At 42.5% G+C, this 72,089-nt stretch overlaps 2 protein-coding genes across 4 annotated transcripts; both read left to right on the top strand.

Annotated features, from left to right (window-relative positions):
- The first annotated feature begins 44,648 nt into the window (after nucleotides 1–44,648).
- LOC106570220 (CMP-N-acetylneuraminate-beta-galactosamide-alpha-2,3-sialyltransferase 1) lies at nucleotides 44,649–62,759 on the top strand. 3 transcript variants are annotated; one of them, XM_045694747.1, is made up of 8 exons: nucleotides 44,653–45,058; nucleotides 46,282–46,410; nucleotides 48,228–49,050; nucleotides 50,764–50,960; nucleotides 53,938–54,117; nucleotides 60,665–60,710; nucleotides 60,920–61,039; nucleotides 62,043–62,759. In XM_045694747.1, exons 3-8 carry the CDS (start codon nucleotides 48,760–48,762, stop codon nucleotides 62,214–62,216), a joined length of 1,008 nt encoding a protein of 335 aa, XP_045550703.1. In that variant the 5' UTR covers nucleotides 44,653–45,058; nucleotides 46,282–46,410; nucleotides 48,228–48,759; the 3' UTR covers nucleotides 62,217–62,759. The 3 variants fall into 3 exon arrangements, with proteins under 3 accessions (XP_013997785.1, XP_045550703.1, XP_013997784.1); XM_014142309.2 differs by lacking the exon at nucleotides 46,282–46,410; XM_014142310.2 differs by lacking the exons at nucleotides 46,282–46,410; nucleotides 53,938–54,117 and having other exon boundaries at nucleotides 44,649–45,058.
- A 6,332-nt stretch (nucleotides 62,760–69,091) lies between these two features.
- On the top strand, nucleotides 69,092–70,610 carry par10 (Poly polymerase 10). The gene is given in 3 exon segments (NM_001140613.1): nucleotides 69,092–69,139; nucleotides 69,614–69,789; nucleotides 70,029–70,610. Coding segments are annotated over 2 exon segments (423 nt in total). The 5' UTR covers nucleotides 69,092–69,139; nucleotide 69,614; the 3' UTR covers nucleotides 70,277–70,610.
- The last annotated feature ends 1,479 nt before the right edge of the window (nucleotides 70,611–72,089 follow it).

The raw sequence follows: 72,089 nt of genomic DNA, 5'->3' as shown, positions 1-72,089 counted from the left end.
AGGCAGGAAAATTATGTGGATATTTTGAAGCAACATCTGAAGACATCAGTCAGGAACTTAAAGCTTAGTCGCAAATGGGTCTTCCAAATGGACAATGACCCCAAGCATACTTCCAAGGTTGTGGCAAAATGGCTTAAGGACATCAAAGTCAAGGTATTGGAATGGCCATCACAAAGCCCTGACCTCAATCCTATAGAAAATTTGTGGGCAGAACTGAAAAAGCGTGTGCGAACAAGGAGTCCTACAAACCTGACGCAGGTACACCAGCTCTGTCAGGAGGAATGGGCCAAAATTCACCCAACTTATTATGGGAAGCTTGTGGAAGGCTACCTGAAACGTTTGACCCAAGTTAAACAATTTAAAGGCAATGCTACCAAATACTAATTGAGTGTATATAAACTTCTGACCCACTGGGAATGTGGTGAAAGAAATAAAAGCTGAAAGAAATCATTCTCTCTGCTATTATTCAGATTTTTACTAAGATTAAATGTCAGGAATTGTGAAACTGAGTTTAAATGTATTTGGCTAAGGTGTATGTAAACTTCTGACTTCAACTGTATATGGATCCAGACCTTTATTATAGGTCAGAATAGAGAACTAGATAGGGGACAAACGGTAGAAGGTTATTACTGGGAGAACATGTTATTAACACCAGACAAACTCTGGCCTGAAGCACATATCTCTCTGTTGCTGGGTTTTTTGTAACTCCCTGGACCTCATCATGAAATAGGGTTTCTTTTGAGACTATTCCTCAAAATCCCAGACCCTAGGGCAACAGTACTAGGTCTGAGGAACCTGTGGGACTCTCTTGGCCACTTCAAAAAGGGAGGGAAAAACATATGTGGAGGGTGCTCATCAGACAGACAACTCTCCCAACAAATCACAAATATGGATAAGGGGGGGGCTTAAAAATGCATGTTGGAATTGTGCTCTTGAAAAATAATCCCCTTGAAAAAATGACAGAAGGACACAAAGAAAGCTAGGCTAATTATAGCACAGTCTGCGTGTAACGCTAACGTTAGCTGTCATGGCACATGCAAAAAATTACTTGTGTGCAAAACACACTAATTGACAATATCCTCCCGAGCTTCATTTAGCTAGGTACCAATTTTGTGTCCATTCAGGTAGTTTAGGCCAGGGCATAAATGGATGAGGCTGTTGACGGATTTCTTCCACATCCATCCATATCCCAAATGATGCTGGTTCTTGTGCAGAGAACGTATATGCTGAAACCTTGTTAATGGGGGAGGCAATCCTTCTGCCAAGGGAAACTAGCCTATACCATCTCTTCTTTCATAGGAAATCAGAATCAGAGGCAGTTTTGTTAGTATCGTGACAGAGAATAGTTAGTGGAAAGCAAGCATTTACATTTTTTTCCTTTTAGTAATTTAGCAGACTAGAAGGTCAGCATCCCGGAGTCGCCTCTTCACTGTTGACGTCGAGACTGGTGTTTTGCAGGTACTATTTAATGAAGCTGCAAGTTGAGGACTTGTGCGGCGTCTGTTTCTCAAACTAGACACTCTAATGTACTTGTCCTCTTGCTCAGTTGTGCACCGGAGCCTCCCACTCCTCTTTCTATTCCGGTTAGAGCCAGTTTGCGCTGTTCTGTAAAGGGAGTAGTACCAGATCTTCAGTTTCTTGGCAATTTATTGCTTGGAATAGCCTTCATTTCTCAGAACAAGAATAGACTGACGAGTTTCAAAAGAAAGGTCTCTGTTTGTGGCCATTTTGAGCCTGTAATCGAACCCACAAATGCTGATGCTCCAGATACTCAACTAGTCTAAAGAAGGCCAGTTTTATTGCTTCTTTAATCAGAACAACAGTTTTCAGCTGTGCTAACATAATTGCAAAAGGGTTTAATAATGATCAATTAGCCTTTTAAAATTATAAACTTGGATTAGCTAACACAACGTGCCATTGGAACACAGTTGTTGCTGATAATGGGCCTATGTAGGTATTCCAAAAAAAAATCAGCCGTGGTCAGGCGTCAGATGAGTCGAGTGTTCCTGAGGAGGGGAGCGACTCGGGCCATTTTGAAGTCAGAGGGGACACAGCCAGTGGTCAGGGATGAGGGAAGTGAGGAATGGGAGTGTTACATCTGCCCCTGCAACGCCCTCTACTTCTCATCCTGTGTATCCTTAACCTGCTGCCAGTCCCCCAGTGCTCTCTCCCTCTCTCTCTGTGTGTGGGTGTATCTGATTGTGTGAGTGGAGAAATGTGTGCTGGAGTCAGAGCAGATCCCCACCAGCTGCAACCTGTTCCATTATCAAGACCTCTACAATTACTCAGCCCTGCCACTTACACGCTGCCAGATTGTAGCCTCTGCTCAGTCAGGCTGCATTTCAAGCCGTTTGTTCCTGCATAGATCTTGTTATCCTGTGGTGCCTATTTTCCCTAGCCTGATGCTGCTTTTCTCTCCGCTACAGTTCCGTCCACTCTGACTCTGGTTGGTCCCTGTCGCCAGTCCCTCGTCTCGTCAGTCCTGCTTCCCTGCCCTGGACTCCCGCTCTACTGCTTACTTGGATTCCGCTCTGGACCTGCTTACCCTGCCCCTACTCCTCTTGCCCCAGCCGAAGCCTCAGTTCCTGGTTCCCTGCTACCCGCCCAAGCTCCCCCTGGCCTGCACCCCATCTCCACCCTGCTTTTCAATAAATACCTTGGTTACCTTATCCCTGTCTCCTTGTCTGTGTCTGCACTTGGGTTCACCTGCTCCACCCCGCGTAACAGGACAGAAGGTCTCCAGAGATGGTCTGGAGGTGGGGATGGGGTCGACTGGGCAGGTTGTTTGGCGGCCAGACCTCGCAGGATGTCATCTGGAGAAAGAGGGAAGAAAGAGGTCAAGGCGTAGGATAGTTCTGTGTGAGTGAGACCATTGGACTCAGTAGGCTGAGTGAAAGAGTAGCAGATGTCGTCAACCAAGCAAGCAAACAAACAAAATGTATTTACAAGAAATGAAGAGGAACACGTCACTGTAGAAATATTGGTCACACAAGTGTATTATGTAGTAGACGTTTTTCTCTACTGTTTGAGAATGCATAATCAAGGATATTGAGGAACTGGTAGATATTGAGGATATTGAGGAACTGGTAGAGGACAATAGTGCGCAAGTATAAACACTGTGGGACCACGCAGCCGTCATACCGCTCAGGAAGGAGACACATTCTGTCTCCTAGAGATGAACGTACTTTGGTGCAAAAAGTGCAAATCAATCCCAGAACAACAAAGGACCTTGTGAAGATACTGGGGGAAACCGGTACAAAAGTATCTATATCCACAGTAAAACGAGTCCTATATCGACATAACCTGGAAGGCCACTCAGCAAGGAAGAAGCCACTGCTCCAAAACTGCATAAAAAAGCACATGGGGACAAAGTTCACTCTTTTTGGAGAAATGTCCTCTGGTCTGATGAAACAAAAATAGAACTGTTTGGCCATAATGACCATCGTTATGTTTGAAGGAAAAAGGGGGGAGGCTTGCAAGCCGAAGAACACCATCCCAACCGTGAAGCATGGGGGTGGTAGCATCATGTTGTGGGGGTGCTTTTCTGCAGGAGGGACTGGTGCACTTCACAAAATAGATGGCATCATGAAGTAGGAAAATTACGTGGATATAGTGAAGCAACATCTCAAGACATCAGTCAGGAACTTAAAGCTTGGTCGCAAATGGGTCTTCCAAATGGCCAATGACCCCAAGCATACTTCCAAAGTTGTGGCAAAATGGCTTATGGACAACAAAGTCAAGGTATTGGATTGGCCATCACAAAGCCCTGACCTCAATCGTATAGAAAATTTGTGGGCAGAACTGAAAAAGCGTGTGCATACAAGGAGGCCAACAAACCTGACTGAGTTACACCAGCTCTGTCAGGAGGAATGGGCCAAAATTCACCCAACTTATTGTGGGGAGCTTGTGGAAGGCTACCCAAAACATTTGACCCAAGTTAAACAATTTAAAGGCAATGCTACCAAATACTAATTGAGTGTATGTAGCCTTCCCTGTGGCCTTCCCTGTGGCTCAGTTGGTAGAGCATGGTGTTTGCAACGCCAGCATGGTGTGTGCAACGCCAGGGATGTGGGTTTGATTCCCACGGGGAGGCCAGTACAAAAAAAAATGTTTTATGAAATGTATGCATTCACTACTGTAAGTCACTCTGGATAAGAGCGTCTGCTAAATGAGTAAAATGTACATGTATAAATGTAAACTTCTGACCCACTGGGAATGTGATGCAATAAATAATTCTCTCTACTATTATTCTGACATTTCACATTCTTAAAATAAAGTGGTGATCCTAACTGACCTAAGACAGGGAATTTTTACTAGGATTAAATGTCAGGAATTGTGAAAAACTGAGTTTAAATGTATTTGGCTAAGGTGTATGTAAACTTCCGACTTCAACTGTAGGTATTTGTAGGTGTCCACATTCTAGGTCACAACTGTCCAGAGTAGTGATGCTAGTCGGGCGGCGGGGGCGGGCAGAAATCGGTTGAAGAGCATGCAATTAGTTTTACTTGCATTTAAAAGCAGTTGGAGGCCACGGAAGGAGTGTTGTATGGCTTTGAAGCTCATTTGGAGGTTTGTTAGCACAGTGTCCAAAGAAGGCCAGATGTATACAGAATGGTGTCATCTGCGTATAGGTGGATCAGAGAATCACCAGCAGCAAGGGGTGGCTAGTTGCTGCAGGGGGTGCTGAGATGTTGGCCAGGCATGGCCAGCCGTGGAAAAGTGCTATTTGAAATGATCGATTATCATAGATTTATCAGTTGTGACAGTGTTTCCTATCCTCAGTGCAGTGGGCAGCTGGTAGGAGGTGCTCTTCATGGACTTTACAGTGTCCCAAAACTTTTTGGAATTAGTGCTACAGGAAGCAAATTTCTGTTTGAAAAAGTTGCCTTAGCTTTCCTAACTGACTGGGTATATTGCTTCCTGACTTCCCTGAAAGGTTGCATATTGTGGGGGCTATTCGATGCTAATGCAGAACGCCACAGGATGTTTTTGTGCTGGTCAAGGACAGTCAAGTCTGGGGTGAACCAAGGGCTATATCTGTTCTTAGTTCTACATTTTTTGAATGGGGCATGCTTATTTAAGATGGAGAGGAAATCACTTTTGAAGAGCAACCAGGCATCCTCTACTGACGGGATGAGGTCAATATCCTTCCAGGATACCCGGGCCATGTTGATTAGAAAGGCCTGCTCGCTGAAGTGTTTTGTGAGCAAATGACAGTGATGAGGGGTGGTCGTTTGACCACGGACTCAGTACGCATGCAGGCAATGAGGCAGTGATCACTGAGATCCTGGTTGAAGACAGCAGAGGTGTATTTAGAGGGCAGGTTGGTCAGGATAATATCTAAGAGGGTTCCCATGGTTACGGATTTAGGGTTGTACCTGGTAGGTTCCTTAATGATTTGTGTGAGATTGAGGGCATCTAGCTTAGATTGTAGGACGGCCGGGGTGTTAAGCATGTCCCAGTTTAGGTCACCTAACAGTATGAACTATGAAGATCGATGTGGGGCGATCAATTCACATATGGTGTCCAGGGCACAACTGGGGGCCGAGGGGGGTCTATAACAAGCGGTAACGGTGAGCGACTTGTTTCTGGAAAGGTGGATTTTTAAAAGTAGAAGCTCGAGATAGCTGCTATTGCTTGGCTAAATAAATGTCACAAGTCCAAAAGATGAGTGTGGCAGGTCTGACAACGTGAAACATGCGTGTGGCCTGGGCGCTCGTGGTGAGAGTAACTTTCTCCCGAAAACTTAATGGGAACGGGAAAATGACATACAGTTTCTTCAGAAAGTATTCAAACCCATTTACTTTTTCCACATTTTGTTGTGTTACAGCCTGGATTTAAAATGGTTTCAATTTCAATATTTTTTTTTTGTCACTGGCCTACACACAAAGTGGGATTATGCTTAGAATTTTGTTTTAACAAATGAATACAAAGTTAAAATCTGAAATGTCTGAGTCAATAAGCATTTAAGCTCTTTGTTATGGCACACCTAATTAAGTTCAGTAGTAAGAATTTGCTTAACAAGTCACATAATAAGTTGCATTGACTCACTGTGTGTGCAATAATAGTGTCTAACATTATCTCTGTACCCCCCCACATACAATTATCTGTAAGGTCCCTCAGTGGAGCAGGGCTACATTTTGGATGGTGTATCAAACACAAATTCAACCACAAAGACCAGGGAGGTTTTCCAAAGCCTCACAAAGAAGGGCACCAATCGGTAGATGGGTAAAAAAATAAAATAAAGCAGACATTAAATATCACTTTAAGACTTTAAGTTATTAATTACACTTTGGATGGTGTATCAATATACCCAGTCACTACAAAGATACAGGCATCCTTCCAAACTCAATTGCTGGAGAGGAAGGAAACCGCTCAGGGATTTCACCATGAGACCAATGGTGACTTTAAAACAGTTACAGAGTTTAATGGCTGTGATAGGAGAGAACTGAGGATGGATCAACAACATTGTAGTTACTCCACAATACTAACCTGACAGAGTGAAATGAAGCTTGTACAAATAAAAATATTCCAAAACATGCATCCTGTTTACAATTAGGCACTAAAGTAAAACTTTGAAAAATATGGCAAAGAAATTGACTTTATGTCCTAAATACAAAGCGTTATGTTTGGGGCAAATCCAACAAAACATCACTAAGTACCACGTTTCATATTTTCAAGCATGGTGGTGGATGCATCATGTTATGGGTATGCTTGTCATCGGCAAGAACTAGGGACTTTTTTTAGGACAAAAAGAAATGGAATAGTGATAAGCACAGGCAAAATTCTAGAGGAAAACCTTATTTCCAAGTAGGAGATGAATTCAGCTTTCATCTGGACAATAACCTAAAACACAAGACCAAATATAAACTGGAGTTGCTTGCCAAGACAACATTGAATGTTCCTGTGTGGCCTTGTTACAGTTTTGACTTCAATTGGCTTGAAAATCTATGGCAAGGCTGAAATGGCTTTCTAGCAATGATAAACAACCAACTTGACAGAGCTGGAAGAACATAAAGCTCTTAGAGACTTACCCAGAAAGACTCACAGCTGTAATCACTGCCAAAGATGATTCTAACATTTATTGAGGGGGTGTGAATACTTATGGAAATTATATGTTTCTGTAGTTCATTTTCAATATATTAGCAACAATTTCTAAAAACAGGTTTTTATTTTGTCATTACGGGGTATTGTATGTAGAGATAAAAAAAGTATAAATACATTTTGAAATCAGGCTGTCACACAACAAAATGTGGGATGAGTCAAGGGGCATGAATACTTTCTGAAGGTACTGTATGTTGTTAAAATCAGAACATCTACAAACATGGATTCTGTGTTCACGGTTTTATAAATTGAACTCATAACCTACTGCTAAGATCAAATTGACTTCAAGTGGGATTTGGCAATCAGGAGGATAACCTCAAAGGCAGTGATGTGGCTATTAGGCTAGAGCAGGGGTCTCCAACAGGTTGATTGTTAAATACTAGTAGGGCTAGCTCACACACATCAGTACTTTCTCTAGACATCCAAGTTACTTCCCACAATGTTCCAATGTTGTCAAGGGTCGGATTTCCAAGACTAACCTTTGAGTAGCTCGCCAAACAATTCTGAATGTCCATGCATTTTCCATTTTCCAACACAAACTGTCAAAAACAAATCTCACCATTATCAGACATGGCAAGCTCCCAGTATACTTACTATCCAATCAAAGCCACATTGACATTATCCCTTAAAAAGCCCAATGTAAGACACTATGCTGTGGTGTAGTGGTGCCTGGAGAAGTGGGTATAGTCAAATCCTGCTAGAAATGTCCCAAACAACACGCCCAGCGAAAGAAAGGTGCCCTGTTTGAAAAAGTAGTTTTCCTATAGTTTTGTCAGGTTTTTCACTCTCAAAATGACACTTTTTTAAAAATAGAAACACAACAGAAATCACTTGCTCTAAGTCCACAACAATGCTTAAACCACATCAGGAGACCATTTCTGAGGTCTGTGAAAAATCGAAACAAATATTTTTTTGTAGGATGTGTAGTTGCCCTTTAATTAAATTGTGCACCTCACCTAGATAATATTTGGCTAGTGATTCTGTACAATGTAGGCCTACACAGGCCTGGATCCAGGGAGGGAGGGGTGGCACAACTAGTATTGCTTTAGAGCCCTAATAACACAAGTGAAATTGGTCCTAGTCCTAGCACTTATCAAATGTTAAAAAATATATCTGAAATGTAGCCCTACACATGGACATGTGTATCCTAAATGCAGCCTCATTTATGCCTTCTAACACGAGATCAGCTCGACAGTAAAAGCACAACTAGCTTATCAAATATTCTTACAGGCTTCATAGCTTAAACCTCAATCATTGGAACTATAGGCTACATTTTTCTCGAATGTGTGACACTACGCAAAGAGCGTGGGCTAACCAAGCCGCCACTTCTCCAGGTGCTCTATTTTTTTCTGTTGTAGAGTTTCAGAAAAGCAAACTAAATGCATATTCCATAGTCATAGCTGATGTGAAATGTCCTACACTTATTTTTCGGTATTCATTTTTATTTAAATTGGTAAGTCAGTTAACGTCTTTGGGATAGGTGGCAGTATTTTCACGGCCGGATAAAAAACATACCCGATTTAATCTGGTTACTACTCCTGCCCAGAAACGAGAATATGTATATAATTAGTAGATCTGGATAGAAAACACTCTAAAGTTTCTAAAACTGTTTGAATGGTGTCTGTGAGTATAACAGAACTCATATGGCAGGCCAAAACCTGAGAAGATTCCATACAGGAAGTGGCCTCTCTGACAAGATCTTGTTCTTCTTGTCTCTGTTTATTGAAGACTGAGAATCTTTGCTGTAACGTGACACTTCCTACGGCTCCCATAGAGCCCGGGAAAAAGCTGAATGATATCGAGGCAGCCCCAGGCTGAAACACATTTGCGCTTTTGGCAAGTGGCCGATCAGAGGACAATGGGCTTAGGCGCGTGCACGAGTCGACCCCGTGCTATATTTTCTTTCGTCTTTTTACCTAAACGCAGATTCCCGGTCGGAATATTATCGCTTTTTTACGAGAAAAATTGCATAAAAATTTATTTTAAACATGCTTCGAAGTACGGTAATGGAATATTTAGAATTTTTGTGTCACGAAATGCGCCGTGCTCGTCACCCTTCTTTACCCTTTCGGATAGTGTCTTGAACGCACAAACAAAACGCCGCTGTTTGGATATAACTATGGATTATTTGGGACCAAACCAACATTTGTTATTGAAGTAGAAGTCCTGGGAGTGCATTCTGACGAAGAACACCAAAGGTAATCAAACTTTTCTAATAGTAAATCGGAGTTTGGTGAAGGCTAAACTTGCTGGGTGTCTAAATAGCTAGCCCTGTGATGCCGGGCTATCTACTTAGAATATTGCAAAATGTGCTTTCACCGAAAAGCTATTTTAAAATCGGACATATCGAGTGCATAGAGGAGTTCTGTATCTATAATTCTTAAAATAATTGTTATGCTTTTTGTGAACGTTTATCGTGAGTAATTTAGTAAATGTTTAGTAAATTCACCGGAAGTTTGCGGGGGGTATGCTAGTTCTGAACGTCACATGCTAATGTAAAAAGCTGTTTTTTGATATAAATATGAACTTGATTGAACAAAACATGCATGTATTGTATAACATAATGTCCTAGGGTTGTCATCTGATAAAGATCATCAAAGGTTAGTGCTGCATTTAGCTGTCTTCTGGGTTTTTGTGACATTATATGCTAGCTTGAAAAATGGGTGTCTGATTATTTCTGGCTGGGTACTCTGCTGACATAATCTAATATTTTGCTTTCGTTGTAAAGCCTTTTTGAAATCGGACAGTGTGGTTAGATTAACGAGAGTCTTGTCTTTAAAATGGTGTAAAATAGTCATATGTTTGAGAAATTGAAGTAATAGCATTTCTAAGGTATTTGAATAACGCGCCACGGGATTTCACTGGCTGTTACGTAGGTGGGACTGGCCCTAGAGAAGTTAATGTCCTAGGATTGTCATCTGATGAAGATCATCAAAGGTTAGTGCTGCATTTAGCTGTGGTTTGGGTTTATGTGACATATGCTAGCTTGAAAAATGGGTGTCTGATTATTTCTGGCTGGGTACTCTGCTGACATAATCTAATGTTTTGCTTTCGTTGTAAAGCCTTTTTGAAATCGGACAGTGTGGTTAGATTAACGAGAGTCTTTAAAATGGTGTAAAATAGTCATATGTTTGAGAAATTGAAGTAATAGCATTTCTAAGGTATTTGAATAACGCGCCACGGGATTCCACTGGCTGTTACGTAGGTGGGACGAAATCGTCCCACTGGCCCTAGAGAGGTTAACCATCTTGGTACCGCCATGGATCGCGTTGTCCGGACAATGGACCGCTGGGAGAGACAGGGAGTTCTTCCAGCGCCTCCACCAGCACAACCGGGGTCTCTCTTGAGCACCCCTTTCCCGCCTGAACCCAGTGGGATCCGTCTCTCCTTGCCCCAGGAGTACGACGGGGGGGCTGCGAACTGCCAGGGGTTCTTATTACAATTAGACCTCTATCTGGCCACTGTCCACCCGGCTCCATCGGGCCGTGAGAGGGTGTCCGCCCTCGTCTCGTGCCTCACTGGGAGAGCCCTGGAGTGGGCCAACGCCGTATGGAGAGAGGGAGATGCGGCGTTGGACCAGTTTGAGGAGTTCACCCACCGCTTCCAGGCAGTCTTCGACCGCCCGCCCGAGGGTAGAGCGGCGCGTGAGCGCCTCTACCATCTGAGGCAGGAGACAAGGAGTGCCCAGGAGTTCGCCCTGGAGTTTAGGACCCTGGCTGCCGGCGTGGGATGGAACAACAGGGCCCTGATTGACCATTACCGCTGCAGTCTGCGTGAGGACGTCCGTCGGGAGCTGGCCTGCAGAGACACCACCCTCACGTTGGACCAGCTGGTGGACCTGTCCATCCGGCTGGATAACCTGCTGGCTACTCGCAGACATTCAGATCGGGGTCTGGTAGTTCCTACCTCCCACACCCCCTCTCTGATACCTATGGAGCTGGGAGGGGCGGTGCGCAGGGAGACCGGAGGGGGTTCCCACTCGTGCACCATCTGTGGCCGCAGAGGTCACACTGCCGGTCGGTGCTGGGTTGGTTCCTCTGGGAGTCGAGGCAGCAGGCAGAGTGCTCTGGCGTCACCCCAGGGGAGCCGGCACCATTCTCACCCAGAGTCCTCTGTTGCACAGATGTTTGTGTTTGTCACGTTCCCTGAGTTTTCCTCGCATTCCAAGCATAAGGCGCTCGTCGATTCAGGCGCGGTTGGGAATTTTATTGATAATGCTTTAGCCCATAGTTTAGGGATCCCCATCGTTCCCGTGGATGTGCCCTTCCCCGTTTACGCCTTGGATAGTCGACCATTTGGGTCAGGGTTGATTAGGGAGGTCACCGCGCCTTTGGGCATGGTGACGCAGGGGGGTCATACAGAGAGAATTAGTCTCTTCCTTATTGACTCTCCTGCGTTTCCCGTGGTGCTGGGCCTACCCTGGTTAGCATGTCATAACCCCATTGTTTCTTGGCCACAGAGGGCTCTCACGGGGTGGTCGCGAGAGTGCTCAGGTAGGTGTTTAGGGGCTTCTGTTGGTGCTACTATGGTGGAGAGTCCAGACCAGGTCTCCACCGTGCGCATCCCCTTGAATATGCCAATTTGGCTCTCGCCTTCTCCAAAAAGAAGGCGACTCAATTACCACCTCATCGACGAGGCGATTGTGCGATAGATCTCCTGGTAGACGGTGCACTTCCCAGGAGTCACGTGTATCCCCTCTGACAGGCGGAGACGGAGGCTATGGAAACATATGTCTCTGAATCCCTGCGTCAGGGGTACATTCGGTCCTCCACTTCACCCGCCTCCTCGAGTTTATTTTTTGTGAAGAAGAAGGAGGGAGGTCTGCGCCCGTGTATTGACTATCAGGGTCTGAATCAGATCACTGTGAGGTATAGTTACCCGCTACCGCTCATAACCACAGGAATAGAGTCAATGCACGGGGCGCGCTTCTTCACCAAACTGGATCTCAGGAGCGCTTACAATCTGGTGCGTATCCGAGAGGGAGACGAGTGGAAGACGGCTTTCAGTACCACCTCTGGGCACTATGAGTACCTCGTCATGCCGTACGGGTTGATGAATGCGCCATCAGTCTTCCAAGCCTTTGTAGATGAGATTTTCAGGGACCTGCACGAGCAGGGTGTAGTGGTGTATATTGATGACATTTTCATATACTGCGCTACACGCGCTGAGCATGTGTCCCTGGTGCACAGAGTGCTTGGTCGCCTGTTGGAGCATGACCTGTACGTCAAGGCTGAGAAATGCCTGTTCTTCCAACAGTCCGTCTCCTTCCTAGGGTATCGCATTTCCACTTCAGGGGTGGAGATGGAGAGTGACCGGATTGCAGCCGTACGTAATTGGCCGACTCCCACCACGGTAAAGGAGGTGCAGCGGTTCTTAGGGTTTGCCAACTACTACCGGAGGTTTATCCGGGGTTTGGTCAGGTAGCGGCTCCCATTACCTCACTGCTGAAGGGGGGCCCGGTGCGCTTGCAGTGGTCAGCTGAGGTGGACAGGGCTTTTAGTCACCTGAGGGCTCTGTTTACCTCGGCTCCCGTGTTGGCCCATCTGGATCCCTCTTTGGTGTTCATAGTGGAGGTGGACGCGTCCAAGGCTGGGATAGGAGCTGTGCTCTCGCAGCGCTCGGGTACGCCACCGAAGCTACACCCCTGTACCTTCTTCTCGAAGAAGCTCAGCCCGCGGAGCGAAACTATGATGTGGGGGACCGGGAACTGTTGGCTGTCGTAAAGGCCTTGAAGGCGTGGAGACATTGGCTTGAGGGGGCTAGACACCTTTTTCTCATCTGGACTGACCACCGCAATCTGGAGTACATCCGGGCGGCCAGGAGACTGAACCCTCGCCAGGCAAGGTGGGCCATGTTTTTCACCCGTTTTGTGTTTACCCTTTCCTACAGACCAGGCTCCCAGAACGTTAAGGCAGACGCATTGTCCCGGCTGTATGACACAGAGGAACGGCCCATGGATCCCACTCCCAAACTCCCCGCCTCTTGCCTGGTGGCGCCGGTAATGTGGGAGCTGGACGCGGACATTGAGCAGGCGTTACGTGCAGAGCCCGCTCCCCTTCAGTGTCCAGCTGGGCGTCTGTACGTTCCGTCTGCTGTCTGTGACCGGCTGGGCCCACACGTCACCCTCCTCTGGTCATCCTGGGATCAGTCGGATGGTGCGCTGTTTTAGTGGGAAGTACTGGTGGCCCACTTTGGCCAAGGATGTGAGGGTTTATGTTTCCTCCTGCTTGGTGTGCGCCCAGTGTAAGGCTCCTAGGCACCTGCCCAGAGGTAAGTTACAACCCTTACCCGTTCCACAACGGCCGTGGTTGCTTACCCATGGATTTCCTGACCGATCTTCCTCCTTCACAGGGTAACACCACGATCCTGGTCGTTGTGGATAATTTTTCGAAGCCCTGTCGTCTCCTCCCTTTTCCCGGTCTCCCTACAGCCCTACAGACTGCGGAGGCCCCGTTTACACACATCTTCCAGCACTATGGGGTGCCTGAGGATATAGTGTCTGATCGGGGTCCCCAGTTCACGTCGAGGGTCTGGAGGGCGTTCATTGAACGTCTGGGGGTCTCGGTCAGCCTTACCTCAGGTTTTCACACCGAGAGTAACGGGCAGGTGGAGAGAGTTAACCAGGATGTGGGTAGGTTTCTGAGGTCTTATTGCCAGGACCGGCCGGGGGAGTGGGCAGCGTTCGTGCCCTGGGCAGAGATGGCCCAGAACTCGCTCCGCCACTCCTACACTAACCTCTCTCCCTTCCAGTGTGTATTGGGGTATCAGCCGGTTCTGGCGCCTTGGCATCAGAGTGAGACCGAGGCTCCTGCAGTGGACGACTGGTTCCGGCGCGCAGAGGAAACATGGGACGCCACCCATGTCCACCTTCAGTGTGCCGTGCTGCGCGACCGTCACCACAGTGAGGCCTGGTGCGGGTCTGGCTCTCGACCCGAAACCTGCTCCTCCGCCTGCCCTGTCGGAATCTGGGTCCGTGGTTTGTGGGGCCATTTAAAGTCCTGAGGAGAGTGAACAAGGTTTGTTATAGGTTACAGCTTCCCCCCGAGGGGTATGGGGTATGGGAGGGGTATGGTCCGGAGGAGAGATGCTGGGTTCTGGTGGAGGACGTGTTGGATCCTTCAATGCTGCGAGAGTTCCACCGTCTCCAACTGGATCGCCCTGCGCCTCGCCATCCGGCCTCCAGCCGCGCGTCAGAGGGGGGTACTGTCACGACTTCCGCCAAAGTTGGCCCCTCTCCTTGTTCAGGCGGTGTTCGGCGGTCGACGTCACCGACCTTCTAGCCATCGCTGATCCATTTATATATATTTTTTATTTAGATGTAAAGCAATGGGTAACTATATGCATACGATGTTAGAGAGAATAAATACATTTTTTCTTTTGAGAGAATTTACAAATGTTATGCAGCAAATTATTGAAAATAAAGTGAACAATGTATTGCTCTACACAACGCACAATACAGGGGTTAATGCAGAGCGTGTGCTAAAAATGGAACAAATCATGAGTCATGTAAGACATACGGGGGAGGCTCTACATTCTGAAGAACTAGAAACATCCTTTTCTAAGATTTTACATTATTTGTTTGAAATATAATTTAATTGTAACATGTATCATATTTGTTGTTTATATGCTTATAAAACGGATGTGTGTGTTTTAAAAATTCAGCGATATAAGCCTGTAAATGTAATCCAAGTACACAAGGTGTTGCATGCATGGGTCATTGAGAAAATGGGTACTAATATCCTGCTACGTATCCTGAAGTGTATGGATACGTAATACTTAAAATATTTTTGCAAAAATAAAATGCAAAATGAAAATGAAATGTTCTCATTAATGCTATTGTACATCAGGGAGGCAAGAAGGATGGCGGAGCAGATGTTGAAAAACATTTATTATACCCCCTCTAACCCAGGGTCTTATGGGGGGAAGGAGAGGTTCCAGATAGCTATAACTGAAGAAACAGGTAGCAGGTTAGGCGCTGCTCAAGTGAATGAATGGTTAGCAGAGCAGGATGCTTACACTCTGCATAAACCTGTGCGAATACAATTTCCATGAAATAGTTTTTTCTACTCATCCCTTGCCCCAGTTTCAGGCGGATCTATGTGACATGCATGCCCTTGCAGATAAAAATGATGGAAAACGCTACATGCTAACGGTTATAGATATTTTCTCTAAAATAGCATTTGTAAGGGTATTAAAAAATTAGAGTGGGGCAGAGGTGACCCGGGCCTTTGACTCTATCTTGAAGGAAGGAGGAGCACCCAAGAAAGTGCAGACTAACGGCGGTAAAGAATTTTTGAATAATACTTTTCAGAAACTCATGAAGAAGCACAATATTGTACATTTTGCTACAGGTTCGGATTTGAAAGCTTCAGTTGTTGAACGCTTTAACAGAACTTTGAAGGAGAGGATGTGGAAATACTTTACAGCTCACAACACCCATAGATATAGTTCAAGATTTAGTAAAGGGTTACAACTACAGCTACCATAAGAGTATACGGATGAAGCCCTCCGAGGTCTCTTCTGAAAACTATTTTCAAGTCTAAAAATCTGTATGGTTTGTTCCCCCTTCGCCGTGAGAATTTTTTTTATTTTAAATTCATAGTGGGGGACTTGGTATGTATATCCAAGTTGAGGGGTGTTTTCGACAAAAAATATGAGCAAGGGAACAGCGATGAGTTGTTCACAGTTACTGAATGTCTACCACGTATACCCCCTGTCTACAAGTTAAAAGATTATGATGGGGAGCTCCAGAAGGTACAGCATATACCGATATGATCATTTCTGATAATTTCTTTGTCTGTGGGAAAACGTACAAAATCAGCAGGGGATCAAATACTCTTTTCCCTCACTGTATATCTCACTGTCATCCCCAAAGCAAACACCTTTCACCGCCTATCTGAGCAGCTAACCGATAACTCCAGCTGTAAATAGTCCATCTGTAAATAGCCCAACCTACCTACCTCATCCCCATATTGTTTTTATTTACTTTTCTGCTCTTTTGCTCACCAGTATCTCTACTTGCACATAATCATCAGCTCATTTATCACTCCAGTGTTAATCTGCTAAATTGTAATTATTTCGCTACTATGGTGTATTTATTGCCTACCTCCTCACGCCATTTGCACACACTGTATATAAACTTTCTTTTTTTCAGCACAGCGGTATTTGGGTTCTATACATATTTAGAAAACGCTTTTTTGGCACATCGTATATTGATGCTTTATACTCTTCCCTTTCTATGTTTTAATATGTTATATGTTTATGTATATGTTTTATATGCCCTGTTTACGCATGTCTTCCGGCACTACGGGGTGCCCGAGGACATCGTCTCTGATCGGGGTCAGAGAACGTATTAACCAGGATGTGGGCAGGTTTCTGCGGTCCTATTGCCAGGACCGGCCAGGGGAGTGGGCAAAGTTTTTGCCATGGGCTGAGATGGCGCAGAACTCTCTGCGTCATTCCTCTACTAACCTGTCGCCCTTCCAGGTGGTATTAGGATACCAGCTGGTCCTGGTGCCTTGGCATCAGAGCCAGATAGAAGCTCCTGCGGTGGAGGAATGGGTTCAGCGCTCGAAGGAGACCTGGAGGGCCGTCCAGGAGTGCCTTAAATGAGCTGTAGGACGGCACGAGGAGTGCGCTGACCGCCGCCGCAGTGAGGCCCCCGTGTACAAACCAGGGGACAGAGTCTGGCTCTCGACCCGGAACCTGTCCCTCCGCCTGCCCTGCCAGAAGCTGGATCCGCGATTTGTGGGGCTGTTCAAAGTCCTGAGGAGAATAAACGAGGTGTGTTATAGGTTACAACTTCCTTCATATTACCGTATTAACCCCTCGTTTCATGTGTCTCTCCTCAGGCCGGTGGTAGCTGGTCTGCTACAGGACGCTGAGGTGTGGGAGGTCCCTCCGCCCACCCTGGACATCGGGGGGGGGGGGGGCCCCGGCGTACACAGTCCGGTCCATCTTGGACTCCCGACGTCGGGTAGGGGGCCTGCAGTACCTCGTGGACTTGGAGGGGTACGGTCCGGCGGAGAGGTGCTGGGTCCCGGTGGGGGACATTCTGGATCCAGCCCTGTTGCAGAGATTCCACAGCCTCCGCCCGGATCGCCCTGCTCCTCATCCTCCGGGTCGTCCCCGAGGCCGGCGTCGGCGCGCTGCGGGAGCCGCGCGTCGGGGGAGGGGGGGGGTTCTGGGGGGGGGGTACTGGCACAACGTCCACAGAAGGTGGCGCCACTCCCCGGTCGGGCGGCACTCGGCGGTCGTCGTCGCCGGCCTACTAGCTGCCACCGATCCATGTTTCATGTGTCTGTTGGTTATGTCTGTTTAGTACGCAACTGTTCCTTGTTTGTATTAGTAGGAGAGTATTTAGTTTGTCTGTTTCTTGTTTGGGATTTGTGCGGGATTGTTCTGTGTTACGTTGAGGTTAACCTCTTACATCTAGACATTCCGCTAGCGGAACACCTGCTCCAATATCCAATGATGGGCGTGGCGCGAAATACAAACTCCTCTAAAATCCGAAAACTTCAATTTTTCAAACATATGACTATTTTACAGCATTTTAAAGACAAGACTCTCGTTAATCTAACCACACTGTCCGATTTCAAAAAGGCTTTACAGCGAAAGCAAAACATTAGATTATGTCAGCAGAGTACCCAGCCAGAAATAATCAGACACCCATTTTTCAAGCTAGCATATAATGTCACAAAAAACAAAACCACAGCTAAATGCAGCACTAACCTTTGATGATCTTCAGCAGATGACAACCCTAGGACATTATGTTATACAATGCATGCATGTTTTGTTCAATCAAGTTCATATTTATATCAAACCCCAGCTTTTTTACATTAGCATGTGACGTTCAGAACTAGCATACCCCCCGCAAACATCCGGTGAATTTACTAAATTACTCACGATAAACGTTCACAAAAAACATAACAATTATTTTAAGAATTATAGATACAGAACTCCTCTATGCACTCGATATGTCCGATTTTAAAATAGCTTTTCGGTGAAAGCACATTTTGCAATATTCTCAGTAGATAGCCCAGCCATCATGGCTAGCCATTTAGACACCGACCAAGTTTAGCCCTGACCAAACTCCGATTTACTATTACAAAAGTTTGATTACCTTTGGTGTTCTTCGTCAGAATGCACTCCCAGGACTGCTACTTCAATAACAAATGTTGGTTTGGTTCAAAATAATCCATAGTTATATCCAAACAGCGGCGTTTTGTTCGTGCGTTCAAGACACTATCCGGAGTGTAAATAAGGGTCACGAGCATGGCGCAATTCGTGACAAAAGATTTCTAAATATTCCATTACCGTACTTCGAAGCATGTCAACCGCTGTTTAAAATCAATTTTTATGCCATTTTTCTCGTAAAAAAGCGATAATATTCCGACCGGGAATCTGCGTTTAGGTAAACAGACGAAAGAAAACAAAGCATTCTGTCGACGCGGGCACGAGCCTGAGTCTCACAGTACTGTAACCAGCCACTACCCAAACGCGCTACTTTTTTTCAGCCAGAGCCTGCAAAGCCACGATTCAGCTTTTTGCCGCCTTCTGAGAGCCCATGGGAGCCGTAGGAAGTGTCACGTAACAGCAGAGATCCTCTGTAATGGATAGAGATAATCAAGAAGGGCAAGAAATTGTCAGACAGGGCACTTCCTGCATGGAATCTTCTCAGGTTTTGGCCTGCCAAATTAGTTCTGTTATACTCACAGACACCATTCAAACAGTTTTAGAAACTTTGTAGTGTTTTCTATCCAAAGCTAATAATTATATGCATATTCTAGTTTCTGGGCAGGAGTAATAATCAGATTAAATCGGGTACGTTTTTTATCCGGCTGTGAAAATACTGCCCCCTAGCCATAACAGGTTAAGGGCTGGATGATTTTTCCTATGTGTTTTATTTACACTACATTTTTTATAGGCTATAGGGTTGCCGGGCTGCGCCCCATGTATTTTTTTAGTTTGTAGCTGTTCTCCCTCTTGGTTGTGGTTTGCACCCTGCCTAGTCGTTGTATTCACTCTGGACATTATTAAATATATATTCTACGGACATTTCGTCTCCTGCGCCTGACTCACCCGTTTCCTGCTCCTTGAGATACGTGACATACACAGATTTAAAGAGGAGTCCGTAATTTGCTTTCTAATGATCATGATCTTTTCCTCAAATAAGTTCATAAATGTATTACTGCTGAAGTGAAAGCCATCCTCTCTTGGGGAATGCTGCTTTTTAGTTAGCTTTGCGACAGTATCAAAAATAAATTTCGGATTGTTCTTATTTTCCTCAATTAGGTTGGAAAAATAAGATGATCGACCAGCAGTGAGGGCTCTTCGATACTGCACAGTACTGTCTTTCCAAGCTAGTCGGAAGACTTCCAGTTTGGTGTGGCGCCATTTCCATTCCAATTTTCTGAAAGCTTGCTTCAGAGCTCGGGTATTTTCTGTATACCAGGGAGCTAGTTTCTTATGACAAATGTTTTTAGTTTTTAGGGGTGCAACTGCATCTAGGGTATTGTGCAAGGTTAAATTGAGTTCCTCAGTTAGGTGGTTAACTAATTTTTGTCCTCTGACGTCCTTGGGTAGGCAGAGGGAGTCTGGAAGGGCATCAAGGAATCTTTGGGTTGTCTGAGAATTTATAGCACGACTTTTGATGCTCCTTGGTTGGGGTCTGAGCAGATAATTTTTTGCGATTGCAAACGTAATAAAATGGTGGTCCGATAGTCCAGGATTATGAGGAAAAATATTAAGATCCACAACATTTATTCCATGGGACAAAACTAGGTCCAGAGTATGACTGTGGCAGTGAGTAGGTCCGGAGACATGTTGGACAAAACCCACTGAGTCGATGATGGCTCCGAAAGCCTTTTGGAGCCATGTGAATATTAAAGTCACCAAAGATTTGAATATTATCTGCTATGACTACAAGGTCCGATAGGAATTTAGGGAACTCAGTGAGGAACGCTGTATATGACCCAGGAGGCCTGTAAACAGTAGCTATAAAAAGTGATTGAGTAGGCTGCATAGATTTCAAGACTAGAAGCTCAAAAGATGAAAACGTCGGGTTTTTTTTTTTGTAAATTGAAATTTGCTATCGTAAATGTTAGCAACACCTCCGCCTTTGCGGGATGCGCGGGGGATATCGTCACTAGTGTAACCAGGAGGTGAGGCCTCATTTAACACAGTAAATTCATCAGGCTTAAGCCAAGTTACAGTCAGGCCAATCACATCAAGATTATGATCAGTGATTAGTTCATTGACTATAACTGCCTTGGAAGTGAGGGATCTAACATTAAGTAGCCCTATTTTGAGATGTGAGGTATCACGATCTCCTTCAATAATGGCAGGAATGGAGGAGGTCTTTATTCTAGTGAGATTGCTAAGGCGAACACTGCCATGTTTAGTTTTGCCCAACCTAGGTCGAGGCACAGACACGGTCTCAATGGGGATAGCTGAGCTGACTACACTGACTGTGCTAGTGGCAGACTCCACTAAGCTGGCAGGCTGGCTAACAGCCTGCTGCCTGGCCTGCACCCTATTTCATTGTGGAGCTAAGGGAGTTAGAGCCCTGTCTATGTTCGTAGATAAGATGAGAGCACCCCTCCAGCTAGGGTGGAGTCCGTCACTCCTCAACAGGCCAGGCTTGGTCCTGTTTTTGGGTGAGTCCCAGAAAGAGGGACAATTATCTACAATTTCTATCTTTTGGGAGGGGCAGAAAACAGTTTTCAACCAGCGATTGAGTTGTGAGACTCTGCTGTAGAGCTCATCATGATGTTAGGGGAGTGATGGGGGAGGGAGTGATGATGTTCAAATGTTCAAACCCATTCCACAGTTCAACGAGGTCACTACACATCAATCATCATGACAGCTTTAATGAAAACACATGCTTTACTCTGAACAGATGTATCAAATGTTCAAACACATTCCACAGTTCAACGAGGTCACTACACATCAATCACCTTGACAGCTTTAACCTCTTAGGGCTAGGGGGCAGTATTTACACGGCCGGATAAAAAACGTACCCGATTTAATCTGGTTACTACTCCTACCCAGTAACTAGAATATGCATATACTTATTAGATATGGATAGAAAACACCCTAAAGTTTCTAAAACTGTTTGAATGGTGTCTGTGAGTATAACAGAACTCATATGGCAGGCAAAAACCTGAGAGATTCCTTTACAGGAAGTGGCCTGTCTGACCATTTATTGGCTTTCTTTGACATCTCTTTCCAAAACAAAGGATCTCTGCGGTAACGTGACACTTCCCACGGCTCCCATAGGCTCTCAGAGCCCGGGAAAAAGCTGAATGTCGTCATTCCAGCCCCAGGCTGAAACACATTATCGCCTTTGTCAAGTGGCCGATCAGGGGACAGTGGGCTTAGGCGTCTTTCTTTTTTTTCCTCTATTTACCAAAACGCAGATTCATGGTCGGAATATTATCGCTTTTTTACGAGATAAATTGCATAAAAATGGATTTTAAACAGCGGTTGACATGCTTCGAAGTACGGTAATGGAATATTTAGAATTTTTTTTGTCACGAAATGCGCCATGCTCGTCACCCTTATTTACCCGTTCGGATAGTGTCTTGAACGCACGAACAAAACGCTGCTGTTTGGATATAACGATGGATTATTTGGGACCAAACCAACATTTGTTATTGAAGTAGAAGTCCTGGGAGTGCATTCTGACGAAGAACAGCAAAGGTAATAACATTTTTGTTATAGTAAATCTGATTTTGGTGAAGGCTAAACTTGCTGGGTGTCTAAATAGCTAGCCCGTGATGGCTGGGCTATGTACTTAGAATATTGCAAAATGTGCTTTCACCAAAAAGCTATTTTAAAATCGGACATATCGAGTGCATAGAGGAGTTCTGTATCTATAATTCTTAAAATAATTGTTATGCTTTTTGTGAACGTTTATCGTGAGTAATTTAGTAAATTGTTAGTAAATTCCCCGGAAGTTTGCGGGGGGTATGCTAGTTCTGAACGTCACATGCTAATGTAAAAAGCTGGTTTTTTATATAAATATCAACTTGATTGAACAAAACATGCATGTATTGTATAACATAATGTCCTAGGGTTGTCATCTGATGAAGATCATCAAAGGTTAGTGCTGCATTTAGCTGTGGTTTGGGTTTATGTGACATTATATGCTAGCTTGAAAAATGGGTGTCTGATTATTTCTGGCTGGGTACTCTGCTGACATAATCTAATGTTTTGCTTTCGTTGTAAAGCCTTCTTGAAATCGGACAGTGTGGTTAGATAAAGGAGAGTTGTCTTTAAAATGGTGTAAAATAGTCATATGTTTGAGAAATTGAAGTAATAGCATTTCTAAGGTATATGAATATCGCGCCACGGGATTAGACTGGCTGTTGCGTAGGTGGGACGATTTGGTGCCACCTACCCTAGAGAGGTTAATGTAAACACAGGCTTTAACATAAACAGATGCACTAGCAGGTTACATAAACACTTCCGGACAGGATGTACATATACAGTGGGGGAATAAAGTAGTTAGTCAGCCACCAATTGTGCAAGTTCTCCCACTTAAAAAGATGAGAGAGGCCTGTAATTTTCATCATAGGTACACGTCAGCTATGACAGACAAAATGAGAAAAGAAATCCAGAAAATCACATTGTAGGATTTTTTATGAATTTATTTGCAAATTATGGTGGAAAATAAGTATTTGGTCACCTACAAACAAGCAAGATTTCTGGCTCTCACAGACCTGTAACTTCTTCTTTAAGAGGCTCCTCTGTCCTCCACTTGTTACCTGTATTAATGGCACCTGTTTGAACTTGTTATCAGTATAAAAGACACCTGTCCACAACCTCAAACAGTCACACTCCAAACTCCACTGTGGCCAAGACCAAAGAGCTGTCAAAGGACACCAGAAACAAAATTGTAGACCTGCACCAGGCTGGGAAGACTGAATCTGCAATAGGTAAGCAGCTTGGTTTGAAGAAATCAACTGTGGGAGCAATTATTAGGAAATGGAAGACATACAAGACCACTGATAATCTCCCTCGATCTGGGGCTCCACGAAAGATCTCACCCCGAGGGGTCAAAATGATCACAAGAACGGTGAGCAAAAATCCCAGAACTACACGGGGGGACCTAGTGAATGACCTGCAGAGAGCTGGGACCAAAGTAACAAAGCCTACCATCAGTAACACACTACACCGCCAGGGACTCAAATCCTGCAGTGCCAGACGTGTCCCCCTGCTTAAGCCAGTACATGTCCAGGCCCGTCTGAAGTTTGCTAGAGAGCATTTGGATGATCCAGAAGAGGATTGGGAGAATGTCATATGGTCAGATGAAACCAAAATATAACTTTTTGGTAAAAACTCAACTCGTCGTGTTTGGAGGACAAAGAATGCTGAGTTGCATCCAAAGAACACCATACCTACTGTGAAGCATGGGGGTGGAAACATCATGCTTTGTGGCTGTTTTTATGCAAAGGGACCAGGACGACTGATCCGTGTAAAGGAAAGAATGAGTGGGGCCATGTATCGTGAGATTTTGAGTGAAAACCTCCTTCCATCAGCAAGGGCATTGAAGATGAAACATTGCTGGGTCTTTCAGCATGACAATGATCCCAAACACACCGCCCGGGCAACAAAGGAGTGGCTTCGTAAGAAGCATTTCAAGGTCCTGGAGTGGCCTAGCCAATCTCCAGATCTCAACCCCATAGAAAATCTTTGGAGGGAGTTGAAAGTCAGTGTTGCCCAGCGACAGCCCCAAAACATCACTGCTCTAGAGGAGATCTGCATGGCGGAATGGGCCAAAATAGCAGCAACAGTGTGTGAAAACCTTGTGAAGACTTACAGAAAACGTTTGACCTGTGTCATTGCCAACAAAGGGTATATAACAAAGTATTGAGATAGACTTTTGTTATTGACCAAATACTTATTTTCCACCATAATTTGCAAATAAATTCATTAAAAATCCTACAATGTGATTTTCTGGATTTTTTTTCTCATTTTGTCTGTCATCGTTTTTGTGTACCTATGATGAAAATTACAGGCCTCTCTTATCTTTTTAAGTGGGAGAACTTGCACAATTGGTGGCTAACTAAATACTTTTTTCCCCACTGTATGGGCATAACCACGTGACCCATAAAATACCTCATCAATCACTTTTTGACCGGTGCCGAATTCTCTCTGACAGTATTGAAGTCAGTCCTGGAGCAATTAGGGTTAAATGCTTTGCTCAAGGGCACGTGGACACGGTTACTGGTCCAACGCTCTTAACTGCTGGACTACCTGCCGCCCCCTCATGACAGCCCCACTTCCCTCACACTTCTCAGATCAAGAGTTAACACCTGGCACACTTTTTTTCAGTGCCTAGAAAAGTATTGTAGTGGAGTTATCAATTATGTAGTATAATATAGAAATCATGAACAAAATAAATATTGACAGCCTAGTTTGAATGGAATATTGCAGCAAGCGCAAGCAGCTCTAAACTGTCACATGGATCAGCTCACAGAATGTCAACATCGGTAACTGGTAGTGTAGTAAAGAAGTTTAGATCTATGATATCTACCAATAAATGTTTATTAATGCAACAATGGGTATGCATTGTCTGCTCTACTGGCAGAGCGGCAGCGCTACATTAGCAAAATCAGGCAGGGTAATTCATATACTATTTGTTATGTTTATGGGAAAACAAAACTGTGGGGGGGCACACATTTTATCTGGGGGGTCCATGTCCAGCTTTGCCACCCTGTAGAGCCTGGCCCTACAGTGTACATGAGGCTCTGGGCCTACAGTCTACATGTGAGGGCAGAGTTTGCAAAACAAATGCCCCCACGATTGACACAAATCAGGGTTGGGCAACTTTGATGGGGCTGGGGCCAAAAAATAACGGAAATCATCATGAATGGCTGCAGTTGCTCTTGGGTCTGTGTACCCACATCCATACCACTAGACTAATTTACCAATCTACAAAAGGGGGAGGCCTGCGGGTCACCAGTTGCCCATCCCTGATACAAATCTACATGATATCATTCTGCCAGGTAGGCCTAATTTGCAATCAACATTTAACTGGGAAGGATTTTTGGGGAAGCATTTAGAAATGTTCATTTAAACAGCGCATTAAGAATGAATTGCGCATCACAAAGATTCAAACAAGACTTCGGACCAAACTTGTTCAATACCTGGTTTGCATACCCATTGTTGCCTTAATAAACATTTATTGGTAGATATAATAGATTGAAACTTCTTTACTACACTACCGTCTACTGGCGGCGATCAGGCGCTCTAGGATTATTGGGTTTGCGTTGCGCTGTTGTGCCTCGCCAATCCACATGGCTTTAGGTATAGAGAAGCGGTCCACTCAGCGCTCCATGCGTCGGTAACATATCACTGAATAATAACGGAGTCGCCGCTTCCAGCCCTCCACTTGCAGCAAATCGACCTTTTAGTCGCATAAGGGAGTGAACGTTTCGACGTTAACGGCTCGGTTTTGTAAAACAGCCTACTGTATTTGATTTATAACAGGATGGTTTCCCTTAGCAGCTCCCTGCTTGGATAACGTTACCGCTGTGCTGTTCTGATTCTCCGGATAATGGGTCTCCCATTCCTAACAGAGCTTTCTTGGATTTGAAAGTAAGTATCCACCCACTGAAGCGTTTTGCATGAACAAATATGCATTTTTTTGGTTCTTTGATTTGAACTAATTAGTCACATTATCCGTACAAATAATATATGTTTTTATATATAGCTTAGGCTACTCAATACACAGTAAGGGTAGAGGGCAACTCTCCCATTCATTGTAAGATATTTACAACCAATGTGTTAACTTCAATTTGGAAACTTTTTTTTTAACATCTGATCGAATAGGTCTATTGAAAAAAACGTTCAAATACCGTCACCTCATAAACTGTACCCAGGTTAGATATAGCCTAACCGTACAGCCATAAATTAAAGAGTACTGATTAGGTGAAATTGTTGCAACAATGTATTTATTTCCTAAACATAATGTAGCCTATACGTGAGGAGTATAACTATCTAGTTAGTAGTATCAACAGTGCAAAATGTATGAACCTTTCTACTGCCTCATTGCTATCTTTTCAAGAACCTTGTGTTCTTGGGCTATAGGCAAAACATGTAAATACAAATACAAATTAGAATAATCCAAAAATGGTTTTCAGACATAAATATTTACTAGTATAAAGGTCAGCTGTAACGCTGCATGGCTTAATATCTCTGTAAAATCTCTGACAATATGACCGCCATTAACTCTTAACTGCTCAATGGCACAGTAATGATAGTAAGCACAGACCAACATCTGTTGACTGTATTATCTCTAATGTAGCAGGTTATAATGCTGTTCTCTCTGCATGCTGTCCACACAATACTACATTATGTGGACATCCAAAATGGCACACTATACCATATATATATACTGCTCCAAAAAATAAAGGGAACACTAAAATAACACATCCTAGATCTGAATGAATGAAATAATATTATTAATTACTTTTTTCTTTACATAGTTGAATGAGCTGACAACAAAATCACACAAAAATAATCAATGGAAATCCAATTTATCAACCCATGGAGGTCTGGATTTGGAGTCACACTCAAAATTAAAGTGGAAAACCACACTACAGGCTGATCCAACTTTGATGTAATGTCCTTAAAACAAGTCAAAATGAGGCTCAGTCATGTGTGTGGCCTCCACGTGCCTGTATGACCTCCCTACAACACCTGGGCATGCTCCTGATGAGGTGGCGGATGGTCTCCTGGGGGATCTCCTCCCAGACCTGGACTAAAGCATCCGCCAACTCCTGGACAGTCTGTGGTGCAACGTGGCGTTGGTGGATGGAGCGAGACATGATATCCCAGATGTGCTCAATTGGATTCGGGTCTGGGGAACGGGTGGGCCAGTCCATAGCATCAATGCCTTCCTCTTGTAGGAACTGCTGACACACTCCAGCAACATGAGGTCTAGCATTGTCTTGCATTAGGAGGAACCCAGGGCCAACCGCACCAGCATATGGTCTCACAAGGGGTCTGAGGATCTCATCTCGGTACCTAATGGCAGTCAGGCTACCTCTGGCGAGCACATGGAGGGCTGTGCGGCCCCCCAAAGAAATGCCACCCCACACCATGACTGACCCACCGCCAAACCGGTCATGCTGGAGGATGTTGCAGGCAGCAGAACGTTCTCCACGGCGTCTCCAGACTCTGCCACATCTGTCACATGTGCTCAGTGTGAACCTGCTTTCATCTGTGAAGAGCACAGGGCGCCAGTGGCGAATTTGCCAATCTTGGTGTTCTCTGGCAAATGCCAAACGTCCTGCACAGTGTTGGGCTGTAAGCACAACCCCCACCTGTGGACGTCGGGCCCTCATACCACCCTCATGGAGTCTGTTTCTGACCGTTTGAGCAGACACATGCACATTTGTGGCCTGCTGGAGGTCATTTTGCAGGGCTCTGGCAGTGCTCCTCCTGCTCCTCCTTGCACAAAGGCGGAGGTAGCGGTCCTGCTGCTGGGTTGTTGCCCCACTACGGCCTCCTCCACGTCTCCTGGTGTACTGGCCTGTCTCCTGGTAGCGCCTCCATGCTCTGGACACTACGCTGACAGACACAGCAAACCTTCTTGCCACAGCTCGCATTGATGTGCCATCCTGGATGAGCTGCACTACCTGAGCCACTTGTGTGGGTTGTAGACTCCGTCTCATGCTACCACTAGAGTGAAAGCACCACCAGCATTCAAAAGTGACCAAAACATCAGCCAGGAAGCATAGGAACTGAGAAGTGGTCTGTGGTCACCACCTGCAGAACCACTCCTTTATTGGGGGTGTCTTGCTAATTGCCTATAATTTCCACCTGTTGTCTATTCCATTTGCACAACAGCATGTGAAATTTATTGTCAATCAGTGTTGCTTCCTAAGTGGACAGTTTGATTTCACAGAAGTGTGATTGACTTGGAGTTACATTGTGTTGTTTAAGTGTTCCCTTTATTTTTTGGAGCAGTGTATATATATAGTGAAGGTCAGTCAATGTGGAACATTTCAAGAAGTTTCTTCAGGTGTTCAAGCTTGCTCCTTTGCTCCCCAGTATCTCTACTTGCACATTCATCTTCTGCACATTCTACCATTCCAGTTTTTAATTGCTAAATTGTAATTACTTCACCACCATGGACTATTTATTGCCTTACCTCCCTTATCTTACCTCATTTGCACATGCTGTATATATACTTTTTCTACTGTATTATTAATTGTATGTTTGTTTATTCCATGTGTAACTCTGTGTTGTTGCATGTGTCGAACTGCTTTGCTTTATCTTGGCCAGGTCGCAGTTGCAAATGAGAACTTGTTCTCAACTAGACTACCTGGTTAAATAAAGGTGCATTTTTTTTTTTTTAATAAATGAAGCTGGCTGAGAGAATGCCAAGATTGTGCAAAGCTGTCATCAAGGCAAAGGGTGGCTACTTTGAAGAATCTCAAATATAAAATATGTTTGGATTTGTTTAGCACTTTTTTGATTACTACATGATGGATGTGTTATTTCATAGTTTTGATGTCTTCACTATTATTCTACAATGTAGAAAATAGTACAAATAAAGAAAAACCCTTCAATGAGTAGGTGTGTCCAAACTTTTGACTGGTTCTGTATATATGTATATATGGAATGTATATATGGTGCCATTTTGTATTCACCCTATATGCTGCCATTATAAACCTCTATGTCTTACTGTAATTAAAACCCAGGGTAGTTATTATATGTCCTATAAATTAGCTTTAAATTGCATGTGAGTTATTGTGTTTCCCATTCCCTACGGAGTAATAACTGAGGTCCTTTATGTATACTAATGATAATGTTTCAGTTAGAAGGGTTGTCTTTTAATTCAATCCCCTCAACCAGCATTAGAAGTAATAAGCAAGTAGAACGTCGTTGCCAACTCACCATATACTGTATATTGCTCTCCGTCTGTGATGATTGGCTGCGGAGTGACCTTGGGGGATCAGTGTGTGCTCAGAGATGGAAGTGGAGGCCAGGTGTCATTTCATGTTGAGGAATAGTACAGCTAGGCTGTACACTGTAATTACAGTAGGCCCTATATAACTGGTGGTAAAAATAATTTCGAATTTTGCTGATGTTGGAGAAACTTAGTACAATAACCCTCACTAACTGTCAACCACTCATGTGGCTCAGGTGGTAGAGCTTTGTGCTTGCAACACCAGGGTTGTGGGTTTGTTTCACATTGCGGACGAATATGAAACATTTATGCACTGGATAAGAGCGTCTGCTAAGTAACTTAAATGTAAAATGTAACCAGAGAAAAACAGGCCATCTAAGTAGAGCCAACTGTCTGATGATAGATCTACAGTAGTTGCCATACAGTTAGACACAAAGCTATAATTACACATTTAAGTACTGGTCTAAAAGAATTTTACAAGATTCTATCATTTATTCCCTTGATAAAACAACTATGTTCCCGAGGCTGCTTAGAAAGAATGACTACTCAGGAGTCTACTGTAGGATAAACCGCAGTACAGTAGTCATGGTAAGAAACGTACTGTAGTCATAAATCACACTGTAATCTAGTCAGTACTGTAGTCATAAGAGCCAACTCATGTGGTCCGTGCAGCTCAGCATCCTACACTGTGAAGATGCCATTCTTTAAGCACAGAGCCTGTCAGAGCCTTTTCTGCACATCATTCTTTTATACTGTAATTGCACGGTCTGGTCTGGGCACCAACCCTGCTGCACAGGAGATGGAAAAAGAGAGAGCACCATCCTGTGAACAGTCAGACCTCAAAGCTGTGGTTCCTGGCTGCTGTTATCTGAAGTGGTTACAGACAGCTTGTGAGGTGGTATATTTCACTAGTAACCAGAGTCTGCGTCCCAAATGGCACCCTATTTCCTATATAGGAATATATACTGAACAAAAATGATCACAACATGCAACAATTTCAACAATTTTACTGAGATACAGTTCATATAAGGAAATCGGTAAATGTAAATAAATTCATTAGGCCCTAATCTATGGATTTCACATGACTGGGCAGGGGTGCAGCAATGGGTGGGCCTGGGAGGGCATAGGACCACCCACTTGGGAGCTAGGCCCACCCATGGGGGAGCCAGGCTCAGACAATTAGAATGAGTTTTCTCCCACAAAAGTGCTTAATTACAGACAGAAATACTCCTCATGCTGTTTAATCAGCTTCTTGATATGCCACACCTGTCAGGTGGATGGATTATATTGGCAAAGGAGAAATGTTCACTAACAGGGATGTAAGCAAATCTGTGCACAAAATTTGCGAGAAATAAGGTTTTTGCGCGTATGGAACATTTCAGGGATATTTTATTTCAGCTCATGAAACATGCGACCAACATTTAACATGTTGCGTTTATATTTTTCTTCAATATATATTCCATGAAGTCGCCTAGGCAGAGACCTCCTTTACATTTTGCAAATATTTAAAAAATACAATTGTATCTTTTACTTAATTTTTGGTTTTGAATAGCCAAATGTGTATGGATTACATCTATTTGTTTCCTGCCTGTGAATTAATTGCAAATCAGCTCTCTCAAGATACTGTAGCTAGCTAACGATGCTAGCTAGTTAGTGTATTTTGATTTGAATACACCACCCTATTTTTGTTGTTTCTACGGTCTCCTGGCACAATGAGGAGGACTACAATGCATGGCGAGCTGACAGTGGCGATCATCATCATCCTGAGTGAGTGGAGAGCTCAAAAACAAATGTAATCTCTTTCTTCAAGACCAGAGAAAGTCAAGGCTACAGAGAAGTTGCAGTCAGGCAGCAGGGATGGTGTGAGGTGCCGGTGAGACGCCAGGAAAAGAGAGTGAACTGTGCTGCCTGCCTCTGGAGAACCTGCTCATGTCCCCCTGTTGACCACTTCCTCCCTTTGCTCAAGCCATGTGGTTCCCACTTGACTGTCGCTCCATCTTTTGTGGGCTTGAAATCGTAGCCCAGACCTAACTGTGTCATCTGCTTTATTGGATTCTTGTTTGTTTAGCTTTTTCAAACGCTTTTAGATTATTTATGTAATGAAAAGCACTATAGAAGTTGAATAAATTGTATTATCATTATAATATTTACATTTTATATTTTTTATTTCACCTTTATTTAACCAGGTAGGCCAGTTGAGAACAAGTTCTCATTTACAACTGCGACCTGGCCAAGATAAAGCAAAGCAGTGCGACACAAACAACAACACAGAGTTACACATGGAATAAACAAACGTACAGTCAATAACACAATAGAAAAATCTATATACAGTGTGTGCAAATGAGGTAAGATTAGGGAGGTAAGGCAATAAATAGGCCGTAGTGGTGAAGTAATTACAATATAGCAATTAAACACTGGAATGATAGATGTGCAGAAGATGAATGTGCAAGTAGAGATACTGGGGTGCAAAGGAGCAAAAAAATTAAATAACAATATGGGGATGGGTAGTTGGATGGGCTATTTACAGATGGGCTATGTACAGGTGCAGTGATCTGTGAGCTGCTCTGACAGTTGGTGCTTAAAGTTAGAGAGGGAGATATGAGTCTCCAGTTTCAGTGATTTTTGCAATTCGTTCCAGTCATTGGCAGCAGAGAACTGGAAGGAAAGGCGGCCAAAGGAGGAATTGGCTTTGTGGGTGACCAGTGAAATATACCTGCTGGAGCGCGTGCTACGGGTGTGTGCTGCTATGGTGACCAGTGAGCTGAGATAAGGCGGGGCTTTACCTAGCAAAGACTTATAGATGACCTGGAACCAGTGGGATTGGTGACGAATATGAAGCGAAGGCTAGCCAACGAGAGCATATAGGTCGCAGTGGTGGGTAGTATATGGTGCTTTGGTGACAAAACGGATGGCACTGTGAAATACTGCATCCAATTTGCTGAGTAGAGTGTTGGAGGTTATTTTGTAAATTACATCGGCGAAGTCAAGGATCGGTAGGATAGTCAGTTTAACAAGGGTATGTTTGGCAGCATGAGTGAAGGATGCTTTGTTGTGAAATAGGAAGCCGATTCTAGATTTCATTTTGGATTGGAGATGCTTAATGTGAGTCTGGAAGAAGAGTTTACAGTCTAACCAGACACCTAGGTATTTGTAGTTGTCCACATATTCTAAGTCAGAACCGTCCAGAGTAGTGACGCTGGACGGGCGGGCAGGTGCGGGTTGCGATCGGTTGAAGAGCATGCATTTAGTTTTACTTGCATTTAAGAGCAGTTGGAGACTACGGAAGGAGAGTTGTATGGCATTGAAGCTCGTCTGGAGGTTAGTTAACACAGTGTCCAAAGAAGGGCCAGAAGTATACAGAATACAGTGTCGTCTGCGTAGAGGTGGATCAGAGAATCACCAGCAGCAAGAGCGACATCATTGATGTATACAGAGAAAAGAGTCGGCCCAAAAATTGAACCCTGTGGCACCCCCATAAAGACTGCCAGAGGTCCGGACAACAGGCCCTCTGATTTGACACACTGAACTCTGTCTGAGAAGTAGTTGGTGAACCAGGTGAGGCAGTCATTTGAGAAACCAAGGCTGTTGAGTCTGCCGATAAGAATGTGGTGATTGACAGAGTCGAAAGCCTTGGCCAGATAGATGAATACGGCTGCACAGTAGTCTTTTATCGATGGCGGTTATGATATAGTTTAGGACCTTGAGCGTGGCTAAGGTACACCCATGACCAGCTTGGAAACCAGATTGCATAGCAGAGAAGGTACGGTGGGATTCGAAAAGGTTGGTGATCTGTTTGTTAAATTGGCTTTCGAAGACTTAGAAAGGCAGGATAGGATAGATATAGGTCTGTAACAGTTTGGGTCTAGAGTGTCTCCACCTTTGAAGAGGGGGATGACCGCAGCAGCTTTCCAATCTTTGGGGATCTCATACGATATGAAAGAGAGGTTGAACAGGCTAGTAATAGGGGTTGCAACAACTGCGGCGGATAATCTTAGAAAGAGAGGGTCCAGATTGTCTAGCCCGGCTGATTTGTAGGGGATTTTGCAGCTCTTTCAGAGCATCAGCTATCTGGATTTGGGTGAAGGAAAAATGGTGGGGGCTTTGGCGGGCTGCTGTGGAGGGTGCCAGGCAGTTGACCGGGGTAGGGGTAGCCATGTGGAAAGCATGGCCAGCCGTAGAGAAATGCTTGTTGAAATTCTCAATTATAGTGGATTTATCGGTGGTGACAGTGTTTCCTAGCCTCAGTGCAGTGGGCAGCTGGGAGGAGGTGCTCTTATTCTCCATGGACGTTACAGTGTCCCAGAACTTTTTGGAGTTTATGCTACAGGATGTAAATTTCTGTTTGAAAAAGCTAGCCTTTGCTTTCTTAACTGCTTGTGTATGTTGGTTCCTAACTTCCCTAAAAAGTTGCATATCACGGGGGCAATTCGATGCTTATGCAGTTCGACACAGGATGTTTTTGTGCTGGTCAAGGGCAGTCATTTCTGGAGTGAACAAAGGGCTATATCTGTTCCTGGTTCTACATTTTTTGAACGGGGCATGCTTATTTAAGATGGTGAGGAATGCACTTTTAAAGAATAACCAGGCATCCTCTACTGACGGAATGAGGTCAATATCCTTCCAGGGTACCTGGGTCAGATCGATTAGCAAGGCCTGCTCGCTGAAGTGTTTTAGGGAGCGTTTGACAGTGATGAGGGGTGGTCGTTTGACTGCAGACCCATTACGGGCGCAAAGTGATCGATGAGATCCTGGTTGAAGACAGCAGAGGTGTATTTAGGGGGCAGGTTGGTCAGGATGATATCTATGAGGGTGCCTGTGTTTACGGATTTGGGGTTTACCTGGTAGGTGTAACAACATTCGTTGTCTGAAGAAGATGAATCATCGGACCAAAACGCAGCGTGGTAAGTGTTCATGTTTATTTTAATAACTGAACACTAAAACAAAAATAACAAGGAAAATACTGAAACAGTTTCGTAAGGTGCAAACACTAAACAGAAATGAACTACCCACAAAAACCCTGTGGGAAAAGGCTACCTAAGTATGGTTCCCAATCAGAGACAACGATAGACAGCTGTCCCTGATTGAGAACCATACCCGCCAAAACAAAGAAATACACAAAACATAGAAAAGGGCACATAGAATGCCCACCCTAGTCACACCCTGGCCTAACCAAAATAGAGAACAAAAACCTCTCTATGGCCAGGGCGTGACAGTAGGTTAATTGATAATTTGTGTGAGATTGAGGGCATCTAGCTTAGATGGTAGGAGGGCCGGGGTGTTAAGCATGTCCCAGTTTAGGTCACCTAACAGTACAAGCTCTGAAGATAGATGGGGGGCAATCAATTCACATATGGTGTCCAGGGCACAGCTGGGGGCTGAAGGTGGTCTATAACAAGCGGCAACGGTGAGAGACTTGTTTCTGAAAAGGTGGATTTTTAAAAGTAGAAGCTTGAATTCTTTGGGCACAGACCTGGAAAGTATGACAGAACTCTGCAGGCTATCTCTGCAGTAGATTGCAACTCCATCCCATTTGGCAGTTCTATCTTGTCGGAAAATGTTATAGTTAGGGATGGAAATGTCAGGATTTTGGTGGCCTTCCTAAGCAAGGATTCGGACACGGCTAGGACATCCGGGTTGGCAGAGTGTGCTAAAGCAGTGAATAAAACAAACTTAGGGAGGAGGCTTCAAATGTTAACATTCACGAAACCAAGGCTTTTATGGTTACAGAAGTCAACAAATGAGAGCGCCTGAGGAAGGGGAGTGGAGCTAGGTGCTGCAGGGCCTGGATTAACCACTACATCACCAGAGGAACAGAGAATGAGTTGGAAAAGGGTACAGCTAAAGGCTATAAGAACTGGTTGTCTAGTGCGTTCGGAACAGAGAGTAAAAGGAGCAGGTTTCTGGGTGCGGAAGAATACATCCAAGGCATGATGTACAGACAAGGGTATTGTAGGATGTGAATACAGTGGAGGTAAACCTAGGCATTGAGTGACGATGAGAGAGGTTTTGTCTCTAGAGACACCATTTAAACCAGGTGAGGTAATATACAGTTGAAGTCGGAAGTTTACATACACTTAGGTTGGAGTCATTATCCTCTCTGGGCTAGGTGGGACGAAATCGTCCCACCTACTCAACAGCCAGTGGAATCCCGTGGCGCGTTATTCAAATACCTTAGAAATGCTATTACTTCAATTTCTCAAACATATTACTATTTTACACCATTTTAAAGACAAGACTCTCGTTAATCTAACCACACTGCCCGATTTCAAAAAGGCTTTACAACGAAAGCAAAAATTAGATTATGTCAGGAGAGTACCCAGCCAGAAATAATCACACACCCATTTTTCAAGCTAGCATATAATGTTACAAAAACCCAAACCACAGCTAAATGCAGCACTAACCTTTGATGATCTTCATCAGATGACAATCCTAGGACATTATGTTATACAATACATGCATGTTTTGTTCAATCAAGTTCATATTTATATCAAAAAACAGCTTTTTACATTAGCATGTGACGTTCAGAACTAGCATACCCACCGCAAACTTCCGGTGAATTTACTAAATTACTCACGATAAACGTTCACAAAAAACATAACAATTATTTTAAGAATTATAGATACAGAACTCCTTTATGCACTCGCTATGTCCGATTTTAAAATAGCTTTTCGGTGAAAGCACATTTTGCAATATTCTGAGTAGATAGCCCTCACCAAAGTCAGATTTACTATAAGAAAAATGTTATTACCTTTGCTGTTCTTCGTCAGAATCCACTCCCAGGACTTCTACTTCAATAACAAATGTTGGTTTGGTTCAAAATAATCCATAGTTATATCCAAATAGCGGCGTTTTGTTCGTGCGTTCAAGACACTATCCGAAAGGGTAAAGAAGGGTGATGCGCCCGAAACGTTTCGTGACAAAAAAATTCTAAATATTCCATTACCGTACTTCGAAGCATGTCAACCGCTGTTTAAAATCAATTTTTATTCAATTTTTTTCGTAAAAAAGCGATAATATTCCGACCGGGAAACCCTGTTTTAGTTCAAAGACAGAGATAATAAAAACATGGGGTTGCCTCAGTCTCATTGTACTCTGACCGACCACTATCCAAATGCGCTAATGTTTTTCAGCCAGGGGCTGCAAAGACATCATTCAGCTTTTTCCCGCCTTCTGAGAGCCTATGGGAGCCGTAGGAAGTGTCACGTTACAGCAAAGATCCTCAGTTTTCAATAAAGAGAGTGAAGAAATCCAACAAATTGTCAGACAGGCCACTACCTGTAAGGAATCTTCTCAGGTTTTTGCCTGCCATATGCGTTCTGTTATACTCACAGACACCATTCAAACAGTTTTAGAAACGTTAGGGTGTTTTCTATCCAAAGCCAATAATTATATGCATATTCTAGTTTCTGGGCAGTAGTAATAACCAGATTAAATTGGGTACATTTTTTATCCGGCCGTGCAAATACTGCCCCCTACCCCCAACAGGTTAAAACTTGTTTTTCAACCACTCCACAAATTTCTTGTTAACAAACTATATTTTTGGCAAGTCAGTTAGGACACCTACTTTGTGCATGACACAAGTAATTTTTCCAAAAATAGTTTACAGACAGATTATTTCACTTATAATTCACTGTATCACAATTCCAGTGGGTCAGAAGTTAACATACATTAAGTTGACTGTGCCTTTAAATAGCTTGGAAAATTCCAGAAAATTATGTCATGGCTTTAGAAGCTTCTGATAGGCTAATTGACATCATTTGAGTCAATTTGAGGTGTACCTGTGGATGTATTTCAAGGCCTACCTTCCAACTCAGTGCCTCTTTACTTGACATCATAGGAAAAATCCAAAGAAATCAACCAAGACCTCAGGAAAAAAATTGGAGACGTCCACAAGTCTGGTTCATCCTTGGGAGCAATTTCCAAATGCCTGAAGGTACCACGTTCATCTGTACAAACAATAGTACGCAAGTATAAACACCATGGGACCACGCAGCCGTCATACCGCTCAGGAAGGAGACACGTTTTGTCTCCTCGAGATGAACGTACTTTGGTGCTAAATGTGCAAATCAATCCCAGAACAACAGCAAAGGACCTTGTGAAGATGTTGGAGGAAACAGGTACAAAAGTATCTATATCCACAGCAAAACTAGTCCTATATCGAACCTGAAAGGCTGCTCCGCAAGGAAGAAGCCACTGCTCCAAAATCGGCATAAAAATCCAGACTACAGTTTGCAATTAACTGCACATGGGGACAAAGATCATACTTTTTGGAGAAATGTCCTCTGGTCTGATGAAACAAAAATAGAACTGCTTGGCCATAATGACCATCGTTATGTTTGGAGGGGAAATGGGGAGGCTTGCAAGCCAAAGAATACCATCCCAATCGAGAAGCATGGGGGTGGCAGAATCATGTTGTGGGGGTGTTTTGCTGCAGGAGGGACTGGTGCACTTCACAAAATAGATGGCATCACAAGGAAGGAAAATATAGGATATATTGAAGCAACATCTCAAGACATCAGTCAGGAAGTAAAAGCTTGGTCGCAAATGGGTCTTCCAAATGGACAATGACAATGACCCCAAGCATACTTCTAAAGCTGTGGCTAAATGGCTTAAGGACAACAAAATGAAGGTATTGGAGCGGCCATTACAAAGCCCTGACCTCAATCCTATAGAAGATTTGTGGGCAGAACTGAAAAAGCATGTGCGAGCAAGGAGGCCTCCAAACCTGACTCAGTTACACCAGCTCTGTCAGGAAGAATGGGTCAAAATTCACCCAATTTATTGTGGGAAGCGTGTGGAAGGCTACCCAAAACAGTTGACCCAAGTTAAACAATTTAAAGGCAATGCTACCAAATACTAATTGAGTGTATGTAAACTTCTGACCCACTGGGAATGTGATGAAAGAAATAAAAGATTAAATAAATCATTCTCTCTACTATTATTATGACATTTCACATTCTTAAAATAAAGTGGTGGTCCTAACTGACCTAAAACAGGGAATTTTTACTCGGATTAAATGTCATGAATTGTGAAAAACTGAGTTTAATTGTACTTGGCTAAAGTGTATGTAAACTTCCAACTTCAACTGTATATATACTGTGGTGGCTAATTTCCACATTACCAAATGAGGAGTTACAAACACACCAGTCCGAGTTAAACTACATCTTTAATACTTAAGATACTTTTGCAAAAGTACAAGACCTTCAATAATGCACTCTCTCGAATGAACCAGGAAGGTCATTACACAATGGCTACCGGGATCTTTTATAGCAACGATACACCCCCTTCAACGTACATTGACAAACCACAGATACTTAGTAACAGTTCACAAAGGTTAAGTTTTGTATGACAGATATCCATAAAACACATCAGACAGTAACTGCTATGTCAACAGTGTTCATTGTATAGCCCAGTATCTGGTCCCCCTAGAACCGTCCCTCCCTGGTACGGTATAGAACGAAAACACCATTTCATCCAATGGCATATATCAATTGTCAACTCTAGATACTCCCATCTCAAGCAAAGCCCCTCTTGACCCCACTCCTGGACAGGCTCACTGGGGTGAGTGAGCCTCTAGGCCATATATTATCACAGGATAAGTGTGAGATCTAAGAGAGGACATACAAGGGTCCATTTACTGCCATAATCCTCCCCACAATAAAGAAAAGGAGGGAGTGACTTGCTCACAGACATTGTGGAGACAAGTCATTGGTTCCCCATTAATCACGCCATCCCTTCACATGGTTTAAGAATAAGTAAAGATACATTCTCATGATGACAAATCTGACCTCTCCCCTCTCTGGGCCCCAAGTGTCTGAGCCCCAGCTAAGGTAGACGTGCAACTGAAAAGACACCAGAGTCCAATGGACACTTTCTAATGACAAGTACCTCAAATAAGCATATTATACTAATAAAACATCTTAATTATCTATGTTACCCAACTAATTCTGATACGTCCACGACAATACACTGCTCAAAAAAATAAAGGGAACACTTAAACAACACAATGTAACTCCAAGTCAATCACACTTCTGTGAAATCAAACTGTCCACTTAGGAAGCAACACTGATTGACAATAAATTTCACATGCTGTTGTGCAAATGGAATAGACAACAGGTGGAAATTATAGGCAATTAGCAAGACACCCCCAATAAAGGAGTGGTTCTGCAGGTGGTGACCACAGACCACTTCTCAGTTCCTATGCTTCCTGGCTGATGTTTTGGTCACTTTTGAATGCTGGCGGTGCTTTTACTCTAGTGGTAGCATGAGACGGAGTCTACAACCCACACAAGTGGCTCAGGTAGTGCAGCTCATCCAGGATGGCACATCAATGCGAGCTGTGGCAAGAAGGTTTGCTGTGTCTGTCAGCGTAGTGTCCAGAGCATGGAGGCGCTACCAGGAGACAGGCCAGTACATCAGGAGACGTGGAGGAGGCCGTAGGAGGGCAACAACCCAGCAGCAGGACCGCTACCTCTGCCTTTGTGCAAGGAGGAGCAGGAGGAGCACTGCCAGAGCCCTGCAAAATGACCTCCAGCAGGCCACAAATGTGCATGTGTCTGCTCAAATGGTCAGAAACAGACTTCATGAGGGTGGTATGAGGGCCCAACGTCCACAGGTGGGGGTTGTGCTTACAGCCCAACACCGTGCAGGACGTTTGGCATTTGCCAGAGAACACCAAGATTGGCAAATTCGCCACTGGTGCCCTGTGCTCTTCACAGATGAAAGCAGGTTCACACTGAGCACATGTGACAGACGTGACAGAGTCTGGAGACGCCGTGGAGAACGTTCTGCTGCCTGCAACATCCTCCAGCATGACCGGTTTGGCAGTGGGTCAGTCATGGTGTGGGGCGGCATTTCTTTGGGGGGCCGCACAGCCCTCCATGTGCTTGCCAGAGGTAGCCTGACTGCCATTAGGTACCGAGATGAGATCCTCAGACCCCTTGTGAGACCATATGCTGGTGCGGTTGGCCCTGGGTTCCTCCTAATGCAAGACAATGCTAGACCTCATGTGGCTGGAGTGGGTCAGCAGTTCCTGCAAGAGGAAGGCATTGATGCTATGGACTGGCCCGCCCGTTCCCCAGACCTGAATCCAATTGAGCACATCTGGGACATCATGTCTCGCTCCATCCATCAACGCCACGTTGCACCACAGACTGTCCAGGAGTTGGCGGATGCTTTAGTCCAGGTCTGGGAGGAGATCCCTCAGGAGACCATCCGACACCTCATCAGGAGCATGCCCAGGCGTTGTAGGGAGGTCATACAGGCACGTGGAGGCCACACACACTACTGAGCCTCATTTTGACTTGTTTTAAGGACATTACATCAAAGTTGGATCAGGCTGTAGTGTGGTTTTCCGCTTTAATTTTGAGTGTGACTCCAAATCCAGACCTCCATGGGTTGATAAATTGGATTTCCATTGATTATTTTTGTGTGATTTTGTTGTCAGCACATTCAACTATGTAAAGAAAAAAGTATTTAATAAGATTATTTCATTCATTCAGATCTAGGATGTGTTATTTTAGTGTTCCCTTTATTTTTTTGAGCAGTGTATATAGGCCCATAGGGCTCTGGTGAAAAGCAGTTCACAATATATAGATGTAGGATCTTAATTTCATCACCCGGTTACAGGAGAACTTTCCTGCAATGCAGGACATTAAAACGTGTAGTGTATTTGAGCTTTAAAAAGGTTTCTGAAGTTTATAATTTCCACTTTGAAATGTCAGACTTAAATTTTTGTTTATGAAATATGTATCAACCGCTACAAAAATGTCCATTCATTACAATCCAGATAATTCACATTTCCTGTTTCTGCAGGATTATTTCCCTGCTGTAGCAAACTGGCTCAAATTAAGAACCTACATCTCTAGGGAAAAGGATGCCATCTGGGACGCATCCAGAGTCTCCCCCCAGACAGCATAACCAGAGTTGTCTCCGTTTTAACCACTCAGAGCAGTCACAGACACTATTTTCCCTCCACAGAGTTTCTCTCAAGAAGAATTCTCTCCGGGCTTTTGGTTCACCCTCTTTTTTTATTTACAGTCTTGGCTCTGTGCCAAACATATCTTTAAATCACAGTATCCTACGTGACATACTCCACATACCAGTCCACCGCCTGGGTCATGAAAACAACAACATATTAATGTGTCATTGTCATCTGTCGCAGAAATCATGGTATGACACAGCAATTGTATATTGTCTCCTTTTGGAATTTTTTTAATAAGTGGTTATAAATTGCTGTTATGTTGAGAGAATTGCCAAATGTCTGTTTCCCTTGGAACTAGGTTTACCAATTTAATCAAAGTGAACCACGTCTCTCAATTATGACTTAATATTACATAACTTCAGTCTCCAAATAAATGAACAGGTGCAGACAGGCAACAGCCAGCTGTCTAAGGAGAGAATGTGTTTAAAAGGCTTTCTACAGCTGCTCTATTTCAGGAGGGATTGATGCATTATTTAGAACTGTAGATACCACCAGATGTTTTATCCTTTTGTACATCACATTTTATAGATAGTTGCGAGAAATTAGATGTAATGGATGTTTTTTCCTCTCGTTTTGGTGGACAGATATTCTGTCCTTGACTTGTATCGCGCTATTTATGCATCCCAAATGGCACCCTATTCCCTTTATGATGCACTACTTTTGACCAGTGCCCTATGGGCCCTGGTCAAAAGTAGTAGGCTGGGGTGCCATTTAGGACGCAGTAGGGTGGAACCATTCTTTAGTCATTACTCCCATGTGTGTCATCGGTCATGTGAATAGGCCACAGCTTACATAAAGCTTCTTCCTAAACCTTTTATTCATATATAAGGTCATGTTGACAAGGTCACGCAGACCCGGACCCTGTCTGTTAGATAAAATGAAATACATTTATACTTCCTATTGTAGACTGACTCTGTTTAATAGCACACATGTTAAATGGCAAACCAATTACTGTTCTCCCTCTCCCACAGCCTATCCACACTGACTCTATGCCCATCCACAGGTCTCCACCTACTCAGACAACCTACGCTTCTGCTAAAATGATTAGATGTATTATTCCATTACACTGCTGTCCATGGATAATTGATTACCATTACTGTTTTATCTATTTATCCTGCTACTGGCCACTATTTCTCCTGTTTACATGTACACTGGGCGTACCAAACATTAGCAACACCTTCCTAATATTGAGTTGCACCCTTTTTGCCCTCAGATCAGCCTCAGTTCCTCGGGGCATGGACTCCACAAGGTGTCGAAACTGTTCCACAGGAATGCTGGCCCATGTTGACTCCAATGCTTCCCACGATTGTATCAAGTTGGCTGGATGTCCTTTGGGTGGTGGACCATTCTTGACACACAGGGGAAACTGTTGAGTGTGACAAATTCAGCAGCATTGCAGTTCTTGACACACCAAAACCGGTACGCCATGCCCTACTACCATACCCCATTCAAAGGCACTTAAATATTTTGTCTTTCCCATTCACCCTCTGAATGGCACATATACACAATCCATGTCTAAAGGCTTAAAAATCCTTCTTTAACCTGTCTCCTCCCCTTCATCTACACTGATTGAAGTGGATTTAACAATTGACATCAATAAAGGATCATAGCTTTCACCTAGATTCATCTGTTCAGTCTATGTCATGGAAAGAGCAGGTGTTCCTAATGATTTGTACACTCAGTGTATATCCTACTACCAGTCATTTTGTATGTATAAAACCACTTCAACCACTCCAGTAACCCTGCACATTAAATAGCGTACTGGTACTAACCTGTATGTATGTGTATTCTTGTGTTTCTTTAACTCTCATCTTGTGTCATTTTATTTGTATTATCTATATTTGTAACGAGTGCCGTGTGTGGAGGACCAAGACGCAACAGGGAAGTGTATACTCATCCTCTTTTTTAATATATAAGAAGGAGAAACAAAACAAACATGTATACAATTTACAGAAATGACACTAACAGTTCTGTCAGGTGACAAGCACAAAACAGAATACAACTACCCACAATACAAACACACCCCTAATTATAGGACCTTCAATCAGAGGCAACGATAGACAGCTGCATCCAACTGAAGGCCCCAACACCAATTAACTAAACATAGAAATACAAATGACTAGACAGAACATAGAAATATACTAACATAGAACAATAACCAAAACCCTGGACTAATAAATCAGATACCCCTCTACATGGACACATACACACAACCACCATGAACCACATAAAACAAATACCCCCTGCCACGTCCTGACCAAACTAAACACTAACAAATAACATCTTTACAGGTCAGAACGTGACAGACAGAGAGACTAGGAGAAGAAAATGCTGCTAAGCACAACTTGTTACTGTATTGCTTTGCCATTGAGGGGAGGTTGCTGTTTTCATGACTTGCCTTAGAACATTCACAAGATGTATTTTGCAACATTAAAAACCAATTAGATGGACAACAAATGCTGTAACAACAGTCTTTGGTATGACTCGGCCAAGGATCGAACTCCCAATCCCAGAGCAGATACTCTAACAATAAGGCCACTGAGTTGGTAGATGATATGTTATACATCCAATATAATACGGGGGAAAATGTTTTAGGGAGGTAGGAAGGTATAGATCCATTTGAAATGTAAAGTATACATATTGTTAGCAACAGCGTAACATACACTCAAAAAAAAAATAAAAAAAAAAATAAACACAATAGGTCTTCAAAATGAATAAGGACACTGTAATAAGTCAGGCTAAAACAAAACACTCAAAGGTAAATAAATAAAAACCAACGAATACAGGTCATTTACTGCGGAGTAGAGGGAAATTGCAGTGTCTCTTCATAATTGAAGAGAGGCTGCCACAATTGGTAAAATGTCCTATATAGTGCACTACTTTTGACCAGAGCCCTATGGGGAATAGGGGGCTATTTAGGAAACATTGTTATTATCAGTTACTCATCGTGTACAGTCTCATGGTTTCACATCCTGATTAAGACACATCCTTTTAGTTTCAGGGGACAAACTATATGACTTCATGCTAAACTCCCACAAACATTACATTACATACCTTTGGTTTTGTAACCCTAGGGTACAACTGAATTAGAATGTTCTGTCACTCACTCTGTTCAGAACCCTATCTTGCACAAGGTGTTACCCAAATACCTGTTATTAAGCAATGAATGTTGCTGCACTTGTTCCTTCTTCGTTGTATGGTAGCCTATCCATTGTGAACAGCCAACCTGATTTTAAAACAAATAAAGCAAAACCTCGCGCCACTCCCCCATGTGACATACATACATTGTTGTGTATATGTACTGACGTGTATGTGTAACTGATAAAAGCACATACGTTTTTTAAAAAAAAGTAACATGTAGTGTATGTAAATTGAAAAGTATTTTGTCTGTAGTGTTTTTTTCGTTATGTATCGGGACCCCAGTAAGACTAACTGTCGCCAATGGGAATCTTAACAAAATCATATCAAAACCATTATTCGACATGATGTTCGTATTGACAGCTATGTGGCTGTAATTACGATACCAATCATTATGAAAGCGTTACACCAGTTTTTCCAACCCCGGTCCTCGAGTACCCCTAACAGTAACACAGATTCGTGGTTGCCATTGACAAACTCACCTCATTCAGCTCATTGAGGGCTTGATGATTAGTTGATAAGTTGATTAGTTGACAAGATGAACCAGTTGTGCTTGTCCGGGGTTACAAAAGTATACTGTTGGGTGTATTTGAGGACCAAGAAACACTGTATTGCGAAATGCTTTTGGGTAATTCCCAAATACCGGCCATTGCAAAGTGAGCAGGCGTTCATACGTGATGTTGGCAAAAACATTTTTTTAAATGTGTTCAAATTTTGCCCAATAGGTTATGGCGTCAGTCAGAGTCGTCACAGGCGTGGCGGCCCGAGTTGATGTCATACTTAAACTATAATTCTGCTCTCCAAGTAATTACTCGCTCATTATGCAGTTCCTCTAAACACATGCTGTGCTGTTGGACTCAAACAAGCTGCATTTCAACGGGCGTTTCAAAAACAACTTGAACCAGGTCAGTCATTTGTGTATCTGTCAGAGCTGTATTAGCCCTGGTGTGACCGGAGAGTGAGTGAGTTAGAAAGTGAGTGAGTTAGAGTTTACAACGTTTACATGTTAGTAATTTAGCAGACAAGAGCGACTTACAGTTAGCGTAATATTTTACCCGTTGGAAAGTCTCTCACCCTATCACACAATGTTGTGCAACTTAGTTGCTGTCTGTGCGGATGATGGGGGAGAGTTTTTGGGAAGGGGTTTTGTGCGGCGGGTCACTCCTGGAGTGCGTTGTCTGTGTTCATCCAAACAAAATACAACTTGATTATTTCATGGGAAATCAGTGTCCTAGACTGTTTACGCTAGTCAACAAACTACGTGCGAGTTTCGGTGGCATTACACGTTCGTTACAATAGCTAGGTGGGACAACCACTTATCTCAGTCATGTATATGTATGTATGTATGTCAGAGCTTGGGGGGGGTAAAAAGTGCAGCGCAGTTCACAACAACATTTACGAAAGGAGCTCTCATGTGGCACATGGTGGTTCTGGCTTCCACCGGCCAAGTTCTGCCGACACCGAGCATACTCCCCCTTTCTGGGCAAAAACCTAATGACACGTCAAATTAACGTCTAATTTTGAGTTGCGAACAAATGTAAATTCAACATGAATTGCACTAACCCGTGACATTATGTTGACCTGTGGTTTAATTCTGGTTAAAGTGAAAAATAAACGGTGTACATTGACCGTTAACGCCAGTCTGATGAAAATAACGTATATTTTTAACCAGTGGGAGAACTGTTGACTACCGCTCTCTAAAATGAGAAGAGTTCTCTAGTCCGCTCCCCAAAATAAATCGGAAACATCCATGTTATCCTGTGTCCAAGGCTGAGTGCGTCTCCATTATAGTCCACTAATTTTGACCAGGGTCCATAGTAGTGCTTCCACATTCGCATTGCTTGCTGTTTGGGGTTTTAGGCTGGGTTTCTGTATAGCACTAAATGTCATTGATAGTGCACCATAATGTAATAGGGTGCTATTTGGGATTAATAAGCAGTGGTGTAAAGTACTTAAGTAAAAATACTTTAACGTACTACTTAAGTCGGTTTTTTGGATATCTGTACTTTACTATTTATATTTTTACAACTTTTACTTCACTACATTCCTGAAGAAAATAATGTACTTTTTACTCCCTACATTTTCCCTGACAACCAAAAGTACTCCTTACATTTTGAATGCTTTGCAGGACAGGAAAGTGGTCCAATTCGCACATCCCTGGTCATCCCTACTGCCTCTGATCTGGAAGACTCTAAACACACAGGCTTTGTTTGTAAATTATGTTGGAGTGTGCCCCTGGCTGAAAAACAACAAAATGGTGAAGTCTGGGTTGCATAATATAAGGAATATTAAATTATTTATACTTTTGATACTTAAGTATATTTGAACATTTACTTTTAATACTTAAGTAAATGTAAAACCAAATACTTTACCTCAAGGAGTATTTTACTGGGGAATTTTCACTTTTACTTGAATCATTTTCTATTAAGGTATCTTTACTTTTACTCAAGTATGACCTTTAGGTACTTTTTCCACCACTGGGGAAAAAAGCCTAGATAGCTTGTTGGAAATCTGCCATATTTCTAGGTCTAAAAGCTTTAACTTTGGGAAATGCTTACTATTCCTCAAATTGACACAATTACAATTTGCTATCAAGCAGAAAGCACTGGAATTTTGACTCAATGTAAAAATTACCTGATCAGTCTTGTAAATGACTGTAATAGAATGTCATAAATCTGATTGTAATTCCCTTGAGGTGAGGAAACTCACTACAAAGTGTGTAATAGCTTTATATTTTGATTGGGTTATTTTTCTATCTAGAATGTCCTGTACAGTACAGATGTGCTGTCAAGCAAGTAATAAAAAGGGATTCAAGAACTCATCTCTGCAGAAGTTTGAGAGCTGAACTTGCTCACAGGAAGCAGGAAAGAAAAAGCAATTTCTCGGGAACACAACTTATCTGTTGCGCCATCCTGTAAAGTTGATGACTTGTATAAACCTGAGATTAGAAAATAACCTACAACTCCTCAGCCTTCACACTTTTCCTCCCTCTCTCTCCTTCTCGCTCGCTCTCCCTTATTTCTTTCTTTTTTCACTTGCAACCCCCCTCCCTCCCTTCCCCTGTTGTACCATACAGCCTGTTAAGTCTGTCATCTACGGTACTTGGCCTTATGTCTCCAAGGGCTCCCTGAGTTTAATACACCACCTCTTACATTAGTGTGCATTAACCCCACCACACACACACACTCTCACATACACACACCATACACTCTTTCGCTCTCACTCAAACACACCTGTCAAATTGCCTTCCCAAAATGACAACCTACCACATGTTCCAAATAAACATCTAATGGAAGTTCAAATGAGAAGTCACACATTTTAGATGTTGGATTATACCCATATGTCTTACAAAGACTTATGACTCCGAGTAGCAGTAGCACGATAGGCCTACTGTTTACACCTTACAGGTGATGTGGATATGTGCCAAGGCCGGCAGTTCAGATGTGATTATGAGAGGGTGATGTTTTTCCGGGTTTTACCCGCCCACAGAACGATCACGATCCCTCCCACACAGCCTCAGACATTCCTCCATTCCGTTATCTTCCTCTTCATCTCTCCCAGACAACCTTCACAACCCCTGCTCCTCTGTCTCCCTGCAGGGCAGACCCAGGGTTTCCTGGTAGAATGCTTTTTTTTAAAACACTCCCAGCCTCTGGTCTCTGTGTCCCTTTGTATTGGAGATCTGCACTAAATTGACATGACACAGATTTGTAATGAGCAAAAATGGGAAGTCAGTATGTTTTTCTGCTAACCCCTTATTTTATCAACTCTGCCTATAATTTGACGAGAGATTTCTGTGTGGAATGTGGCTATAGACTTGCCTTGGCTGAATGTGAACAATACTGTGACATGTTAACAGTAAACCCTGCCTGCTGCATAGTGGAGCTCTGTCCTTTTATGTGGAAGTAGATCCCAGGAGGTCTTCCTGCTTCTCTGTTTTTAGTATAAAGTTAGAGTTGGTTCTGGGAATACTTCAAATTGAAAGCTGTTGAAGGGCCTTTTTGTTTTAGCACATATGATCGTTAATTTACCCAGCAGTGTGTATTTGTTATAAATGTCTTGTTTGCCTTCTAGGTGGATGGTTGACTGGACAGGCAGTGAACGCTAGACGCACCAGTCACTGACCTCACGCTGTCAACAGCAGAAGAGCAGATGGATATAGTTACCTGGCCATCGTTAAGTTGACAGGACCATCCTGGATTGTGTACCACAGTGGAATTACCATACTATTGGTCAGCAGACGAGTAATGGACATGCACAAGGATTCCTCATCTATGGATTTCAATGGAGTGATTTTTGTCTGACCAAAACATTTTCTATAGAAAGCTTCCCTACAAAATATAAGGAGCTAGTATTCTGGTCACATTTTTACTGAGATGTTATTGTTTTCCAACGGCTTGAAGTGGAGCCTGTAATTGTGATGAAGACACGGCCTGTTTCTGTTCATCAGAGGAACCCAGTGTTCATCCTGTTATAACCAAGAAATCTCCAGGGGAGGAATTATTCTCAGACATCCCTTGGAAATCTGAATTTTCAATAAGGGGCTTCTCTGTTTTTCCCTTCCCTCCACTTCCCTGAAAATTTCATTTTTGTCTACCACTACACCATGTATCTATCGATGCAGAAGAACTTCAGGGCATTTACTGTGTTAGCCTTTATTGTAACTTTCACCACTTTCCTCTTCAGTTTCACGTTGAGAGATCCCTCTCTGTACTTCTTCAAATATGCCATACACAAGTCGGACAACTTCTTCTCTAAAGGCCAGTGTGGCTGTCGACAGTGTATGACAGAGCTGGAGGACGACCCCTGGTTCACTGAGCGGTTCAACCTGTCAGTCCACCCTCTGATGTCTAGGAAGAACAGCCTGCTGACTGACGACACATACCACTGGTGGCAGGTGAGATGTACTACTGCAAGGGTTAGGATTGAGCTTGTGCTAGGGTTAGGGTTGAACTGGATTGTGGACATGAATCAAGGGTTAGGTTTAGGGTTGAGGCAAGGGTTAGTTGAACCGGGATGTGGACATAAAGCAAGGGTTAGAGTTTGAGTTAGTCCACCCTCTGACCTGGAGGAACAGTCTGCTGACTGACATGTACATGTGATGGCAGATGAGATGTTCTGAGACTTACAGGTGAATAATCAGAGGTGAGTTTGGTTCAGTCACATCAGGCAACCCATCCTAATGATAATCAGGACAAGGAAGAAAACAATGTGTCCATGACTACGTTATTAATGATATGTACGTACCAACGCAATGAACTTTGTTTTCTTAACAATGCCATCTCCTAGTCAGCTATGCTTTATTATGAGGTGGCTAAGATTGCACCAGAAAGAACTGAATGAATACCATTCAATACTGCTAGAAAAGTCTAGATCCAATAAACAGAGGGAAAAAAACTTCCACTCCCTGTTGCTCAGGCTTTCAGAGACATTCTATTTTTGAACCTAATCTGTCACAATATTGACAGTTATAGGTTAGTTGAAATTAGTTTGCTTAGGCATTAAATATGTTAAAAAAAAAAAAGGAGAAAAAATGATTGTGGCATTGCCCCAGATCCAAACCTATGATCTTCTGCTGTCTGTCCATTGAATGAATCCACTGCTCCACCAAAGCTGGTCATTTTAGTCTATTCAAACAGACTCTATTTCAAAGGAAACAAGCACTCATTAAGATCCAATTAGTGGGCATGGCCAACACAACTGAACATACTTTAATGGATACCTTGGGATTTTGGCAATGAAGCCCTTTACCTACTTCCCCAGAGTCAGATGAAGCAGTCGATACCGTTTGTATGTGTCTGCGTCCAGTAGGGCAACATGTAGCCAAGCGGAGTGTTGGGCCAAATCCCAGAGCCAACTAGGTGAAAACTCTGATGTGCTATTGAGCAAGGCACTTAACCCTAATTGCTCTTGTAAGTTTCTCTGGATTAGAGCATCGGCTAATATAGAGGTAGTTTTGAGAGCCAATACTAACTAGTGTTGGCTCAATGACTGGAAGTCTATGGGTATTTGCTAGCAGATTTCCAGTCATTGCGCTAACGCTAGTTAGCAATTGTGCTAGTTGGCAACTTCCTTCAAAATGCAAGCAGATGTAAAAATGGTATCCATGAGTTCATCTGACTCTGGGCAAGTAGATACAGGGACTCATTACCAAAATCCCTAACTATCCCTTTAATAGGATTGTTTTTTGATGCTGAGAATATAATGTATATGTTTTTAAATAACATTCTTAGAACATTTTTTGAACTAATGTTTTGTGTTTTTTTATGGAGTTTTCTTGAACATGACCTTAAATAGAATGATGAGGAAACCTGCAGAAAACATTATGCTGAAATACTGGAATTCCCACAGAAAACCGCTGTTTCTTAACGTTTTCTGATCATTCTGAGAACATGAGTTTAAATAGAACCACGAGGAAACGTTATGGGAAGGTTGTATGCAAAATAACCATAGGACAATCATGCTCTCACCAAGCGCTAAAAAACATATGGTTCTCAGAACATTGTGGTAGCTGGGCTGTCTATGCTGTGTGTCTACCTCTTCTGTCTCTGCTCTGTCCAGAGTGGTTGAAGACACAGCTAAAGGATTGACGGTTTCCGTCTCTCTCCAGAAATTGCAGGAACATGAGGACCCGGCCAACTTCAGCGAGGTGGTGGAGAAGTTGTTCCAGGTCATCCCTGATGATGACGACCTCTACAAGGACGCGGGGCCTGAGCGCTGTAGGACCTGTGCTGTGGTGGGAAATTCTGGGAACCTCAAGGGCTCCCGCTACGGACCCCTCATCGACTACAGTGATGTCATCATCAGGTGACTGAGCAAGCTTGTTTTTTGTTTGTCACACCTCAGAGTATTATATAAGGAATGGAGCTGCAAAGCCAGATAAGGTTTTGTTCTGTATAGCATTCATGTCTGACCAAGATCTAGGTTTTGATGTTATTTTGCAAGTGCAACCATTGTAGTCCACTTTCTTGATTCCCACCCCAACCTTTGATAAGATTACACCTGAGCCAGTATACAAACGGTATACAAAGCGTTTTATAGACTACAATGATCATGACAATACCACATGAAAGTATAAGTTTGTTCCATGTAGGTGTTTGTATAGGCTATGAATATCATCTCACTTGTTGAATTATAATGTGATCTGATCGTGGTATGAGGTACATGTAGGTGTCGACGCTCCATTTGGTTTGATGTCATCAATATCACCCTAGCATAGACAGTTCCTCACATCGTGTCACACCTGTCAGCTGCCCTACTTGTTGTTCCCATGTCAGTTTGTCTCATAGAATTTGATAGTCAAAGCCCAAAAGCTGTTTTAGCATGATGTGCAGCACAATTGAGGGCTTTTGCTATTTTGTAGTAGTCAACTGGGACTTGATATGGGTTGGGTCGCAGAATTCCATCCAGGTCAGCAGAAGGGGTCAGCTAATGAAATGTACTCCTGAGAAAACGTTCTTTTAAAACCTTTTATTGCAGTGGGCTAAATTAGGACCACAGTGATTTTTGGTAGTCTTAACTAAATCTATTTTGAAACAAAAGTATATACCTCACACACATCGTTATGAGCTCATAAAAGACACCTGTACCATTTCAGATATAGTTTAAATTTGAAATTGAGTTTGCATACAAATATTGCACTTTATATATATCACAGAAGACTGAAATATAACAAAACTGTTTGACATAGAAACACCGGATTTTCTGAAATCTTTATTAATTAACATTCCACCCATGAGGCCAAAGAGTGCGCTTTTGGTCATTGACTACAGGAAAGGCTACCTGCAGGTGGCAGTTAATAGCCCTTGGTTTTATACGTGGTGAAACTTGACACACTCCAGCACATTGGTGGGGGTTTGAACCTTTTCAGTTTGTTTACCAACGTCCAACCATTCCCTCCAAGATTTTGCTGGTTTTTTTTGTGATATTTGCAGGAAAAAATGCTTGATTTTGCAGCGGCAATTATACAATTTTGCATAGCAATATGCAACTATTTTGGCAAACTTGTTGCGGAAATGCGCTGATGAGGAACCACATTATGCGATAAATGTGCTATGATTGGTCAATTACGAGCCCTCTTTGTATTACAGTGATGGGTCAGTTTTATACGATGACTGTTTTTTGCTGAAATAGTGCAGTGAATGGTAAAATTAGCAGGGAATTGTTGATTTTGCTAAACATTTTGATATCACGGAATCCTGGAGGGACTGGCCAATATATTAGAATAAGATAGGGGTTTGTTCGAGCAGTAAGGCTAACGAAGCCAACTGTAGACGAAAGTCGGCGAGTTATAGTCGGGGGAGGTGCAGCCGAAAGTTAGACACTGGGGTGGTTAACAACAGCAAGGCTCAGTTCAACTTGGCAGTGTCAACATAGCTGCTATCGTTTAAAAAAGTTTTCCTTTCTAAAAGTCAAATGTTCCTATAGCCCCATATCAAACACCCAAACAAAACATAACATGTATAGGCTACAATTAATTGGTCTCATCACTTTCATTTGTATCCCATGTAGAATCGAGGCAAAGTTGGTTCCTGTTTCAGTCACTTTTGGTCACGTTCGTGTGGGTTAACCAAAAACACCCTAATAATTGGTTGACAAATGGTGCATCCCACAATTCAGGTAATGGCTGCATAGTGCAGTTGGTGAGAAGCGACTTGAAAGCAACTTATTTATTAACTGCATGACCTTTGATCACATGGTTTTTGTAAAGTTCATGCAGTCAACATGCAAGTCCAGCTTTAGATTTGATTTCTGCACTGTTTTTCATGAGGAACCAGACCAACTATCAATGTGTAAATAAGGAGGAAAGTCCTTGGCTGAAATGGATTATACTGCTCATTGTCACGTCCTGACCATAGAAAGCTTTTATTTTCTATGGTAGAGTAGGTCAGGGCGTGACAGGGGGTTTTGTCTAGTTTATTTATGTCTATGTTAGTTCTAGTTTCTTTTTTCTATGTTGGGGTTTTGTCTAGTTTATGTATTTCTATGTGGGGTTCTAGTTTATGTATTTCTATGTTGTTGTTTTTTGGGATGATCTCCAATTAGAGGTCATCGTTGTCTCTAATTGGGGGTCATATTTAAGTTGTTGTTTTTCCCACTAGGTTTTGTGGGAGATTATTTTGAGGTAGTGTATGTTTCACCTCTTCGTCACGGTTTGTTATTTTGTTTAGTAGTTTATTTGTATGTCTTGCATAGTTTCACAGTTATAATAAAATGTGGAACGATACACACGCTGCACTTTGGTCCGCTCCTTCATACGACAATCGTGACACTCATCCCACACTCACTTAACACACAAACACACAGAGAGGGAGAGAGATCCTCTCTGCAGAACTAACTAGATTAATTGAACAGGCAGAATCACAGCTTTGCACTCACTGTTACTGGGACACATATGAATTGTATGATCATGTGGAAAGCAGGAATGCCATAGACTGCCACAAGATTCATCACCATGTTCACATTCCAAATTAAATACATTTAATTTAGATACAAATTCAAGTTTTTTTTACCTCCAGGCATCCCACCCTCAAAACAGCTATGTTGATTAGTATCTGGAAGTAGTATCATCTATATGTTGTATTGCAGAAGATACTACCTTAACCGTAACCCTGCATAATGAACATGGCTCCTACCTCTGGCTATGAGAAGGATGTTGGGAGCTGGACTCCACATCACGTCATGTACCCAGAGAGCGCCATAGATCTGGACAACACCAGCAGTGTTCTGCTCCATATGTTATATTGGAGAATATACTACCATAACCGTAACCCTGCTCCTGCAGAATGAACATGGCTCCTACCGCTGGCTTTGAGAAGGATGTTGGGAGCCGGACTACGCATCATGTCATGTACCCAGAGAGCGCAATAGATCTGGACAACACCACCAGTCTTCTGCTCATCCCCTTCAAGACTCTGGACCTGCAGTGGATCACCAGTGCCTTGACCACCGGCTCCATCAAAGAGTGAGTGACCAATAACAATGCGCTACACGTTCACATAAAATATGTAAGTGCACCTTAGCAAACCTTCAATAGAAACTGTAGTTGACGCCTGTGGAATTGTCTGCAAAGATGAAAGTATAAACAACGTTCTCATCGCTGAGGTCCGGAATCATTTATCCTTCAAGCTGTGTAAACTTTCTGTTGTGACTATCATTAATCTGATGACTGTTATTTATTTGATCAACTGTTTTTAATTGTTACTCGACTAAATGAATCATGTCACAATTGACTCATTAGGAATTTGGGGCACCATGCGAAAAGTTGTTTAAGGAATTAAACTCTAAAGATATAGATATCTCTTACATCAATAACAGTCAATTATTAATCGTTACCTAATATCAGTCTCATTCTGAACGTCACATACTCTTTGCTATCTGCAACAACCCTAACTTTATTGATGAATCAGCAATACACAAATTGGCTTAATTATTTATTTTCTAACTAAATAATTAAACAGAAAACATACATACACACGGTATAGATTATTGATTAGATGTAATACAATGAAAACAGGTCCCCAGTGGAAGAACAAAAGCATCACTGCTTGGTTACAAAAGGGAGGGGTCAATAGAAAGGGAAAGGGAGAGACAGAGATTCAACTTATCATTGTTACAATTGGAACCTATGCTTAAAGGAATACTAATACTTTGCACATTAACCACCGCTCAATCGGATAGGAAATGCATTATATAAATGTATATATTTACTCGTAGATGTCTTTCTCCAATCGATCCGTCTATGGGGAGAGGCTCGATGTAAGGCTCTGGTTGTCCACCAGAGGTCACAATGTCCTTAGTTGTGGAGCTGCTCTGGTAGTTAAGTGTTTGTTAGAATAGATATTTCAGATGTAGCAACAACCTCTGTGCTGTGTACAAGCCTGTGAATAGAATGTGTCTGACTATATGGTGGAAAGACTACTGTATTTATTTCATTTTTACTTCTGCGTTTTACTAAGAAATGGCTGTATGTTTTTTATTTATTTAGTATGTGTTCATGAAGTGGAAATGTGTCTAAACTATAAGAAGTTTGTTTGGCCGGCCTTGATGTCCTTGTCCCATCACGCTCTAGCGGCTCCTATGGCGGGCCAGGTGCATGCACGCTAACACGGTTGCCAGTTGTATGGTGTTTCCTCTGACACATTGGTGCGGCTGGCTACCGGGTTAAGTGAGCAGTGTGGCTTGGCAGGGTCGTGTTTCAGAGGACGCATGGCTCTCGACTTTCGCCTCTCTCGAGTCCGTACGGGAGTTGCAACGATGGGACAAGACTGTTAATACCAATTTGGATATCACGGAATTGGGGTATACATACATACATACATACATACATACAGTTGAAGTCGGAAGTTTACATACACTTAGGTTGGAGTCATTAAAACATGTTTTTCAACCACTTTACAAATGTTTTGTTAACAAACTATAGTTTGGCAAGTCGGTTAGGACATCTACTTTGTGCATGACACAAGTAATTTTTCCAACAATTGTTTACAGACAGATTATTTCACTTATAATTCACTGTATCACAATTCTAGTGGGTCAGAAGTTTACGTACACTAAGTTTGTTGTGCCTTTAACAGCTTGGAAAATTCAAGAAAATTATGTCATGGCTTTAGAAGCTTCTGATAGGCTAATTGACATCATTTGAGTCAATTGGAGGTGTACCTGTGGATGTATTTCAAGGCCTATCTTCAAACTCCGTGCCTCTTTGCTTGACATCATGGGAAAATCAAAAGAAATCAGCCAAGACTTTAGAAAAGAAATTGTAGACCTCCACAAGTCTGGTTCATCCTTGGGAGCAATTTCCAAATGCCTGAAGGTACCACATTCATCTGTACAAACAATAGTACACAAGTATAAACACTGTGGGACCACGCAGCCGTCATACCTCTCAGGAAGGAGACACATTCTGTCTCCTAGAGATGAACGTACTTTTGTGCAAAAAGTGCAAATCAATCCCAGAACAACAGCAAAGGACCTTGTGAAGATGCTGGAGGAAACAGGTACAAAAGTATCTATATCCACAGTAAAACGAGTCCTATATTGACATAACCTGAAAGGCTGCTCAGAAAAGAAGCCACTGCTCTAAAACCGCCATGGAAAAGCCAAACTACAGTTTGCAACTGCACATGGGGACAAAGATCGTACTTTTTGAAGAAATCTCCTCTGGTCTGATGAAACAAAAATAGAACTGTTTGACCATAATGACCATTGTTATGTTTAGAGGAAAAAGGGAGACGCTTGCAAGTCGAAGAACACCATCACAACCCGGGAAGCCCGGGGGTGGCAGCATCATGTTGTGGGGGTGCTTTGCTGCAGGAGGGACTGGTGCACTTCACAAAATTGATGGCATCATGAGAAGGAAAATATGTGGATATATTGAAGCAACATCTCAAGACATCAGTCAGGAAGTTAAAGCTTGGTCACAAATGGGTCTTCCAAATGGACAATGACCCCAAGCATACTTCCAAAGTTGTGGTAAAATGGCTTAAGGACAACAAAGTCAAGGTATTGGTGTGGCCATCACAAAGCCCTGATGTCAATCCTATTGAAAATTTGTGGTCAGAACTGAAAATGTGTGTGTGAGCAAGGAGGCCTACAAACCTGACTCAGTTACACCAGCTCTGTCAGGAGGAATGGGCCAAAATTCACCCAACTTATTGTGGGAAGCTTATGGAAGGCTACCCAAAACATTTGACCAATTTAAAGGCAATGCTACACAATACTAATTGAGTGTATGTATACTTCTGACCCACTGGGAATGTGATGAAAGAAATAAAAGCTGAAATAAATCATTCTCTCTGCTGTTATTCTGACATTTCACATTCTTAAAGTAAAGTGGTGATCCTAACTGACCTAAGACATGGAATTTCTACTAGGATTAAATGTCAGGAATTGTGAAATGTTGAAATGTATTTGGCTAAGGTGTATGTAAACTTCTGACTTCAACTGTACATGCATACCCCCCCAAGCTCTGACATACATACATACATACATACATACATACATACATACATACATACATACATACATACATACAGTTGAAGTAGGTGAACGGCTGATCTCCGCATGTCTGGTTCCCACTGTGAAGCAAGGAGGAGGAGGTATGATTGTGTGGGGGTGCTTTGCTGGTGACACTGTCTGATTATATTTAGATTTCAAGGCACATTAAAATTGCATGGCTACCAGAGCATTCTGCAGCGTTTCGCCAACCCATCTGGTCTGCGCTTAGTGGGACTATCATTTGTTTTTCAACACGACAATGACCCAACACACCTCTGGGCTGTGTAAGGGCTATTTGACCAAGGAGAGTGCTCAGTGCTCAGCATATATGGGAACTACTTCAAGACTGTTGGAAAAGCATTCCAGGTGAAGCTGGTTGAGAGAATAGTGTGCGCAAAGCTGTCAAGGCAAAGGGGGGCTATTTGAAGATTCTCAAATACATTTTGTTTTGTTTAACACTTTCTTGGTTACTACATGATTCCATATGTTATTTCATAGCTTTGATGTCTTCATTATTATTCTACAATGTAGAAAATAGTAAAAATAAAAACCCTTGAATGAGTAGGTGTCCAAACTTTTGACTGGGACTGTATATATGTTATTGGTCTGATGGTCAAGAAGTCTTAGAGCTCTAGTTATAACACAGTATAGCATGAATCTTGAGGAAGGCAGCATAGCTGTCAACTTTGGTATCGACACTGAACAAAAATATAAACTCAACATGTAAAGTGTTGGTCTCATGTTTCATGAGCTCAAATGAAAGATCCCAGAAATGTTCCATACGTGCAAAAAGCTTATTTCTCTCAAATGTTGTGCCCAAATGTATTTACATCTGTTTGTGAGCATTTCTCCTTTGCCAAAATAATCCATCCAGCTGACAGGTGTGGCATATCAAAAAGCTGATTGTAAACGACATGATCATTACACAGGTGAACCTTGTGCTGGGGACAATTAAAGGCCACTCTAAAATGTGAAGTTTTGTCACACAACGCTACAGATGTTTTGAGGAAGTGTGCAATTGGCATGCTGACTACAGGAATTTCCATCAGAGCTGTTGCCAGAATTAGTTAATTTCTCTACCATAAGCCGTCTCAATGTCATTTTAGAGAATTTGACAGTACGTCCAACCGGCCTCTCGACCACGTGTATGGTGTTGTGTGGGCGAGCGCTTCGCTGATGTCAACGTGAACAGATTGCCCCATGGTGACAGTGGGATTATGGTATGGGCAGGCATACGCTATGGACAACGAACACAATTACATTTTATCGATGGCAATTTGAATGCACAGATATACCGTGATGCGATCCTGAGGCCCATTGTCATTCCGTTCATCCACCGCCATCACCTCATGTTTCAGCATGATAATGCACGTCCCTATGTCGCAAGGATCTGTACACAATTCCTGGAAGCTGAACATGTTCCATTTCTTCCATGGCCTGCATACTTGGAATGCTCTGTATTGGCATAAGACAGTGTGTTCCAGATCCTGCCAATATCCAGGAACTTCGCACAGCCATTGAAGAGGAGTGGAACAACATTCCACAGGCCACAATCAACAGCCTGATCAACTCGCGCTGCATGAGGCAAATGGTCACACTGGTTTTTTTTTAAGGTATCTGTGACCAACAAATGCATATCTGTATTCCCAGTCATGTGAAATTGATAGATTAGGGCCTAATTAATTTATTCAATTGACTTTGAAGTTGTTGCGTTTTTTTTATTTTGGTTCAGTATATTGTATTTTATTTAATTGGATCTACACTGTGCAACTTTTCTTTTCATACAGCCTAGCCTACATGCGGTGCAAATCAAATCATTCCCAAATCAACGTTGGTTATATGACCTCACACCTAGCACATCTTAAGAGTGTGGTTTTAAATCATAATAGCGTATGACCTTATGCACGACCTTTGACCTTGATGGGAAACAAGCCTCTGCTGTTTGCATCTGCATCTGGTCATCTTTATCGTTAGGACTGTCATTGTGATCATCTGTTAAAACATAAATAATGTGACAAACTGTTACTGTTCCAACACAAACAGTTAAACCAAGTATAAAAACAGTAACCAAAACGGTATCAGTGTCACAAATTCACTATGAACTGTAACATTTTCTAACCTGAAATTGGGTTTCTTTTCCAGACATGACAACCTTTTACTGAACATATTACTGGTATAGGCTACTAGTTTGTCATGAGGAGCTCATAGTCAGTAGTCTGTTAGCCAATGCCGATAGCCGGGCCACCACAAAGTAAACAAAGTTGGCGGCGCTTCTGTTTCTGTCAGAAATAAGGTGAACTTTATCAAAGATGGTGGTTGATACTGACAGTATCAAAGATACTTTGGTCTCCCCTTTTACACTGCATTACCAAAGGTGTGTGGACACCTGCTAGTCGAACATCTCATTGCTAAATCATGGGCTTTAATATGGAGTTGGTCACCCCCCCCTTGCTTATAACAGCCTCCACTCTTCTGGGAAGGCTTTCCACTAGATGTGGGAACATTGCTGCGGGGACTTGCTTCCATTCAGCCACGAGCATTAGTGAGGTCGGGCACTGATGTTGGGCGATTAGGCCTGGCTCGCAGTCGGCGTTTCAATTCATCCAAAAGGTGTTCAATGGGGTTGAGGTCAGGGCTCTGTGCAGGCCAGTCAAGTTCTTCCACACTGATCTCGACAAACCATTTCTATATGGACCTCACTTTGTGCACGGGGGCATTGTCATGCTGAAACAGGAAAGGTCTTCCCTAACTGTTGCCACAAAGTTGGAAGCACAGAATTATCTACAATGTCATTGTATGCTGTAATATTAAGATTTCCCTTCACTGGAACTAAGGGGCGTGAACCATGAAAAACAGCTCCAGACCATTATTCCTCCTCCACCACCAAACTTTACAGTTGGCACTTTGCATTGGGGCAGGTAGTGTTCTCCTGGCATCCGCCAAACTTGGATTCGTCCGTTGAACTGCCATATGGTGTAGCATGATTCATCACTCCAGAGAACATTTCCACTCCTCCAGAGTCCAATGGCGGCGAGCTTTACACCACTCCAGCCGACGTTTGGCATTGCGCATAGTGCTTGTGTGGCTGCGCATCTTAGGCTTGTGTGGCTGCTCGGCCATAGAAACTCATTTCATGAAGCTCCCGACGAACAGTTCTTGTGCTGATGTTGCTTCCAGAGGTAGTTTGGAACTCTGTAATGAGTGTTGCAACCGAGGACTCCGAGCACTCAGCGGCCCCATTCTGAGCTTGTGTGGCTGAACTGGCTTGGTGGCATCCTATGACCGTGCCACGTTGAAAGCCACTGAGCTCTTCAATACGGCTATTCTACTGCCAATGTTTGTATATGGAGATTGCATGGCTGTGTTTTAAATTTTATACACCTGTCAGCAATTGGTGTGAATGAAATAGCCAAATCCACTCATTTGAAAGGGTGTCCACCTACTTTTGTATATATAGTGTATCTGTGATAATACTTTGATGGTACTTATATTATGCGTTTTGCTTCCCGCAGAACATACGTTCCTGTCCGGTCCAGGATTAAGGCAAACAAGAACAGGGTGAGTGAACCTTTGGCTCTGTCTGTAATGGCACCCTATAGTGGAGCATTACTTTTGACCAAAGCCCTACGTATGGGTCGATCTGCTTTAGTTTACCTTACCTGGAAACAAAAGAATGCAGATTTTGAAGAGTGATTGGTTGGTTGATAACATTCAAATGTAATGATTTCAACTTCTCACAAGGTCAAATTATTATTATTTTTTTGCAGGTGTTGATATACAGCCCAACCTTCTTTAAATATGTCTTTGACACATGGCTGGAGAGTCATGGCCGGTATCCCTCCACTGGCTTCCTCAGCCTATTGTTCGCCATGCACATCTGCGATAAGGTGAGTCCACCCACCTTCACAAGCTTTACACTTCCATTTGTCTGTCTGCCAAAGTTCTATACACCCTGAGCGTGACTGCAAAGCATGAGCTGGGTTTGCTTTGAGTTTGTGCTGAGGTCTTAGTTTAAAGCGGTAAAAAGTGTCCCAAAATTATATATATTTTTTTTACTGCCGATGGAATTGAAGTCACCGCCTGTGTTGGTGAAATGGCAATACGCTGTGCAGTATTAGCAACTTAGCTACCCACCACTTGGCTCACGCAGCAACGCTGCTCTACAAATACATTTTGGGCCGAAAAGAGGGGCAGAGCACCGAGTGTTATGCTAATTATCTCCATCTACACGGGAGGAGTGAATTGCAGGCAATTACCATGTCCTAGGCAGAAGCCATTAGCCCAAACAAAGAGAAACCTGTTTCAAAGTTGATACATGTTCCTCCAGGTATAGTTGTATGTATATTTTAATGACATTTATTTCATATTATTTAATACATGATTTTCAAAAGTGTGCTCTATTTGAAGTAAAAATTGGAAATATACTTACATGAAACATTTCATTTTAAGACTTCAGGAAATAGGTTAACTGTTATGTTTAATAAAAATGCACCCATGGTTGCCAACAGCCTTTTGGCTATTCGTCTTTTGAATGTAGAAAAACAGGAATCTATACAGTTTACCCAAGTGATGCAGAGGGAGGGGCAACTGCACCTGTCTTTGAACGAGACACACTGCCAATGTCCTGTAGTTGATTTTGTAGATCTAATATGTGTCAGAGTACCAGAACACCATATAAACACATCAATCAGTACAGCAACATTCCACCTCATCAGTTCTGTGGTACATGGCATTATCTGGGTCAAAGCACATATGTATATGACTATATAAATCACATGGTAATCAGTGGCATCGTTCACCAAACCAGTTTGGGGGAGGGGGGGTGGCACACTGATGGCCAAATCCAGGGTGGATGAGTATCTCTGCATAATGGTGTATTGTATCATTTAGGTGAGTGTGTACGGGTTCGGAGCGGACCGGTATGGGAACTGGCACCACTACTGGGAAAATAATTACAACGGAGGCGATTTCCGCGAAACCGGGGTGCATGATGCGGACCATGAGTACAACGTGACCCTGCTTCTGGCTGACAAACACAAGATCAATTTTTTCAAAGGCTTCTGATATCTGGATATGTCATTGGCCTGAGACCAAGCCTCATCAGCCTAAATCCTGTCGACTCAGTTTATCCCCAATGGGTAATCCCTGATTGAAATTACATTGTTTCAACGTAATTTGTCAATGTATCGTGATGTGGAATGCATGTGTAAAATGTATTGGATTTGCAAAAAGTAATCAATGTAAACGATTGTTTTGAGGGTGAAATTTCAATAAGGATTATGTCATGGTAACCTATTTTTAAGACACAACTTATATAAAATGTTACATTTGTACCTTTTTGTAACAATGTCAGATCTTTAATGTTATATCCACTATCAGACACCCACACAAAAAGTAAAGTGTTAGTTGTGAACTAACACTTTACTTTTTCCTCCTGAGTAGCTTTGACTTTGCTGATAGCTACTTCATTGTGGATAAATGTACTTACTGTGATATGTGGTTGTCCCTACTGTGATATGTGGTTGTACCTTCTTGCACTAAATATCTGTGTCGCTCTGGATATGAGCATCTGTTAAATGACTAAAATGTATAAACTAAATAGATGAACTTTCGCTGTTGGAAGTCATTCCAAAGGGGAGGTTTAACAATGCAAAGGAAACATAACCGTACTTTATCAATCACATACCATCAATGATGCTATTTAGGCCTATATAGCATTTGCGAAGTCATCAACATCTATTGTTTCAATTCAACCCAGGATTCAACTAAAAATAGATAATACGTATCGGCAAATAGTTTGAATCTGTTGGTTAATTTAAAAGTTAATAATGTATGGGGGGGGGTGCTGAGCTGACATATGGAATTGTTTTGGATGGTAATACTATGAATCCCTTAGCTATTTGATTTTGAATTTTAGAACTCCTTTAGGTATAAACATTTTTTTGGGATAAATTATTGATTTTGGCCTTTACTACTAAAGCGCATAGAAATGCATTGAATAGCACATTCATAAATTGCATAAAGTAACAAAACAAATCATAAGAAACAAGGTTTTGAAGTGTCTGTCATAAACTGAGGATATATAAGAATGTATATTCCAGGCACTTGTCGTCTCCCGTCTGGATTACTGCAACTCGCTGTTGGCTGGGCTCCCTGCCTGTGCCATTAAACCCCTACAACTCATCCAGAACGCCGCAGCCCGTCTGGTGTTCAACCTTCCCAAGTTCTCTCACGTCACCCCGCTCCTCCGCTCTATCCACTGGCTTCCAGTTGAAGCTCGCATCCGCTACAAGACCATGGTGATTGCCTACGGAGCTGTGAAGGGAACGGCACCTCCATACCTTCAGGCTCTGATCAGGCCCTACACCCAAACAAGGGCACTGCGTTCATCCACCTCTGGCCTGCTGGCCCCCCTACCTCTGAGGAAGCACAGTTCCCACTCAGCCCAGTCAAAACTGTTCGCTGCTCAGGCACCCCAATGGTGGAACAAGCTCCCTCACGACGCCAGGACAGCGGAGTCAATCACCACCTTCCGGAGACACCTGAAACCCCACCTCTTTAAGGAATACCTAGGATAGGATAAAGTAATCCTTCTAACCCCCCCCTTAAAAGATTTAGATGCACTATTGTAAAGTGGTTGTTCCACTGGATATCATAAGGTGAATGCACCAATTTGTAAGTCGCTCTGGATAAGAGCGTCTGCTAAATGACTTAAATGTAAATGTAATATATATTTATTTTTGTGTGTGAATATATTTATTTATTTATAAAAAAGAGTGCACGTTGAAGATCGCAGGTCTGTGGACCGCTTCACAATTTCTACAATAAACAGTATTGATCACTTGCACCATGTCATTTTAATGTCATGTATTCTTAACTGCAATCTGTCATTTAGTTGTGCTATTAGATTAAGCAAAGTGATAACACATTAAGTTATTGTATAAATAACATATCTGACATTGTATTCCCATTTGAACTTTGTTGTGCTTTTAAATGGTCTTAACTGCAGTGAGACACATTTACAGTGCGTTCAGAAACTATTCACCCTTTACTTTTTCCACATTTTGTTACTACAGCCTGAATTTAAAATGGATAACATTTAGATGTATCACTGATCTACACACAATGCCACATGTCAAAGTGGAATTGTTATTATTTATTTTTTAAACTCATTTATAAAAATGAAAAGCTGATTCACTCTTTATCGCATGCCTAAATAAGTTCATGGGTAAATATGTGCTTAGCAAGTCCAGTAAGTTGCATGAACTCGCTCTGTGTGCAATAATGGTGTTAATCAATTTCTGAATCACAAACTCCTCTCTGTACCCCACACATACAATTATCTGGAAGGTCCCTCAGTCAAGCAGTGAATTTCGAGCACTGACTCAACGACAAAGACCAGGGAGGTTTTCCAATGCCTTGCGAAGAAGGGCACCTATTGGTAGATGGGTAAAAAAAGCAGATATTGAATATTCCTTTGAGCATGGTGATGTTATTAATTACACTTTGGATGGTGTATCAATACCCCCAGTCGCTACAAAGATACAGTTGTCCTTCCTAACTCAGTTGACAGAGAGGAAGGAAACCGCTTGAAGGATTTCACCATGAGGCCAATGGTGATTTTTAAACCAGTTGCAGCGTTAAATGGCTGTGATTGGAGAAAACTGAGGATGGATCAGCAACATTGTAGTTACTCCACAATTTTAAACTAAATGACAAAGTGAAAAGAAGGAAGCCTGTACAGAATACAAATATTCCAAAACATGCATCACGTTTGCAATAAGACAATAAAGTAAAACTTTGAAAAATATGCCAAAGAAATGTCCTGAATACAAAGCTGACTATCCTACCGATCCTCGACTTCGGCGATGTCATCTACAAAATAGCTTCCAATACTCTACTCAGCAAATTGGATGTAGTCTATCACAGTGCCATCCGTTTTGTTACCAAAGTGCCTTATACCACCCACCACTGCGACCTGTATGCTGTAGTCGGCTGGCCCTCGCTACATATTCGTTGCCAGACCCACTGGCTCCAGGTCATCTATAAGTCTATGCTGGGTAAAGCTCCGCCTTATCTCAGCTCACTATGACAACACCCACCCGTAGCACGCGCTCCTGCAGGTATATCTCACTGGTCATCCCCAAAGCCAACACCTCCTTTGGCCGCCTTTCCTTCCAGTTCTCTGCTGCCAGTGACTGGAACGAATTGCAAAAATCGCTGAAGCTGGAGACTTAGATTTCCCTCACTAACTTTAAGCATCAGCTATCTGAGAAGCTAACTGATCGCTGCAGCTGTACATAGTCCATCTGTAAATAGCCCACCCAATCTACTTGCCTCATCCCCATATTGTTTTTATTTACTTTGCTGCTCTTTTGCACACCAGTATCACTACTTACACACCATCATCTGATCATCATCATCTGCTCATCTATCACTCCAGTGTTAATCTGCTAAATTGTAATTACTTTGCTACTATGGCCTATTTATTGCCTTACCACCTCATGCCATTTGCACACACTGTATATAGACTTTCTTTTTTTCTATTGTGTTATTGACTGTATGCTTGTTTATTCAATGTGTAACTCTGTGTTGTTGTTTCTGTTGCACTACTTTGCTTTATCTTGGCCAGGTCGCATTTGTAAATGAGAACTTGTTCTCACCTAGCTTACCTGGTTAAATAAAGGTAAAATAAAATAAAAAAGCATTATGTTTGGGCAAATCCAACACAACACATCACTGAGTACCACTCTTCATATTTTCAAGCATGGTGGTGGCTGCATGATGTTATGGGTATGCTTGTCATCGGCAAGGACAAGGGAGTTTTTTAGAATAAAAAGAAAAGGAATAGAGCTAAGCATAGGCAAAGTCCTAGAGGAAAACCTGGTTCAGTCTGCATTCCAACAGACACTGGGAGACAAATCCACCTTTCAGCAGGACAATAACCTTAAAATGCAAGGCCAAATATTGTACAATCCAGGTTTGCAAAGATCTTGGAGACTCTGCTGTAATCGTTGCCAAAGTTGATTCTAACATGTATTGACTTGGGGGATTGAATACTTATCTAAATATATGCCTGTTTTATTTCCCATAAATGTATTTATTGTGTAGATCATTGACCAAAAAAATAACAAATACATTTTTCTCCCACTTTGTAACAAAACATGGAAATAGTCAAGGGGTGTAAATACTTTCTGAAGGTACCGTAGGTGACCACTCAACCAAAAACTAGACATTGTTTTTCTGTTGGAATTTGGTTGTGCTTTTAGACAGTTGAAAGCATAGTGATAACACATTGGGAATTCAACAACCTTTTGGCTCTTTTTGAGCAAGTGAATATAGGTTGTATTCTCATTGATCAACGTCTCAACCAAATATTACCCAATTGTCCACGTTGAGATTACGTGGTGTGCCCAGTGGGTATGGTTTTGATACAGAACTGATGCTGGTTGATTTATATAGATGACTGAAACAAAACTATTTCATATTCACATTTAGCCACCATGTACAGTTGTAACCCCATAAAACAGAAGGGTGTAATTTTATAAAAAATGTATTAAGTGCCTTTTATCCATGATATTCCTATTACTAGTTAAGTAGGTCCAAAGTGCCTTTGTTATTCTTATGAGGGATCAGTGCAATATTCTTTGATAAATGATTTAACATGTACAGTATTACAATTCTGGAGCTGCTGTTCATGCCAGCTCTGCAATAACTCATGACCAAATACAGTATTATTATTTATTACAGGCTTTTCAGATGTTAGGGGCTTCTCAAATACATCTCTACTAGTTGGACTCTGATAAAGAGAAATGTATCAGACCTTTAACGATGATGGGAAACTGTAGTGACCTAGAACCAGTGGTGTAAAGTACTCAAGTAAAAATACTTTAAAGTACTACTTAATTCGTTTTTTGGGATATCTGTACTTAACTATTTATATTTTTGGCAACATAAATTTTACTTCACTACATTCCAAAAGAAAATAATTTACTATTTACTCCATACAATTTCTATGACACCCAAAATTAATCGTTACATTTTGAATGCTTAGCAGGACAGGAAAATGGTTAAATTCACGCATTTATCAAGAGCAGATCCCTACTGCCTCTGATCTGGCGGACTCACTAAATAATGTCTGAGTGTTGGAGTGTGACCCTGGCTATCTGTAAATTAAAAAAACAAGAACATAGTGCTGTCTGGTTTGCTTAATATAAGGAATTTGAAATTACTTTTGATACTTAAGTATATTTAAAACCAAATACTTGTAGACTTTTACTCAAGTAGTATTTTACTGAGTGATTTTCACTTTTGTCATTATCTATTAAGGTATCTTTACTTTTACTCAAATATGACAAATGGGTACTTTTTCCACCACTGCCTAGCACTGAGGGGAATATTTGTTTGAAGTTTATTAAATGTGATATCATTGAAGCCAGTAAGATTCAGAACCACTCACCCTTTAGTTTTACATGGGGTGCTTGAATCTTGTGTTATTTCACTCATTCATGCATTTTAAATATATTTTACACTCTCGCTTGCATATTTTAATTTCACCTTTTAGATGACAACAAAAATCTCACAGGAGAAATGACATGGTAAGATAACTCATATTCCTGCGTTATTGTATTTAAAGTATCATAAGATAAGCTGAAGGATGCCTCTGTGATTGATTTATCTTTGGGACATTAGGACTTTAGTTATGTGCCTTGAGGCAACTCTGTCAGTCAATGGTTATTTTCATTGCTCGAAAGTCTTATCCCTCCCCCCATGCATTTTTTGAGCCATGGGGAAGATCTCAAATGCATACTCCTCACATCCTCTCTCCTCATCTCCTCAAATTCCATTGGATAAGAAAGCAGAGGTCCCGCCCCTCTGACCTTCTCCACCAATGGGTTTTGAGAAGGAGACGCGGAGAGAGGACACAAGGCGTTTGCGATTGAGCTATTCCCATGTTTTACATTACAAGTTTTGAGACCCTGTAACATGTTTCATTTTAATAAAGATTTGTTTAAAAAAGGAGACCAGTAACACCATGTATGAGTATTATTATTAATGGTCAATTAATTCAATATCAGTGATAATAACACGCTCCACGTTTTTAAAAACACACACACACACAACCGACTTTGGGAAACCCTACATTAGAGGGCACTATCATCTAGTGCAGGGTTTCCCAAACTCGGTCCAGGGACCCCCCCCTGGGTACACATTTTTGTTTTTGCCCTAGCACTACACAGCTGATTCAAATCATCAAAGCGTGAATCAGTCTAGTGCTAGGGCAAAAACCAAAACGTGCACCCAGGGAGGGGGGGCCCAAGGACTGAGTTTGGGAAACCCTGACCTAATGGATAATGGATAAACTGTGTTATTTGCCAGTGGCTCTGCTTCACAAGAGCATAATGACAATGTCATCTTTGCTCTCCTGAGACTCTCTTGTTGAAGGATCAAGGTATAAACATACATACATACATTAGGCTACAAATTATAGTGTAGAACTACATTGTAGTCATGAACATGACCCAGCTAGAATCATCAGCATCCTCTGACTCTCTCCCCCTCCATTCATGTTCCATGAATATTTAACCAATTAGGATATTCTGACTAATTAGGCCTACTTACTCCCGAGTGGCGCCACTCAGTGCAAGAGGTGTCACTACAGTCTCTGGTTTGAATCCAGGCTGTATCACATCCGGCTGTTACTGGGAGTCTCATACGGCAGCGCACAATTGGCCCAGCGTCATCCGGGTTTGGCCGGGGTAGGCCATCATTGTAAATACGAATCTGTTCTTAACTGACGTGCCTAGTTAAATAAAGGTTAAATTAAAATAAAATAAAATATTCAAGTGGCCTTGCTACTGTAAATGTAACGCATAAATCCTGTAGCTGGCACAAAAGCGCCGCTACCCGGTGGCATGACGAACAACCAGGAAGTAGCTAGTGAAAACATTTCCGTGCGTCATGATCTGAGAATGCTTGTATATAAGGTAAGTTTTCCTGACAAACTGCAAATAAAAGTGTGTTTAAAAAAACCACCCGACAACTAACTGGACGAGTTTATATTTATACCCAGCGAGAGTTATTATTCCTTTTTATTATGCAATTGTGTAATTTGCCTTTCGTGCTGCTTGCGTTGTTGTACGTCGAGGATGGTTTCTATTTCTTCGGAAATGAGAACTAATGTACTAAAAATCCCCCACATTGTATTATATTCACCGATGTATTTGTGTTTAAGTCAATAACTTAACTCTACTTTTGCAGACGAATAGGACATATTTTGTGACCAATACACACTTGGCTGCAGGTGTGCTCACACTAGGCCCTGACTGTTGGCTATGATATTTACTTTCACCTTGTGCTATGCAATAGAGTAGTCTATTCTCTTCACCGTTAGAAAGCCAAGATAAAAGTTGTAAAGATTGTCAATCAATCCCATGGATTATTCCTGTGTTGTATGTCAGGATGTCTGTTGAAAGCCAAGAGAACCGGACAGTGGAGGTACTGGGAGTACCTGAGGAGGTGGAGGATGAGCTGCTGTATTTGTACTTTGAGAACAAGCGTCGTTCTGGAGGAGGTAGTCTGGTGTCTGTGGAGCTGGAAGGGAGCCGGGCCATATTAGTGTTTGAAGAGGCAGATGGTAAGAATATATTCAGTCTGTGTAATCCTTGTAATCTGATATCATGTTGAAGGCTGATAAGTTTCCTATGTACCTACACAACATCTTCACGATTCATTCTTTATCTGGATCCCCATTAGGTGATGTCTAAGCAACAGCTAGTATTCCTGTGGTCCACAAATTAATGATACTGTTGTACCAAAAACAATTATTCCATTGCTATCCATAGCATTCTGATTATATCTGTGTTTGATTGACAGTTGCAGCAAGGGTCCTGTCTAAAGGACCCCATGTCCTGCACAACGCTGAGTTGACCGTGAGGAAGCCTGCGTGTAAGGATCCATGGAGACTGTTGCTGCGGGGGGTTAACCCAACCACCAGTCAGGAGCTGGTGGAGCTGTATGTAGAGAACATGATGGGAATGGACATAGACGATTACACTCTGTACCCCTCACCTGGCAGGGACCTGGTCTTAGTACACTTCCATCAGACCGTCAATAAAGGTTAGGGGTTTTCCTATCAAGTTCAAAGATGGAATCCACAGTAGGGGGAAACGGCATCACAAGCCGCCCCACCACTCTTGTTTTTGTTGGCGTGCTGAGGAATATTGTGCAGCGTTGTAAAAACATTGCAGTACATTTTGTGCTCTTCTATCGTGTGTGCAATGATGTCAGAAAGGAAAAAAACCAGTTTGTTTGTAACTTCTTTGATGTTGTAGTATCACAAACAGACATGCAGAGTTCGATTTACACCATGACTTTTAGGGGGTGTCTGTATCGAGTGCACGCACTTGCACAAAATGTATTTTCTAGGCCTAATAATAAAGACATAATTTAAACGGTAAAAATGTATTACCTTTTAATGTGGCATGAATACAGCAAGCCATATTTTCATCTGATTGTCAAACAAATCACTTCAAAAAGTAGGCATGTTCGTCCACTCCAAAATAATTCCAGCATTCCAACTGGATGTATACTTGTGGCATTTGATGACTGGAAATAGACATCTCTTACAAAATGACAGAAAGTGTTCCTAATGACATTCAGCGATTGCCATCGATTAGGCCGACATTAATTTATGTGTCTTGCTGACAAATATACTTTTTTTTTGTAGCCTGAAAAGTTGGGACACCTGAAATGGGCTGAAACTGTCCCGGTAAAAACGTGATGGTCACCCTAACACACGGTCAAATTACTAGACTAGGCTACAGTGTGTATTAAAATGAAGTTCAAATAGGCCCACTGGTAGCCAGTGATGTAGTGTTTAAAAAAAAAAAAAAAGTAGGAGGGTAAACTGGTTGCCAGTTGCGGTGGAAAAAGTTCAGTTCCCTATACTTTCAATGCATTTCTTTTTTCTTTCAAAGGGTGGGTAAACGACACTCCACTAGGTCTACACCACTGCCGGTAGACTACCCTCTCAGACAAGGCAGTTTTAGACACCTGAACACACAGAATAGGTAGTCTACATTCAATTAAATTAATTATTTGAATCGAAACATGTTTTACACCCTCGTTCATGAGTTGCAGTCTTCCCAGATTGTGTGACATAAAACACTACCTTTCTTTCTTGACATTTGACAGTGTTATTTGTCACTAGTAAGCGTTTAACAATTTGAAGAAAAACATTGAACTTACTCTGCCACAATCCATGATTCGTACAATCTCGGAACATGCACTATAAGTGTAACAATGCCTACGTAACATTTCATTGTTTCACCGTGAAAACTGTTCTCAAGGACACACTTCTAACCGTCAACTATAGCCCTACTGTCATTAGCGTATAGCCTACTTGTTGAATGGATTGGATGTGCATTGGTGTCTAATTGTCTGGTGATATTGTCGACGATCATCAGCTGATCCAGGAAATAACTAATATTGATAGAAAATGATAAAGCTAAATAAATGGTCTGCTACTTCTGGCCACCTGAAAACAAAGCAATGAGCGCTCTAAACAGCTGACAAAAGCAAACAATGATAATCTAATGCATTGGAATAAAGGCTATTTTTATCATGGACGTATGGCAAACAAATGGTGAAAATGAGAAAGTACAAAGGAAAATCAATGCGTTAAGTTGCTCAGCTGAGGCCGAAATTCAGTACTACTGGATGGACTGCGCCACCACATAACAATCTATGGATACTTCAGGAGATGGGTGAACTGGTGGATACCTTTTATGTCTGCGTGGATTTTGAAGAAAGTTGCTAACTAGCACAATTGCTAACTAGCGTTAGCACAATGACTGGAGGTCTATGAGTAGTTAGCAATGGCTCTCAGAACTACTAACTTCCTTCATACATGACACAGAGGCATACAAATGGTAT

This window comes from Salmo salar, chromosome ssa14 (assembly GCF_905237065.1).
Source record: "Salmo salar chromosome ssa14, Ssal_v3.1, whole genome shotgun sequence".
Lineage (NCBI taxonomy): Eukaryota > Metazoa > Chordata > Actinopteri > Salmoniformes > Salmonidae > Salmo > Salmo salar.
Note: the sequence above shows the minus strand (reverse complement) of the source record. Positions and strands in the feature narration are given on the sequence as shown.

Coding starts and splice junctions, on each gene's coding strand:
- LOC106570220 (XM_014142309.2), top strand. CDS start 48,760: ATGTATCTATCGATGCAGAAGAACTTCAGGGCATTTACTGTGTTAGCC. Junction 49,051..50,763: donor ACACATACCACTGGTGGCAG/GTGAGATGTACT, acceptor GTCTCTCTCCAG/AAATTGCAGGAACATGAGGA. Junction 61,040..62,042: donor CCATGCACATCTGCGATAAG/GTGAGTCCACCC, acceptor TGTATCATTTAG/GTGAGTGTGTACGGGTTCGG.